The sequence below is a fragment of the Haliotis rubra genome, unplaced genomic scaffold, assembly GCF_003918875.1.
Source record: "Haliotis rubra isolate DU_JTF1 unplaced genomic scaffold, ASM391887v1 Scf67, whole genome shotgun sequence".
Taxonomy (NCBI): Eukaryota; Metazoa; Mollusca; class Gastropoda; order Lepetellida; family Haliotidae; genus Haliotis; species Haliotis rubra.
Window position 1 is genome coordinate 2434924 of NW_025767379.1, and position 61771 is coordinate 2496694.

At 42.4% G+C, this 61771-nt stretch overlaps 5 protein-coding genes across 5 annotated transcripts; all 5 read left to right on the forward strand.

The window, feature by feature from the left end:
- Positions 1-458: 458 nt before the first annotated feature.
- Positions 459-10713, forward strand: LOC124257644 (beta-1,3-galactosyl-O-glycosyl-glycoprotein beta-1,6-N-acetylglucosaminyltransferase-like). Its single transcript, XM_046691752.1, has 6 exons — positions 459-696; positions 5630-5765; positions 5990-6631; positions 6898-7127; positions 10361-10459; positions 10503-10713. Exons 1-6 carry the CDS (start codon positions 459-461, stop codon positions 10697-10699), a joined length of 1542 nt encoding a protein of 513 aa, XP_046547708.1. The 3' UTR covers positions 10700-10713.
- A 13005-nt stretch (positions 10714-23718) lies between these two features.
- On the forward strand, positions 23719-36468 carry LOC124257645 (folylpolyglutamate synthase, mitochondrial-like). The gene is made up of 8 exons (XM_046691753.1): positions 23719-23783; positions 25222-25392; positions 25773-25902; positions 28306-28548; positions 29307-29384; positions 30243-30384; positions 32036-32137; positions 36419-36468. The coding sequence occupies exons 1-8, from the start codon at positions 23719-23721 to the stop codon at positions 36466-36468; spliced, it is 981 nt and encodes a 326-aa protein (XP_046547709.1).
- Positions 36469-38206: 1738 nt separating this feature from the next.
- LOC124257646 lies at positions 38207-39960 on the forward strand. The gene is made up of 3 exons (XM_046691755.1): positions 38207-38474; positions 39161-39299; positions 39744-39960. The coding sequence occupies exons 1-3, from the start codon at positions 38207-38209 to the stop codon at positions 39958-39960; spliced, it is 624 nt and encodes a 207-aa protein (XP_046547711.1).
- A 3127-nt stretch (positions 39961-43087) lies between these two features.
- Positions 43088-48437, forward strand: LOC124257647 (beta-1,3-galactosyl-O-glycosyl-glycoprotein beta-1,6-N-acetylglucosaminyltransferase-like). Its single transcript, XM_046691756.1, has 3 exons — positions 43088-44085; positions 44355-44584; positions 47814-48437. The coding sequence occupies exons 1-3, from the start codon at positions 43088-43090 to the stop codon at positions 48152-48154; spliced, it is 1569 nt and encodes a 522-aa protein (XP_046547712.1). The 3' UTR covers positions 48155-48437.
- An 8845-nt stretch (positions 48438-57282) lies between these two features.
- LOC124257626 (macrophage-expressed gene 1 protein-like) lies at positions 57283-59492 on the forward strand. Its single transcript, XM_046691732.1, has one exon. It carries the CDS (start codon positions 57331-57333, stop codon positions 59161-59163), a length of 1833 nt encoding a protein of 610 aa, XP_046547688.1. The 5' UTR covers positions 57283-57330; the 3' UTR covers positions 59164-59492.
- The last annotated feature ends 2279 nt before the right edge of the window (positions 59493-61771 follow it).

Genomic DNA, 61771 nt, shown 5'->3' on the forward strand with positions numbered 1-61771 from the left:
ATCTTTGTCCTCTGTTTTCACAGATGCGGTATCCCTCGCCGGGACACTGTTATCGACATCGGTGACGCCATGATTGACGGCTGTCACTTCCGCGTTAGACGCGGCGTTGACATCCCCTGTCTTTTCATATGCCGATGTAGCCAAAATGTTGTCGATTTCTTCAGCAGCAAGTAGAATGTTTAGATCGGTCAAACCACTTTCAAATGTTTCATCGTAATCGATAACAAAATCACCGTAATCTAAGCTAGCGTTCTCGCTTGATTGACAGGTCGCCATCTTTGTTTGTCAACAACGTGTGTAGGGATACATTCAAAAGTTTCGGTGAAGCGGTTCTCAAATTGCGACCGTATATGCTGATTATACGGTCGGAAATTTATAGCATTGACCAATCAGAACTCGTGTTACATACTAAGTTGAATTAGAATTGCATTTTAACTGTGGCTAAATAGCGTAAGGTGATGGCAATGTTGGGTGAATGGACAGAGTACGAATTAGACTTCAGTTCGGATTCATGGTCTGAGGACGAAGATAACTCTACCGAACGACCAAAGCCCAAAACCAAGACAAAACACACTGACACACCTTCCGTAAAGAAGACATGCTACCAGTGTCCCTCTGTGCCCCAAACGGCATTTGTCCGTGTCAGGGTTCAGGGGATTCACGTCGTCAACAAACACAAACGATACGATGTAATAGGTGAGAGTACTAATATAGTGAATATTTCCATATATGTGATGGTCAGACATAAATGCAGTCTTGTTGATGCAAATAATTAAGACCACAGCATATTCAAGGAATATATTCTTTTGTTTTGAGCCCTTATCATGGTTAATTGAAAGTGTTTAGAGGTAATGCTTAATAAAATGATAATAATAAGGCACCGGACCCACTCTGCTGCATTTGATGTTAATCTGTAAAACATAATAATAATAATAATAATAATAGTAATAATCACAAGTATCCTACTGTTATCTGTACATATGTTTTCAATAAGCAGATGGAGAAAAGCAATATTAATATACAATTATTTTAATCCAGTCAGTCAGCACAAGGTGTCAGACACACAGAAAGCAGGTGATATTACTGCTGTACCTGTCTGTGACAAGGGTATCACCAACACATCAAGCAGCATAACAACCTTTACAGACAACTCATTTGCACAACTGCTTGAGTCTGCTGTCTCCGAAGTGTGCAACAACCCAAACCACAATTCGATCACATCAAAATCTGGAGGTATCATGGTTGAGATTGGCAAAGCAGTGATTTCTTCACCTGTCACAATGCAACATCTCGAAACATTAATCAAGCCACCATTACTGGACACATTGGCCGTTTTTGGAAGAGACAAGCCTCTTTCTCATCAGACAAGGAATTAATGTTTAGGAAATTCCATGCAATGAGGACAAACTTTGAATTTTGCGCCAGCTTAAGATCCGTGATCATGAGAGCTTCCAGAGAGACAGAAATGCATGTCCACCTGTTTAGTCAGTGTCTGCTGGACGACCTCCTCAGATGCGCTGTTAACAATTTTATTGATAAGTCTGCAGATGGACACAGAGAAGTCTGCAGAATCATTTTACACACCAAGACAACTCTGTGCTCTTCTACATATCGGGATAATTTGATTTATGCTATGGAAAAAATCAAAAAGAAAGGAAATACAGCCTCTGCATTAATTATGAAAAACCTTTGTGCCTCATCCACTGAGAAGTCTCCCCTGATTTTGTTACGAAGATAAAAAAGTGGACTCTGAAGGTGAACCGTGGTGGACTGAAAGTCTGTGGTGATAACTTTTCTTTCTTGTCCGAAGATAGAGGCAATATGCAGGCAGGCAACAATGATTCAAAGACAGCACTGAAAGAGACAATCTTGCAAGATATCACAGTTTCTTACTACTGGGACAAATGCTTTTCAACTGACTCTGAGGATAAATTAAAAACATCAATCTTAGAGAACATTGTAGATCTATTCCTAAGACTCCGTGGAAGGGCCACTGCAAAACGTGTGCAAAGACAAACGCAGAAGGAAAAACGCCAAATCAGTTTTCAAAGGAAAAAAATCCCAGTCTCTGAGAAAACGATTGAGACCTTTACATGCAATGATTAACCTGATAAATATGATATTTTATAATATAATCTGGGATTTGGTATTATTAGGTGAATTGTGTCCCCTGGATTTTATCATTAAAAAAAATAAATGTCAGAGATGTAAATCCATTTGTTCCTACTCAACCTTGCAAGGTCAGTGCACATTATATGTGGCAATGGCAAGTATCTCAGTTCACTGTTTCCGATCATCAGTATGACAGACAGACAGACAGACAGAAGAGACTGACTCATGGTTTATTTTGATTGTAACAGAGCTCCAGCCCAAAATATAAACTTCATCACAATTATGTATACAATGTGCATTTACGTTTTTCTTGTCTTATTTACATGGTAAAAATTCATTGCCATACATCTCTTATTACATCACTGTTTACTATTCCAGCAAAATTAATAATGATGTGATCAATACTACAATATTTCTTCATGTACACCGGATATGTTTTTACAAATATAAAATACATTCATCATCCAATAGAAACATACCCTAGTATTCACATTGATTTGCAATACCTCTCTTCAAAAATGACATTTTCACATCTACCAGTTTTCTAATCTAAATGTACAAGTAATGATAATTCTTACCTTTGATTCATGAAATGCTATCTAAATGCCGCATTTATCTGACATAATCCCACATATGATGCTATCCTTTCCGGTGTCCAGCGTTAGCGAATTACCCACGATGCACAGCGCGCAGACACCCCTGTTGCGGCAAATGAGCGCGACCCACATCAGAGCGAGACTGTCAGTGGAGGCTTCCAATCCTGTGTATATACGTCTTTTGATAGAGTAATTTCTGTCCGTGGGTGATTGCAAAGATTCTCTCACCAAATCTGTCAAAAATATCATTCCTGCCTCGATCAAAAACGGAATCTTTTGACTAATTCATTGTCATTGTAAAAAGTTAAAACGTCCTTACGTTCTTGAAAATGTCTGAGGTGACGGCTGCGCTTGTCTAGCGGCCGCCATTTTGTTGAGTTAAGAAAATTCTTAGGTCGACTTAGGAGTCCCTCTGTGAGGACTCCTAACATTTCCCTCACTCTAAGAGTACTCGGCCTACCTTTAGAATACAGCACCACAAACTTTAAAAAAATACGTCATAATACCCTTTTACGTAATGTAATGTGATTTTGTTCGAAAGCACGTTCTCGAAAACAATGCCTTATGACGCCTGCATGGCAACACGGTTGTCTGGCTCCAGTTGAGTGCGTATAAGCCCGCTCACTGGTGTTTCATCCTACGAGCCATGTCATTGCATAAGCCCAACGATGTTGAGAGTTTCCAGTAGTTGTATACCGGCGGATGCGCAATATTTTGCAAGCACCAGTTTGAAATATTTTTCTTTTCACTAATACGCCTCATATTTCTATTTGTATTACGGGCTGCTGAGGTGTTATGTTTGTGTATTTTGTATTTTTTTATTTTTAAATTTACATATATATATTTGTCATTCAGTAATTTGCACCATTACATAGAAAAGTGTTTTATTAGTATTTTATTTTTCGAAGCGGTAATAATGCATTACACTAGACACGTCAGTCGTGTTTGCGCCGGTTCGGTCAATGCATTCTATTTATTAGGATTAATTCAAGGGATTAAAGGGTTAGGGCTAGGGCTAGGGACTAGGACTAGGGGTTAGGGTTAGGGTTTAGGGTTTAGGGTTAGGGTTGGGGTTGGGGACCTAATGCAATATATAGTAGGTACATGTCCGGTGGTTCGGTCAATGCATTCTATTTATTAGGATTATTTCAAGTGGTTAGGGTTAGGGTTAGGGCTGAGGGTTTGGGGGTTTAGGTTAGGTTAGGGTTAGGTTAGGGACCTAATCCAATATAGCAGGTACATGACCGGTGTAATACGTGAGTACCATTTGTTGTTTTTCCTTTTTGCATTTTAATACTTTTATTTCACACAAAAACGGGAAACCAAAAACGTCGAAAGTACATTATGAAATGGGTTAATGTAGACATTTTGGGCTAATGGAAATTGGTCTGGAATTTGCACTCAAGCCTCTTTCACACGCAACATAAATTTTGTAAAGTAATGATTCGAAGGCTAACTCACCCGAGTGCCGTCACTACACATGCTCATGTCTCCCTCGTTCCTTAGTGCGATCCACATTATCCTTACAGTGTTCCCTACATCACTTTTCTGTCACAAAATCACCGATTTATATAAAAGCGCGTCATTCATGCATGCACCGTGAAATCTACGTCTGACGCCTGACGTCAACAACCCTTTTCAGTTTGAGGCATATCGGCTCATTCCACGCCACACGTTAATTTGTAGATTACGGAATGGGACGAGTGTGTCCGGAGAATAAAATCACGAGACACCAAGTCTACACCCGTAGCATCTGTAATTGTCCGTGACCTGAGCTTTAAGCACAGGACCACGCGCCACCAGCAGTTGTGTATTTCTTGACATATATCTCTGTAGTGATGTGTGTGTCCTGACATATATCTCTGTAGTGATGTATATTTCCTGACATATATCTCTGTAGTGTATGTATTTCCTGACATATATCTCTGTAGTGATGTGTGTGTCCTAACATATATCTCTGTAGTGATGTGTATTTCCTGACATATATCCTGTATTCCCCTGTGTTATTCCAGTCAATGTGTCCTAAATGTGTCAGTGTAGTCAGGGGTATTTCCTTGTGTTATTCCAGTCAATGTGTCCTAAATGTGTCAGTGTAGTCAGGGGTATTTCCCTGTGTTATTCCAATCAATGTGTCCTAAATGTGTCAGTGTAGTCGGGGGTATTTCCCTGTGTTAAGTCAGTGTGTCAAATGTCAGTGTAGTCAGTGTGTTATTCCAGTCAATGTGCCCTAAATGTGTCAGTATTAGTCAGGGTGTCAGTATTTCCCTGTGTTATTCCAGTCAATGTGCCCTAAATGTGTCAGTGTAGTCGGGGGTATTTCCCTGTGTTATTCCAGTCAATGTGTCCTAAATGTGTCATTGTAGTCAGGGGTATTTCCCTGTGTTATTCCAGTCAATGTGTCCTAAATGTGTCATTGTAGTCGGGGGTATTTCCCTGTGTTATTCCAGTCAATGTGTCCTAAATGTGTCAGTGTAGTCAGGGTATTTCCCTGTGTTATTCAGTCAATGTGTCCTAAATGTGTCAGTGTAGTCGGGGGTATTTCCCTGTGTTATTCCAGTCAATGTGTCCTAAATGTGTCAGTGTAGTCAGGGTATTTCCTGTGTTATTCCAGTCAATGTGCCCTAAATGTGTCATTGTAGTCGGGGGTATTTCCCTGTGTTATTCCAGTCAATGTGTCCTAAATGTGTCATTGTAGTCGGGGGTATTTCCCTGTGTTATTCCAGTCAATGTGTCCTAAATGTGTCATTGTAGTCAGGGGTATTTCCCTGTGTTATTCCAGTCAATGTGTCCTAAATGTGTCATTGTAGTCGGGGGTATTTCCCTGTGTTATTCCAGTCAATGTGTCCTAAATGTGTCTTTGTAGTCAGTTGAAGAGGTTTGTTTTCATTCTGTTGTGAAATATCCTTCACATGACATTCCAGATCCGATGGTCTCTACTGGTCTCATCAATAAGGGGAAGCTCTGTTTCCTGATGGGCGTGGTCCTCTGCATTGGGTTCCTGTCTCTGGAGATGTATATTGTGCACCAAAAGAATACCATCCTCATGCGAGTTACAGAGTCGGTTGTGGATAGCATCTCCGACAGGAATTACACCCTTCAAATTAATATAACTAACTGGGAAAAATTAAAAAGAAGTATACTACCGAACAGAAACATCACGCGTACGAAGATAGATACTGATTCCAATTCTACTGATAAATCAGCATCAGAGCTTCATTCTGAGAAACAAGAACTGCAAAAAAATGTTTCATATCCCGTAAATGAAGCACACCATTCCAAAGAGCCAAAAGGAAAGATGGGAAATATTTCATCACTATCCATAAAAGAAAACATGGCACAAGTGTTACCAAAACGTTGAAACTTTCAAAGCCTTCTTGTAGTGGTTTATTTGCAGGAGATGGAGCCGCAATAGCAGCATCAATCAGATATTCTCGCCTACATCCCCATTCATCAAAGAACGACTACGTATGGGCGGCTAGAAATTGTACAGATTTTATACGAAACAGAGGCTACATAACAAATTCGGCCCCAGAGGAGAATGAGTTCCCTCTCGCTATAAGTATACTCATGTACAAGGACGTGGAGCAGGTGGAGAGGCTTCTCAGAACCATTTACAGACCATCAAACTTCTACTGCATCCACATGGACTTCAAAACAGCTCTCAAAGTGAAAAACCAAATGATAAGCATTGTTAAGTGTTTCCCAAATGTGTTTTTTTCATCCAAGCAAGTTGATGTTACATGGGGACGCTTTAGCGTTTTGGAAGCCGAGTTAGTATGCATGAGAGATCTGCTAAAGTACCCTGGGTGGAAATATTTCATAAATTTGACAGGTCAAGAGTTTCCTCTCAAGACCAATTTAGAGATTGTTCGGATACTGAAGATCATGAATGGGGCGAACAGTGTTGACGCGAACACACAAAGGTGAGTGAGTGAGAGAGAGAGAGAAGCTGTGAGTTTAGTTCTCAGACAAGACTGTTACCAGGTGCCTGCTTGCATCTTTGCTTGCATCTTTGGTACTCACAGAGGTCATTAGACGAGGTACGACACTGTATCGTAGTTAAATTGGAAATATAAGTTTCGGTTCTGAATTTTGAATCCCATTTTCGTAACAGCCAAAGGGGTGCCAAAGACAAAATGCACACTGTAGAATATACGAGGGACTAATGATTTGCCTTTCGTTATCGTAGCAGGTGGATACGCAGACGATGGAAGAAAGCGTTTCCTACGCCGCATGGAATTATTCCTTATAAGGGAAACGTGCACGTTGTTGTTTCCAGAGGATTTGTGGATTATGCCATAAACGACCCCATAGCTCAAAATTTTACTGAATGGCTAAAGCGGACCAAAGTTCCAGATGAAACCTTCTTTGGTACTTTGAACAATAACCCGAAGCTTCGTGTTCCCGGCTCGTCCACAGGTGAGTGAGTTTGTGGATGGGTGAGTGAGTGAGTGAGTGAAACTCACGAGAACGGGTATGGTGCTGACATACCTAAAATTATTAAGGATGAAACCCATATCCTAGATTTCAGAACGTATATCTGCACGACAATTTACAGGGCATTAATCGTCCCATAAATAAAGGCACAAGTGATAGACGTACAGCTGAGAGTTTAGGACGCGGTGAACATTACTTGAATCGATAACAACAGTCGTCGTAGTCGCTGTGTCGTGCAGTCAGGTGGTCAGTGGGAAGTGTAAAGCATGCACTGGATAGTAACATAGGTGTGTTATCACAATAGCCTTCACATAGTCACAACCTCATGTGATCAGCTCACATCATTTTGGGGGTTAAAGAGTCTTTGGGATTCATTATATTTAGTATGGGTTGGGGATTGGGGGCTGGTGAGACAGAATGATTTTGTCAGCCAGCGTTTCCAGACATATTTTCTTTTCCTCTGAAACTAGGCACCAAACAATATATGTTGAACCTAGGCATGTCCAGGACATATCAGTAAGTGAGTTTGATTTTAGCCGCTTTAGCAATATTCCAGCAATGTCACGCAATTAGGCTATGGGTTCAATTCCCCACAATGGGTACAATGAGTGAATCCTGTTCTGGTGTCTCTCGCCGTGATATTGCTAGAATGTTGCTAAAAGCGACGTAAAACTAAACTTACTAACAATAAGTACCACTGGCAAATAACACTTACAATTCAAAGTCTTTGAAGCATTGTTTTCAAATCAGTAAACGATTTCGATGTAAACGAAATGTTTAACGTGGCTTTCGAGTCGTACCCCTTTGTTATGCTAGGATCTGCTGGTCGAGGATTCCTTGTGCTCCTTCACTTGTCCGTATTACTACCGTGCTCGTGGGAATTACCAAAGTTGTGAACATCCAGCTCGGACAATTGTCTCACACTAGCCATGAAATACATGCTCTTAAACAAAAGTAGGGGAACTTCGTTTTAATTTACTATTGAAAAAATTGGAAGGTATATCGAAGTCAATCAATGATAATAATGAATCTTTGGAGAGTGCCTCACCACTTGCACTACCTCATGACCACAGTTGCTTGTACAGTAATCGCTCTTGAAAGAGGATTGGTCTATGACGTGAAATTTGCATGTGTACGATTTTCATTTCTTTAAAAACCCGGTTAGAAACAAACACTTACAACAGAGCGATGCAAGATAATTGTCAAAATTAATGGTCTACAGTGATTTATCGATCTTGAAAAACGTCAAAATCAAGAATGACACCCCATGCACGTATATAGGGCTATTGCGTTCTGCACGTGCATTCCAAGCGTTGTGTTTAGGGGTGGTGATAAAGAGAAAGGGTGGTGCATTCATAAGATGCCTGTTTTTGAAAAGTTTGTTAACGCTTATACTTCCAATCCAAATTGAAAGTTCAGGTTCCCCCACTGTTTTTAAAGAGTATAATCTCTGAAGTAACCAGTTTGTAACCAAACAAAGGGTACGTGAATCGCTTAGAGTTAGGAAAGTAATCGCTTATCCCGGACTTACAACAGCTATACTCTTACAAAACCCCGCATATATGTATTTTCACGAAGTTAGTCTGTTAACTTTAAAGTGAGATAACATTTGTAAGTCTGGATCAGTTGCAGCAACATAGGCAGTGTAAAAGTATAAAAGATCAAACGTCTGTTAACATGGATAGTATAACAAGTTCAATACGTGAAGGCGTCCGTTCCCAGTTGGGTGTTGTCTTCAGTATCTGGCCTAGCCTCCATGAGCCGCAAAACTGCTCTGCACAGTCTCGGCATGGACTGAATAAATCTTTGAATTCGATCGTGTGGAATTCTGGCCCATTCCTCTTGCAATGCCTGCGACAGTTGATGTAACGTCAGGACCGCCGGTTGACGTTCACGTCGATCGAGGTCATCCCACAAAAGCTCGATGGGGTTGAGGTCGGGCGTTTTGGAAGGCATTGTAATGTTCTGATTCTGAAAATACCGAATAGTGGCATGTGCAGTGTGAGGACTGGAATTATCTTGCTGTAACAACTCTCTCTGGCGGTCAATGATCAGGACCATGTGAATCCTTAAGAATTCGCCTTTGTACCGAATTGCAGTTAAATTGCCCTGGGCCCCGTTCCTCAAAGCGATCGTAGCTCTACGACAGTCGTAACTCCCATACTTTTTAACATAGACTTACGACTGTCGTAACTCCCATACTTTAACATAGACTTACGACTGTCGTAACTCCCATACTTTAACATAGACTTATGACAGTCGTAACTCCCATACTTTAACATAGACTTACGACTGTCGTAACGCTACGATCGCTTTGAGGAACGGGGCCCTGAAGGCGAGATTAGATTTAAGTTAGATTTATGCGTGTAGGATATGGCTCCCCACATCATGACACACGCACCACCATATCGGCCAAGCTGGGCGACACAATTCTGGGCAAAGCGTTCGTTTCGACGTCGATAGACACGTACTCTTCCGTCACGGCACTGACGCAGAAAGCGTGAGTCGTGACTGAACCATACACGTCGCCAGTGTTGTAGATTCCTGAATAGAACGTTGTTGCACCACTGGACCCGTCCACGTCGATTTAGCCGTTGCAGCACAGGGCAAAAATAGGGTCCTCTGGCTCCAAGTCCAGCTTCTTGTAAACAGTTACGAATGATTTGCGCCGACACACTCCTCAAACCAGACACTGATATCGGCCCCATAAACGACTGATGGCACACTGATGAACACTGAGGTGACGTGCCTCGGCATATTGAGATTCCCCAGCCCCCCGACGCCCAATGTCCAATGTTTCGATGTACGATATTCATAACGATATTATTTCATTTAGCTAAAAATGCCAATGACTGTCTAAAACCAACACGGCCTTATATGGGCAATGTCCCTGCTCACGATTCCTCACAACTGCACGTGCTTATTGCGAACCACAAATATCCCTCAGCCGCCATTTTGGTTTGAGAACGAAGCGACCACGGCCAGCGATTGGAGTGATTGCAAACGGCTGAAAGTTAGCGTTCCGTTCTAAGGTGATTGCAAGTGATTGGCTGATAGCAAAGCACCACAGGATTATGGTTTGTTTATTTTTCATCTGTCGAATTTATATTTCCCTCAGCCGCCATTTTGGTTTGAGAACGAAGCCAGTGCAAGGTGACTGCAAGCGATTGGCTGATAGCAACGCAACATAAGGTTATGTTTTGTGTATGTTCCAGGACGCATCAGTACTGACTACCATCTAAAGCCTTACATCGCCCGATTCAAGAACTGGGGGCCAATATGGGGAGAAAAATCATTTGACTGGCCGTGTAAAGGCAAGCGCGTTAGAATGATTTGCATTTTGGTGTGGGGATCTACGACTGTTGTCCTCCAGGAGAGAGCTGTTTGCCAACAAATTCCACATCGACTATCAGCCCCAGACGTATGACTGCATGGATGAATGGATCAGGAACAGAACCATACAGGAATATAACGGAACATTTACTATGAACTATGACTTTTATGAAAAAATGCCCCACTTAAAGTATATTTACAGAACGCCTACAATGAAATGAATGTAACCTGATAGTGTTTACTCGTTGACCATCATCATGTAGAGGGCAAGGTTGGAACGTCTACCACGAATAGCTGCAAGACCGCTAGTGCGGCGTAAAACATCACTCATGCATCCGTTGCTAGTGGCAACCCTGAAAAATCTAACAGAAATCAATGAACACTCACTTTGTCAGCTGACAATACGATGTCAGTCGAGATGTGATTATCTTAATACAGGGATTTGGTACCGTGACTCCAACATTCTATTTGTAGTTTTAACATTGAATAAATACACATCTGACTCGAGCCTTCATTTTGTTGTTACTTCTGTTATTTTATCGTGTGGTGGGATTCTACCACCCCGTACCCAGACACTGCACCCTAATGATACAACCTTTAATGATAATAACAATAATAATAATAATAAGTCCACTTATTTAGCGCTGAACTCCCCGCAGCAGGGACATGCTCTAAGCCATACAACATGATGGACACTGTTACCCCGAATAACCCAAGCTGCCTGTGGGGCGCTAGAAGGTTAATAGTCATATGACTTATCCCATCGGGTACCCATTTTCTGCTGAACAGAAACTAACTTGCCTTAAGTGAAACCACATGTGTGCTTCGTTGTGGGGCAGGGCAGAAGTCCTAGAAACTCTCAGGAAACAAGCTGCTGAACACGGTCACCCAATAACCCTATTATTTCCCCTACTGCCTAGCCCTCCCTGCAGTGCTAAAGCCCAAAATGAAGCAAGTCTCCCTGGAGCTCCTTTTCAATTAAAATGGGTTTATTTGTTACAATCAAACTCATATACACAAAGAACTTATTTAAGCACCCCCTGTGTTTTTGTAAAAAATTCGTGGTGTCCACGATGGGAAAACATGAGTTTTTCTGACCCGTATGATCCTTTGACTCATAAAGAACGACAAAATGATGGGAATCCATGCTGGTTTTATGATGATAATTGCTCTTTTAAAAAACACTGATTTTCATGCAAAACCATATAAGTATGACCCTATAATGTTTAATGTTGAAATTTTTGATGAATGTGAACATTCAAAATGTCATTTTGCGCGTCTTACACGGTTCAAGGTCAATACCGAGTGTAACCTCTATGTGACCGTATAACAGCCAGCAGCACTCTCCTCCTCATACTCCTGTCAGCCTCCTGATCCTCTGAAGGGGCAGTCTACGCCATTCCTCGTGTAAAGCAGCTTCCAATTTGGCCAAATTCTGTACAAGAGGATCCCTATGTTGCACACGACGCCCAATCATGTCCCAAATATGATCCAAAGGGTTAAGATTGGGACTCATTCAATCGTGAGACATGTCAAGGGGTGCTTAACTACGTTATTTGTGTGGCCACCCATCCAAGGACTCTCCGTGACCAACGTTGCTTAACTTCCACTGATTTGTGACCTGGGCCAGGCAACACCAGACACGACCCTTTACACATCCATAAGAAATCTCTGCTAAAAGCAGCGTCGACTGCACACTTCCTGTCATGTCATGAACATGTGTGAACGAAGCACTATCAAATGCTGATGATACAAGGTGAAATGTTGAGCGGATCCTGTTCTTAAATGGTACCATCAGAAACACATGCAAGTGCTAGTCAATTGTTCAATTAGAAAATAGAAAAAAAATCGCGAATGTATGAAGCTGTTGGAATATCGGAAAGTTAAAATGAGCCCTTTTGGATAAGTACATACTTTATGTATACCTGCTTGACGTCACCTGAATAAAGATGTTGTTCATCCATAAAGTTGTCCGTATCTGAATCTCCAACTTCTTAAACACGCCACTCAAAGACGTTATCATCCCTTTCGCCACACAACCTTCTATGATAATTCTTCTTTTATCTAAAGCTGGCATAAAATCAGCTGCAATGAGTGAGTGAGTGAGTTTACTTTTACGTCGCTTTTAAAAATATTTCAGCAGCTAGTATGAATAACACGAACTGTCACCAGAAACAACATTTAATTACATTAATGTACTTTTCAAAAATTGGCTATTAATGATTTTACAATAATAATTTAACTGAACCCAGAGGCGAATAACTATCACTCTTTACAGTGAGTGAGTGAGTTGGGTTTTACGCCGCTTTTAGCAATATTCCAGCAATATCACGGCGGGGGACTCCGGAAATGGGCACTCTTTATATGTTGAATATATTAAGGAACCTTTCTTTATCCAATGCGAATGACAGTATGTGAGTATAAATCAATGCTTGTGTCCCTTATCCACATAAGCACCAGATAGTGGTATGTTGCCATGACAACCATAATTACCTCTGAACATTGATGCAACAGGATTGAATACTAGAGCTTCACCCTTTGTGAAAAGACTTAACTGGTCACGTATCGCCGATGTAATCAGACAGAACAACACCACTAATGTACTGCTAATGGGGGGAAATGAAAGCGATGTGTTTGATAAGAATATTGACAGAAGAGGAATGTCAGACTGACATTGTTCCAAAATGGTAAATTCTAATCGTAGAAATAATTGTTACTGTAATCGACATTGCATTACATTAATACGATATAACGGTGTAACTAAGCAAATGACATATAACGGTGGTCGTAATACCGTTATAACGGTGAAACAATGAGGTTGTGTTGAGAAGGCGTGACAGGCGTGTAGGGTCGACAACAGCAGGCTGCCAGGTAGGCATTGCCGTTATCATTTAATGGGATCACGTGTTTAATGTTTGTTATACATAAAGTTTGTCCTATTTGAATCTATTTGAAAGCGATACGTGGCCTTGAGTGTTGTAACCCTGGTGGTGGTTATACAAATGGCGGAGGAGTCACCCGCTGTTGTTGATTCCAAGACCACAGATCCCCGACCAGCTCTCTAACATTGTGAAGTAAACATACAGGAAATAATTGAGTGAGTGAGTTGGGTTTTACGCCGCTTTTAGCAATATTCCAGCAATATCAAGGCGGCGGACATCAGAAATGAGCTTCACACATTCACAAATGACTTCCTAAATGCTTTCAAATCACGAGCGCACGTGCACTACATGTATGGACAGCTACTAAAGGCATGACACGCAAATGAGTGCCACAACACACAAAATGCCACCGCGACAGTACTTCACACACGCTGAAAAATGGTAATGTTGCAGTCTGGAGAAACCCAGAAACGAGTAGCCATGTTTTTCGGGAAGTCGCTGAGCGTTATCTCCTGGCTTGCTGCTCTACACCGTCAGACTGGTGTCGTCCAAATGAGGAGGGGTCGTGGACTCCATGGGAAGACCACAGCCAGACAAGAGTCCCAGGCATTAGGATTATGAACGGTGTTTGTGTACATTGTAACTTGGGCTGACGTATTCGATGGTTACTTTGTCCTGAATCTGTTGTATGTGCCTATTAAACGTGCTTGTATATATGGGGTAGGTGAACACTGTTTTGCTCTGCTGATGGTTTAAAGAAATTAGGCAGGGTCTTGTATTTAGAGTTAGTGAGTTTAGTTTTACGCCTGACCACCCGATACTTACGATAAGCATGGGTTACTGAAGATCAATTCTAACCCGGACCTTCACGGGTCTTGTATTTAGAAAGTATCAAAACATCAAATTAAGCTTTGTACTAATTAAAATACGCTTTTGATGAACCCGATCTTGTTGAAATATGTGTTGAAAGAAGGGCGGTAATAATTTGTCATTATCTAATGTAGCCCTACACAGCACAGCTGGTATATTGCTAACCCGATATACGTATCTAATAAACCCGACACGTATCTAATAAACCCGACACGTATCTAATAAACCCGACACAGATCTAATAAACTCGACACGGATCTATTAAACCCGACACGGATCTTGTTAACAGGACAGCTTGTTAATAAGGGCAACGTATACATCAAAATCATATATTTGGTTCGTGTCTAATCACAAATTCTTTCCGGAAGTACGCTTGTTCTGTTTCTCATTGACTCTTGTTACTCGCAATAAATGTCATAAGACGATTTTCATATTGTCATGCAACACAGTCATGTGAGACGATGTACTGTTCGAGCAGAGATTTGCAGGAGAGCAAGGACATTACTTAATACAGAATGTTTGGCAATAGGAAGGTATCAGTACGCTGGGTTTATCATTGTGAGTCCGGACAACAGTTTGCAAACACCTGTTTACTGCACGTTCCTCAAGTTCAAGCGAATCGACACAGACATGGGTTGCTGGTGAACGTTTCTAACACGGGTTGCCGAATAAAAGTATCTAAAATAAAAATGTCTAGATAATCATTGGTCATATTCTCTCAGTGCATCCGTGGTATAGACACACGATACACTACATAACCATTATTGACAACCAATCATTGGTCACTCCACAACCAGAGCCTCTCTTGTGTTTAGATGGTTCTACCTTACAACCAATCACTGGTCACTCCACAACCAGAGCCTCACTTGTGTTTAGATGGTTCTACCTTACAACCAATCACTGGTCACTCCACAACCAGTGCCTCACTTGTGTTTAGATGGTTCTACCTTACAACCAATCATTGGTCACTCCACAACCAGAGCCTCACTTGTGTTTAGATGGTTCTACCTAACAACCAATCCTTGGTCACTCCACAACCAGAGCCTCACTTGTGTTTAGATGGTTCTACCTTACAACCAATCAATAGTCACTCCACAACTAGAGCTTCACTTGTGTTTAGATGGTTCTACCTTACAACCAATCACTGGTCACTCCACAACCAGAGCCTCACTTGTGTTTAGGTGGTTCTTCCTTAAAACCAAATCATTAGTCACTCCACAACCAGAGCCTCACTTGTGTTTAGGTGGTTCTTCCTTAAAATCAATCATTGGTCACTCCACAACCAGAGCCTCACTTGTGTTTAGATGGTTCTACCTTACAACTAATCATTGGTCACTCCACAACCAGAGCCTCACTTGTGTTTAGATGGTTCTACCTAACAACCAATCCTTGGTCACTCCACAACCAGAGCCTCACTTGTGTTTAGATGGTTCTACCTTACAACCAATCACTGGTCACTCCACAACCAGAGCCTCACTTGTGTTTAGATGGTTCTACCTTACAACCAATCACTGGTCACTCCACAACAAGAGCCTCACTTGTGTTTAGATGGTTCTACCTTACAACCAATCACTGGTCACTCCACAACCAGTGCCTCACTTGTGTTTAGATGGTTCTACCTTACAACCAATCCTTGGTCACTCCACAACCAGAGCCTCACTTGTGTTTAGATGGTTCTACCTTACAACCAATCCTTGGTAACTCCACAACCAGAGCCTTACTTGTGTTTAAATTGTTCTACCTTACAACCAATCCTTGGTCACTCCACAACCAGAGCCTCTCTTGTGTTTAGATGGTTCTACCTTACAACCAATCACTGGTCACTCCACAACAAGAGGCTCACTTGTGTTTAGATGGTTCTACCTTACAACCAATCATTGGTCACTCCACAACCACAGCCTCACTTGTGTTTAGATGGTTCTACCTTACAACCAATCACTGGTCACTCCACAACCAGTGCCTCACTTGTGTTTAGATGGTTCTACCTTACAACCAATCAATAGTCACTCCACAACCAGAGCCTCACTTGTGTTTAGATGGTTCTACCTTACAACCATTCACTGGTCACTCCACAACCAGTGCCTCACTTGTGTTTAGATGGTTCTACCTTACAACCAATCACTGGTCACTCCACAACCAGAGCCTCACTTGTGTTTAGATGGTTCTACCTTACAACCAATCATTGGTCACTCCACAACCAGAGCCTCACTTGTGTTTAGATGGTTCTACCTTACAACCAATCCTTGGTAACTCCACAACCAGAGCCTCACTTGTGTTTAAATTGTTCTACCTTACAACCAATCCTTGGTCACTCCACAACAAGAGCCTCACTTGTGTTTAGATGGTTCTACCTTACAACCAATCACTGGTCACTCCACAACAAGAGGCTCACTTGTGTTTAGATGGTTCTACCTTTCAACCAATCACTGGTCACTCCACAACCAGAGCCTCACTTGTGTTTAGATGGTTCTACCCTACAACCATTCACTGGTCACTCCACAACTAGTGCCTCACTTGTGTTTAGATGGTTCTACCTTACAACCAATCACTGGTCACTCCACAACCAGAGCCTCACTTGTGTTTAGATGGTTCTACCTTACAACCAATCACTGGTCACTCCACAACCAGTGCCTCTCTTGTGTTTAGATGGTTCTACCTTACAACCAATCACTGGTCACTCCACAACCAGAGCCTCACTTGTGTTTAGATGGTTCTACCTTACAACCATTCACTGGTCACTCCACAACTAGTGCCTCACTTGTGTTTAGATGGTTCTACCTTACAACCAATCACTGGTCACTCCACAACCAGAGCCTCACTTGTGTTTAGATGGTTCTACCTTACAACCAATCACTGGTCACTCCACAACCAGTGCCTCACTTGTGTTTAGATGGTTCTACCTTACAACCAATCACTGGTCACTCCAGAACCAGTGCCTCACTTGTGTTCAGATAGCTCTACCTTGAATGGACAACTTAAATGGGGAGAAATATTAGGAATACGATTTTCCCAATATAAATTTAATGCCCAATTGATGTACACATTGTGTAAATTTGAAATATTTCCAATATATAATTACTCAGAATATTTTAACAACTAATACTTATTTACACAAGATTGGAATTAAAGAATCACCATTATGTACATTGTGTAAACAGACACGGTAGTCTGTACGGCACATACTGTTTAAGTGCAGATGTGTGAAGGGAGTGTGGACGGAACTGGCCTCATGGCTCGAGACATTGGGCGAAGGACAAATTGAATTAACGCTAGAAAATATATTATTTGAGTTTTAAGGGAAAAACTAACAACCCTCTAAACATCATCTGCCTAATTGTAAAGAAGAATATTTACACCATGAGCAGACAAGATGTTAAACCAAACTTTAATCAGATCAAAAATGAGATCAAAATATACTACAAATCATGTAAGTTTATTGCCTTGTCACACGCGGACCAAGCTTATTGTTTTACATTTTGGTCATCTCTCCACACTCTCCTAGCACAATAATATGCAATATCAAAGATTAACTAGACCTAGTGTGGTCCCACATGAAATAATTATATAACGATGTGCTAATATTAATTAGGTATTATCACTACTCAGATAATGATTACTGTACACATCCACGATGACTGGGACTTGAAAGTTGGTTTGTATGTATGTATGTATGTATGTATGTATGTATGTATGTATGTATGTATGTATGTATGTATGTATGTATGTATGTATGTATGTATGTATGTATGTATGTATGTATGTATGTATGTGTGTGTGTGTGTGTGTGTGTGTATGTATGTATGTATGTATGTATGTATGTATGTATGTACGTACGTACGTACGTATGTATGTATGTATGTATGTATGTATGTATGTATGTATGTATGTATCAAAACTACGTCCTCTCCACAACCTCATCTGTCGACAGTGGTTGTTACTTCGTCTGGTTCTCATTCGGTGGTTCATTCGAATGTGTCACTTGATTCTAGACCACCACATTATTCGAGTGCGCCTCTTGCCTCACAAGCTTCGTTTCCTTTAGGCCAGATATCGGTTAGAGCGCCGCTTGTGTTCAATTCGGCGCTTCCTACTAGTACTCCCGGTTCGGCGCTTACTACCGGTGTGTCCAGATCGGCGCTTACTACCGGATGGGCGCTACCTCCCAGTGCTCCCGGATCGGCGCTTCCTCCCGTATTCACGGATTGGCGCTTACTACTGGTGGTCCCAGATCGGCGCTTACTACTGGTGGTCCTGGTTCGGTGCTTACTACCGGTGCTCCAGGATCGGCGCCTTCTCTCGGTGTTCCCGGATCGGCGCTTACTACTGGTGGTCCTGGTTCGGCGCTTACTACCGGTGCTCCTGGATCGGCGCTTTCTCTCGGTGTTCCCGGATCGGCGCTTATTACCGGTGCTCCCGGTTCGGCGCTTACTACCGGTGTGTCCAGATCGGCGCTTACTACCGGATGGGCGCTACCTCCCAGTGCTCCCGGATCGGCGCTTCCTCCCGTATTCACGGATTGGCGCTTACTACTGGTGGTCCCAGATCGGCGCTTACTACTGGTGGTCCTGGTTCGGTGCTTACTACCGGTGCTCCAGGATCGGCGCCTTCTCTCGGTGGTCCCAGATCGGCGCTTACTACTGGTGGTCCTGGTTCGGCGCTTACTACCGGTGCTCCTGGATCGGCGCTTTCTCTCGGTGTTCCCGGATTGGCGCTTCCTCCCGGTGTTCCCGGATCGGCGCTTATTACCGGTGCTCCCGGATCGGTGCTTCCTCCCGGTGTTCCCGGATCGGTGCTTACTACTGGTGTTCCCAGTTCAGCGCTTATTACCGGTGTTCCCGGATCGGCGCTTCCTCCCGGTGTTCCCGGATCGGCGCTTACTACTGGTGTTCCCAGTTCGGCGCTTATTACCGGTGCTCCCAGATCGGCGCTTACCGCCGGTTTTCCCGGATCGACTCTTCCTAGTGGTTATCCCGGATCGATGCTTACTACCAGCATGCCTGGTTCAGCGCTTCCTTTCGGTGTTCCCGGTTTGGCGCTTCCTCCTGGTGTTTCCGGTTCGGCGATTACTTCGGGAGGTTTTGATTCAGCACTGCCTTATGCAGGCTGGGGGTCGTCGCTTCCTCAGGGTGCTCCCAGTGCAATGCATACTCACAATGTTCCCGGTTCAGCGCTTCTTCGCGGGGTTCGTGTTGCCCCGCTTACACATACTGGTCCGAGTTCGGTGCTTACCTCTCATGTATCGGGTTTGGCGCTTGGTCCTTCTACGTCGACCTTTGCTGTTAATAGCCGGGACCTTGCGACTTCGTCGTTGGCACATGGGAGTGTGCCTAAATCAGCTGGTGGTTCGGTTCCTCGGCGGGAGGTACCTCGTCATACCTTGGTACCGCCTTCTGTTACATCGGTTCCTCCTATATCGGGACTGGGGGCCAGACCCATGTTGCCGGTTTCCTGGAATCCGGTCTCTGAGGTTTCAAGTGCTCAACGTTTGGACTTTGATACTATGGTACTAGCGGTAGTGTCAGCGTTACGACAGCAGGTGCCAACTCCTCCTGCTCATCAGTCATCCCGTCCTTCGAGTTATCCAGCTCCTCCTTTACAAGAGGTTCATCGTTCGTCAACGCCGTCTCCCTCGTCAGATGGTACGGCGATATCCGATGGTAGCGTCGATGCTGTAGACATGCCTCAACTACTTGTCTGGATTGCTGATAGTCTGCGATTACAGCGTAGTACCTCATCGGCGGGTTTATTATCCAGTTTTGACATGAAGCCATGTGATTTTGGTCTATCACGTTCCCGCCTAGACCGTGTATTTCTCAATTGGCAGCGTCGCTAGACGAGGCCTTCGGTAACCTCAGGAAGGTGAAGGATGGGTTCGCGGCTCCCCGCTTCAACTTAGCATCCGCTCATGTTCATGGTTTCTCTACGCTTATCGTCTCCCCTCCGGTGGATGATGATGTTTCTTTGCTCGGGACTAAACAGAAGGTTTTCTCGCCGTTCCTGGTTGAGGATCGTGAGCTGTTACATTTGGATGGTGTCATGCGGAAGACAATGGCTCCACTCAACATGGTGTTGACGACTACCGAAGCAGTGGCTATGTCAGTTGCGCATGCTACGTCCCATCAAGAAGCGTATATTCGGGCAGCTATGGTCTTGTTGCAAGAGCAATTCCAGACCATCCTAGATCAGTTAGCTCACTTCTTTTCGTACATCACAGCTGTACGTCGCAGGGGGCCTTTGAACTTATCCACTTGGGAGGATCGGTTCCGTACTGATCTTTTTCGGCAGCCATGGTCTGGCAGGTCTTTGTTTAACGTGACTGTTAGAGATGTTGCTAACAGAGTGGGCCAGGACGCTCATTTACAAGTGTCAGTGGAATTGTTGAAGTTCCAGCATTTGCAAGTGGTGGAATCGTTGCGCCAACAAAGGCCAGGACGCTTCAGGGGTCAACTACAACTTCGTCCCTTGCAGTTCTTTCCAGCGCCTTACATCAGAGTGGGAGATCCCGTTGCCTTGATCACTCTACCTCTGCAGCTCCATCCCCATCTCCAGTGGTGGATGGAAGAATTGAATGTTTGCGACGGAGTTTGTTTAGGGCCGTTTGTTCCATCTCACCACCTGTATGTGGACGCGTCTCTACACGGGTGGGGAGCTCATCTTCTCAATCAACAAGTGGCAGGGCAGTGGTCTCCCGGCGATCGCACCTGTCACATCAACGTTCTGGAGTTCAGGCCAGTGATGCTTGCAATCAGTCACTGGCAGGATGTCCTGAGAGCAACGTCCCTCATGATCAGATCAGACAACGCAGCGGTGGTTTGGCATATCAACAGGATGGGGTCCACGGGGTCTACTCAACTGCTACGGTGGACCCAACGGTTCTTCGATCTGTAGGACAGTCTCCACATCATGGTACGAGCCAATCACATTCCGGGGGTGAAGAATGTCATCGCCGATTCTCTGTCTCGACCGAGTCGTCCCTCTCCAACGGAATGGAAATTGCATCCTCAGGTGTTCCAGACGTTTTGCTTTCCGTTGACGACGCCGACAGTAGATCTCTTTGCCACCCGCTTCAACCATCAGCTGCCTCGGTTTGTGTCCGGATCTTCTGGCTCGGGACCTCGATGCTGTAGCCATTCCATGGGACAACCTGAACGCTTACGCGTTCCCACCAGTGGCCCTTCTTCCTCGCGTATCAGTGAAGCTACGAGCAACTCAGAGGATAACTCTGCTTTTGGTCGCGCCCTATTGGCCGGCCAGAAGTTGGTTCGTAAACCTCCAAGACTACTGGTTCATCCTCACTCTGACCAGCTCCATTGGTCTCCGTTGATGCTCCATCTGCACGTTTGGCGCATCTTCATCGGTCATTAACGGCTAAGGGCTATTCTAAGCGTGTAGCTACTGCCATTACCACAGCGCATCGTACTTCTACGAGGTCACTCTACGATGACAAATGGAAGAACTTTGAAGCGTATTGCAGGAAGAAGGGCATCTTATCCCCCACTACGGCGTCCCCGCAGATGGTGGCAGAGTACATTCAGCATCTCCGAACCTCCAGAAAACTCAAAGGTTCTACGCTATCTACCTATTTGGCTGCTCTTAACACAGTTATTGCAGCAGCCTCGGGTGTGAAGGTGTCCACTGTCCCTGAGCTCCAGTCTCTCCTCCAGTCTATCAAACTGGCTGACCAATCTCGGAAGTTCCGGCCTCCAGCTTGGGATCTTTCCGTTGTACTTGCTCATCTCACGTCAGCTGATTATGAACCTTTGGAGGAGAAAGATTTCGAACATGTCTCCTTTAAGACCTTCTTTTTATTGGCCTTGGCTACGACGGCTCGTATTTCTGAGTTGCATGCTCTAGATGTCTCTCGGGTACGGTTTGAAAGGTCTAGACATGCGAAAGTTTTCCTTGGTTTGCGGTGGGATTTCCTTGCCAAGAATCAGTTACCAGGACAGCCGGATCGCACATTCACGATTCCGCCGTTGTCCACTATTTTGGGCCCAGACGACACTGAGGCTCTGTCCTTATGCCCGGTGCGTGCATTAAGGATTTACCTAGCTGCCTCGCAGGATCGCCGCAGATTGCGTAAGAGATTGTTCATTCCATTGTCTACTGCCTCCACCTCGGAGGTCTCCCGTACTACCTTGGCGTTTTGGATGAGAACTACGATCCTGCGTGCCTATGCCTTTGCTGAACTGCCTCCACCGTCAACAGCGAAGCCCCATGAGACGTTTGCTCTTGCCTCCACCATGGCTCTTCACAGAAATTGTCCTGTTTGGTCGGTTTTGCTCTGTACATAATAAAAGATATTGATGTTATCCATGTCTTAGTACTTTTTTCCGTGGGGTTTAGATTATTCTCTCCTATAGTTATGACTTGATAGACTGTGAGGCCAGTCTTGTGCTACATACAGAGATGATCGACACTCCGCTTACTGACCTCTACTCTCTGAGCAATTACGTCAGTAAAGTGTTGATTTCCGATTACCTACATGGTTTTCGAAGCCTTCTGCTCCTGAGTCCTTTCTCACCTTTGGTACGTTAGGGAGATTGGTACTGAACGTTAAACTAGTTGAGCATCCGAACTATTCCCTCTTTCACCGCCTTCCAGCGTGTGTCTGTGGGGGGTAGTTTCGAAGCAGGGACTGGCCATATTAAGGCCCTCGACTTTAATTCACTGGGGTCACCTGATAAATCGTGGGGCGGCGGGGCCTACTTGCCAAACTGCGTCCTTTTGCTTGTCAAAAGTTGCGGCCGAAAACCACATTAATTCGGGAGCGCCCACTCCCTAGAGTTTTTGTGCTGTGTAAGCCAAGGGGTTACATGAAGAAACCCATCTCAAGTTGGAGTTTGCATATCAGGAGTTGGTGCTTTCTCCTGGCCTCCTTGGGTTATGCGGTTTTCCTGGTGGTAGTAACGGGATAATCTGCGACCCGCCTACCAACCGTGGGATTGTGCATACAGTGAGATAGGATAAGTTTAAAAATTTGTAAATGTTATTATAAATTGTATATTTATATACTTATCCTATCTCATGCGATAGGACCCACCCGACCTGCCCCACATCACTGATTACTAGAAGCTCCAAGACGAGAATGACAGGCACAGGTAGTCAAATGATCATCTGAGCGAGCGGCACGCTTACAGAGATGATTGACAGGTGTTGATGTCGGAGTGAGGGCAGAGGTCAGGGCGGGTCAAGGGCCAGCAAGATTTGATTCAACTTAGCCTACAGCACGTTTCCACACATGGTCGTAGAAGAAGAGGAGAGGTGCATACAGTGAGATAGGATAAGTATATAAATATACAATTTATAATAAAATTTACAAGTTTGTATAATAAATCAGTAAACATCATGACTTAAGAGCTGCATTTCCAGAACACTATCATGACTGCAGGAATAGTTACGTTCATTTGTCCCGGACCCATCAACAAACCCACAGTCTGGGCTATCATCTAACATAGCATCTTCTGTCGTGACTACTGGCATTCAAGATGGCCACACCCAAGTTAAGCTGTGAGATTAAGAGTGACACTGATAAACAGTTTGTCATGCAAAAGTAGGTTTGAATCATTTTGAGTTGGGCAAATTTATTCATTTTCCATTAAATGAATCATGGTGTCAATCATTTTATCAAATTTTATCAGATATCTTTGTCTTAAATTCAGAGGTATTAACATTTAATTCAGTGCAGTAAACGCGAACTATGCATTAATGCATGTCCCTCGTCATTGGCCCTGTGTGCAGTGACATGCAGTTTATCTCTAAACAGCCACAACATTATTTCTTTATTTTTGCCCAGGTTCCAGTTTATCTCTAAACAGCCACAACATTATTTCTGTATTTTGGCCCAGGTTCCAGTTTATCTCTAAACAGCCACAACATTATTTCTGTATTTTGGCCCAGGTTCCAGTTTATCTCTAAACAGCCACAACATTATTTCTGTATTTTGGCCCAGGTTCCAGTTTATCTCTAAACAGCCACAACATTATTTCTGTATTTTGGCCCAGGTTCCAGTTTATCTCTAAACAGCCACAACATTATTTCTGTATTTTCGCCCAGGTTCCAGTTTATCTCTAAACAGCCACAACATTATTTCTGTATTTTGGCCCAGGTTCCAGTTTATCTCTAAACAGCCACAACATTATTTCTGTATTTTGGCCCAGGTTCCAGTTTATCTCTAAACAGCCACAACATTATTTCTGTATTTTCGCCCAGGTTCCAGTTTATCTCTAAACAGCCACAACATTATTTCTGTATTTTGGCCCAGGTTCCAGTTTATCTCTAAACAGCCACAACATTATTTCTTTATTTTTGCCCAGGTTCCAGTTTATCTCTAAACAGCCACAACATTATTTCTGTATTTTGGCCCAGGTTCCAGTTTATCTCTAAACAGCCACAACATTATTTCTGTATTTTGGCCCAGGTTCCAGTTTATCTCTAAACAGCCACAACATTATTTCTTTATTTTGGCCCAGGTTCCAGTTTATCTCTAAACAGCCACAACATTATTTCTGTATTTTGGCCCAGGTTCCAGTTTATCTCTAAACAGCCACAACATTATTTCTGTATTTTGGCCCAGGTTCCAGTTTCTAAACAGCCACAACATTATTTCTGTATTTTGGCTAAACAGGTTCCAGTTTATCTCTAAACAGCCACAACATTATTTCTGTATTTTGGCCCAGGTTCCAGTTTATCTCTAAACAGCCACAACATTATTTCTGTATTTTGGCCCAGGTTCCAGTTTATCTCTAAACAGCCACAACATTATTTCTGTATTTTGGCCCAGGTTCCAGTTTATCTCTAAACAGCCACAACATTGTTTCTGTATTTTTGTCCAGGTTCCAGTTTATCTCTAAACAGCCACAACATTGTTTCTGTATTTTGGCCCAGGTTCCAGTTTATCTCTAAACAGCCACAACATTATTTCTGTATTTTGGCCCAGGTTCCAGTTTATCTCTAAACAGCCAAAACATTATTTCTGTATTTTGGCCCAGGTTCCAGTTTATCTCTAAACAGCCACAACATTATTTCTGTATTTTGGCCCAGGTTCCAGACCTTGATAAACTGCAGGTCATTCACATCAGTGGGACAAAAGGCAAAGGATCAACCAGTGCATTCTGTGAGAGCATTCTTCGTCACCATGGTTACAAGACAGGCATGTTCAGGTAACTATTGTTAGTATTGTTATGAGCGTCAGAGTTGAACCAAAGTTTCACATCTGTCCACTGTGGGTTTCCATTGTATTTGTGTCTACGACATGACTTGGTGATTTGATCACTCCTCAATACAATGTGATAGTTTATTCCAGTACAATACATTTCTATGATTACACAATGCCATTTAGAAAGTAGTCAAATGTAACATATGAAATTTTTGGGAGTACACTTTCTCAGTAAAGTAGAGATTTTAGTACGTTTGTTGGGTTGAGTCCCATCCGGGATTTGAACCCACACCTTCAGAGTCAGGCACCTAATCGCCAGCACACTAATAGTGCTAACATTTTATCACATAATTTCATATGTAGTTTGTGTTGCCATGGTTTCAGCTCTCCCCATCTGGTGACTGTGAACGAGCGGTTCCGTCTCAATGGGAGGCCTGTTGCTAAGGACTTGTTCAGCCAGTACTTTTGGGAAGTCTACAATAAGCTGGATACCACCAAGCATCAAGTTGAAGGCGTGAGTCAGACTACAAGATACACTTTTTCATCACCTGATAAACTTTGTCATCACCTGATAAACCTTGTCATCACCAGATACACTCTGTCACCACCAGAGATACTTTGTCATCACCAGATACACTCTGTCACCACCAAAGATACTTTGTCATCACCGGATACACTCTGTCACCACCAGAGATACTTTGTCATCACCAGATACACTCTGTCACCACCAGAGATACTTTGTCATCACCAGATACACTCTGTCAACACCAGAGATATTTTGTCATCACCAGATACGCTCTGTCACCACCAAAGATACTTTGTCATCACCGGATACACTCTGTCACCACCAGAGATACTTTGTCATCACCAGATACACTCTGTCATCACCGGATACACTTTGTCATCACCAGATACACTTTTTCATCACTGGATACACTCTGTCATCACCGGATACACTCTGTCACCACCAGAGATACTTTGTCATCACCAGATACACTTTTTCATCACTGGATACACTCTGTCATCACCGGATACACTCTGTCATCACCGGATACACTCTGTCACCACCAGAGATACTTTGTCATCACCGGATACACTTTGTCATCACCAGATACACTCTGTCATCACCGGATACACTTTGTCATCACCGGATAAACTCTGTCACCACCAACAGATACACTCTGTCATCACCGGATACACTCTGACATCACCAGAGACACTTTGTCATCACTGGATACACTTTGTCATCACCAGAGACACTTTGTCATCACCGGATACACTCTGTCATCACCAGATAAACTTTGTCATCACCAGATAAACTTTGTCATCACCGGATACACTTTGTCATCACCGGATACACTTTGTCATCACCAGATACACTTTGTCATCACTGGATACACTCTGTCATCACCAGAGATACTTTGTCATCACCAGATACACTTTGTCATCACTGGATGCACTTTGTCATCACCAGATACACTTCGTCATCACCAGATACACTCTGTCATCAACGGATAAACTCTGTCATCACCGGATACACTTTTTCATCACCAGATACACTTTGTCATCACCAGACAGACTTTGTCATCACCAGATACACTTTGTCATCACTGGATACACTTTGTCATCACTGGATACACTTTTTCATCAGTAGATACACTCTGTCATCACCAGATACACTTTGTCATCACCAGATACACCTTGTCATCACCAGATACACTTTGTCATCTCAAGATAAACTTTGTCATCAACAGAAAACTTTGTTATCTCAAGATAAACTTTGTCATCAATAGATACATCACCAGATAAACTTTGTCATCTCCCAAGACAAGGGGGTTAGAAAGTCTGCAGGGTTCACATGGGCTTAAAATATCTTAAACTTTCGACATTTTACTATGAAAAGATTTGTTTTAACCTTGTAAAGGCCCTAAGGCCTAATTGTTGAATTGGGCCTTGAAAAGAGGACCTAAATTTGATGTCTGATAGTCTGTATGAACCCTGGTCAGGTTTGTAAACAACAGGGCAACTGCTGTGCTAATTTCGACCAATAGCAGGATTTGAGTCAATCTTGGATGTTTAAAAAAAAATGTCATGTTTCTTTTTTGTAATCAGTTTTGCTGGAACAATGTGGAAATGTTGATGTCGTTAATGTGGAAAGACCCATTTTAATACGATGTAGAATTTGAAGAACAATCGGATTGCCTTGACTTGACCACCATTTTGGTTGAAGGAAATGCAAGTGATCTGAAAGGTCTTGTGATTGGTCAGTAGGAGTGACAGTACTCGTAACTGTGGTGGTGTCATTACAATCAAACCACTTATTCAAAACCAGACTAACATTGTCAGTTAACCCCTTGCTTCCTGAAAAACTGTGTTTGATAAAATAGCAATTTGTTGCTTACCATTATCATTTTGTAAATTTGAATATATTTCCAATCTCCAACTCACATTTGTATTGTGACTCAAATGAATGGAAACACTTGTATGCAAGTTATTAAATTTCCTGACAATAATCGACCCGTGAAGATCTGGGGTAGAATGGGTCTTCAGCAACCCATGCTTGCCACAAAAGGGGACTATGCTTGTCGTAAGAGGCGACCAACAGGATCAGGTGGACAGGCTTGCTGATTTGGTTGACACATGTCATCGGTTCCCAATTGCGCAGATCAATGCTCATGCTGTTGATCACTGGATTGTCTGGTCCATACTTGTTTACAGACCGCCGCCATATAGCTGGAATATTGCTGACTGCGGCGTTAAATTAAACTCACTCACTCACTCCAGACAATAATCATGCTGATAATACAAGATAATACTGGCAGATAGTACCAATAACTTGCAAATTGTGAGAGCTTTTTAAAACATCAAACTCACCTTTGGTAGACCTTTTTTAGCAATGACTTTTTTTTCTCAATAGGATCCTGATGCTCGTCAAATGCCAGCGTACTTCTCGTTCCTTACCGTCATGGCATGCCACATGTTCCTGAAGGAAAACGTTGATGTGGCCATTTTTGAAGTGGGCATAGGTGGAGAATATGATTCTACCAATTTCCTCCAGTCGCCAGTTGTGTGTGGAGTTACCTCCCTTGGATTAGATCACACATCAGTCCTTGGAGACACGATAGACAAGATTGCTTGGCAGAAAGCAGGGATTTTCAAAGTAATAATGAATGGATGTGTGCATTGAACTCTAAAACTAAACTAAATCTGTTGAATTAACATGATAGAGGCTACATATGTCAAGTGTCTTTTTGACTGGATAATCTCTTACCAAACTGTCATGCTATACAATACGTTCCTGTACATTAGCCTGATCAACATGTGGTGTGGTAGTATAGTGGTATACAATACGTTCCTGTACATTAGCCTGATCAACATGTGGTGTGGTAGTATAGTGGTTAAAACGTTCGCTCATCATGCTGAGTGAGTTTGATTTATCATGGAAACTCTTGGAAAATATTAAACCCAGTCTATATTTATATGTTACATGTCTGTAAAGCTTGAAAATGAGTTCTGGTCTGTGTTGGATTATTTGGTTCTGGAACTGATAACATTTTGACCTGTGAAGATGACAGGTGTTCAGCAACACCAGTGATATCTGTCCAGTAATCAGGTCACTATAGAACTGAATGAAAACTTATTTTAGGGGATTTAGAAGTTAGATGAACTTGAATAAATGACACGTTTTATGGAAAATGACTTCTTTTTATTCCCTATACAATGTTTAAGAGCTAATGCATGCTCCATCATCATTCACCTGATGAAAAAGCAAGAATTAACTCTGAAACGTTAAGAATAATATTATGCTGTTTTCCATAACATGTGTCAAGTATTCATGAATGAAAACTCTTGACATTTGAAATCATTTTAAGACTGTAACTATTGCCACTGTTGTATTCTATGTTGCCATGGTTACAGCATAACGTTCCCGCTGTCACAGTTCCCCAACCACCGGCAGCCATGAGTGTGCTTCTCAACAGAACAAAGGAGAAAGGGGTAGGTCAGCCTAGGATGTTTATTCATAAGCTCCAGGGAAGCACTGAAACCCAGTTTTAGGCAGTATATGTGCATCCTTTAGTTGTTGTGAGCAAAAATGTCACATTTCTTTTCCCATCAAGATCAGACAGTAGCAGAGGATATAGACCACTTCGTCTTCGTGTTACATCCTTCTGTTGTTGTCATCGATTTATACAAGCAGTTTCACGGGCATTCTCCAAGAAATCCTGGGGATTTTCTGAAGGTTGTAACATATGTTACATTTGGGATTACACTTTCTTAGTAAAGTACAGATTCTAGTACTTTTGGGGTTGAGTCCCATCCGGGATTTGAACCCACACCCTCAGAGTCGGCCGCCTAACCCACTCAGCCACTGCAACTTTTGAAGGTTGATATAACTTTGTCCTGCTATTACTGAATACGATCGTAAAATATCACATTATTTGCATATGGCAATGCAGTTTCGATTCAACACATAGGTACAATGGGTGAAGCCTATTTCTGGTGTCCTTGGAACATGATATTGCTGGGCAATATGTTAAGCTATTTCTGGTGTCCCCCACCGCGGATATTGCTGGAATATTGCTAAAAGCTCAAAACTAAACTCACTCAGTCAGTCAGTCTGGTGTCCTGGAACATGATATTGCTGGAATATTGCTAAGAAGCGGCTCAAAACTAAACTCACTCACTCACTCTTTCAAATGAATTTCTGGGGATGTTCTGACAAATATTTATTATTTTTACTCAATATGTCACTAAGGAATAAAAATTCCTTATATACCTTTTTCAGTTGCTGCTTGTTGGCTGCAGAGCTATGTGTCAAAGACAATGATCTCTAAACGATTTCTCTGACTGCAGGCTAGTCTGTACGTGACGCCGTCCCTGGACTCGTACAACAATGGGGAGCCAGTCCACCTGGGTATTGCTGGCAACATGCAGCGGTACAACGCCACCCTCGCGCTGCAGCTGTGTAGAATATGGCTGGACAACCACAGAAAAGGTATGCACTGGAGCAGGTTGCTGCATGGAGGCCTGAAGTAGTGACTCGACTACCACGTGAGGTCTGAGCAGGTTGCTGCATGGAGGCCTGAAGTAGTGACTCGACTACCACGCGGTCAGAGCAGGTTGCTGCATGGAGGCCTGAAGTAGTGACTCTGACTACCATGTGAGGTCTGAGCAGGTTGCTGCATGGAGGCCTGAAGTAGTGACTCGACTACCATGAGAGCAGGTTGCTGCATGGAGGCCTGAAGTAGTGACTCGACTACCACGTGAGGTCAGAGCAGGTTGCTGCATGGAGGCCTGAAGTAGTGACTCGACTACCATGTGAGGTCAGAGCAGGTTGCTGTATGGAGGCCTGATGGAGGCCTGACTCGACTACCATGTGAGGTCTGAGCAGGTTGCTGCATGGAGGCCTGAAGTAGTGAGACTACCATGTGAGGTCAGAGCAGGTTGCTGCATGGAGGCCTGAAGTAGTGACTCGACTACCACGTGAGGTCAGAGCAGGTTGCTGTATGGAGGCCTGAAGTAGTGACTGAGTAGTGACTACCACGTGAGGTCAGAGCAGGTTGCTGCATGGAGGCCTGAAGTAGTGACTCGACTACCACGTGAGGTCAGAGCAGGTTGCTGCATGGAGGCCTGAAGTAGTGACTCGACTACCATGTGAGGTCTGAGCAGGTTGCTGCATGGAGGCCTGAAGTAGTGACTCGACTACCACGTGAGGTCTGAGCAGGTTGCTGCATGGAGGCCTGAAGTAGTGACTCGACTACCACGTGAGGTCAGAGCAGGTTGCTGCATGGAGGCCTGAAGTAGTGACTCGACTACCATGTGAGGTCTGAGCAGGTTGCTGCATGGAGGCCTGAAGTAGTGACTCGACTACCACGTGAGGTCTGAGCAGGTTGCTGCATGGAGGCCTGAAGTAGTGACTCGACTACCACGTGTGAGGTCTGAGCAGGTTGCTGCATGGAGGCCTGAAGTAGTGACTCGACTACCACGTGAGGTCTGAGCAGGTTGCTGCATGGAGGCCTGAAGTAGTGACTCGACTACCACGTGAGGTCAGAGCAGGTTGCTGCATGGAGGCCTGAAGTAGTGACTGTAGGTCTGAGCAGGTGCTGAGGCCTGAAGTAGTGAGTCTCGTCTACCACGTGAGGTCAGAGCAGGTTGCTGTATGGAGGCCTGAAGTAGTGACTCGACTACCACGTGAGGTCAGAGCAGGTTGCTGTATGGAGGCCTGAAGTAGTGACTCGACTACCACGTGAGGTCTGAGCAGGTTGCTGCATGGAGCCCTGAAGTAGTGACTTGACTACCATGTGACGTCTGGGAGTAGAATGTGTCCCTGAGACCACGTAGACCCAGCAATCTCTGGGTTGTGCTCTGGATGATTGTGTTCCCAGCTCCCCATGTGGTCCTATATAAAACCATGGTTTCAAGACCCATGACATATGATCTGTTCAGATTGTTTATAAGGAGTGAAATATCCTTTTAGAGTTTTACTATCTTGTTTTTATTGTTGCTCCAGTACAGAGTTGCTAATTGTATGATTGTCTACTGGTTTTCATGACTGACTATCAGTTTCCTAGATCTCTCTTAAAATTTGCCAACATATCTTGAATGTGATTTTCTTCCACAGACATCATCTTGTAACCTTTTTTCAGATTTATCAAAGAGAAAGTGGATTTGTGATCAATCAGACTTGCACGAGTGGGAGAAGATTCCAAGCTTGGAAGGCACTGTTCTCACAGAAGAGATGAGGAATGGTTAGTTGGATGTTTTGAAGTTTACAACAAAATATAATTCTTTATGCCTGCCAACATTGTCATGAGGGGTTGTCTCCCTTACTTGCTGTAACTTGCTTTATTTACACTTTTGATTTGAGGATGCCAGTCTGCAACTTCAGCCACTAGTCTGAAGCCACTCGTCTGTATATGACGTACAATGTAGACAATAGACAAATTGAAATGTACTCAAAACTTTTCTGGCACTATCTGGGATACTTTCATCTTCTCATATATACGAGAACTGTGTAGTACTTATGCATGTAACTGGGGATGTTGCAAGAATTTATCTGAATTTTATTCCTGCTGCGCTTTGTTTTGATACCTATGCTGTGATTGGATGGTTCAGGGATGTTCTATCATGCATATCTCTATTGCTAACCCCATAACAGAATAACATTCACATTGATATGTAAGGGAACGAGTCGAGTTCATCCTCAAGGCTGTAGTCTGAACAAAGTGTTTGTAACACCTAAGTCTGATGCTGTAAGTCTATGAAACTTGGTATGTGTTTACCTTTGGCTGAGCCGAAACTTGCTCCAAACTTAATGTTCCTGATTATGCAAGAAGTGTTCATTGTAGTAAGATGACATTTGGTACATATGATCCTTAGGGTTATAAGTGGTAAGGTTGTGACCATAATTCCTTGAAGGTCAAGGTCACCAGAATCATGAGTTCTGGTTTATTTCATTGTTATCCCCCCTTCATGGGGTGGGCTTCGTTTCCGGAGCACAACTCGAAAACTTCTTAATATCTTTCAGCAGAACTTGGCAGATATATGAGACAAATCATGAAGTATTGCCTTTTGCTATTTACAGATTTTTGTCATTTTTATTTTTTTGGGTTTCCATGGAAACGATTCGGGCTTAGTCCCAAAAGGGAGGGGTGGGTTTCATATCTGGAGCACAACTGGAAAACTTCTTAATATCTTTCAGCAAAACTTGGCAGATATGTGAGACAGATGCCAAAGTGGTGCCTTTTGCTATTTGCAGATTTGTGTGATTTATTATTTTCCTGGTTTTCATGGAAACGATTCAGACTTAGTCCCAAAAGGGAGGGGTGGGCTTCGTTTCCGGAGCATAACTGAAGAACCGTTCAATATTTTTCAACAAAACTTGGTAGACATATCAAACAGAACCTAAAGTGGTGCTTTTGCTATATACAGATTTTTGGCATTTTTATTTTTCCCAAGTCCCAAAAGGGAGGTGTGGGCTTCATTTCCGGTGCACAACTCGAAAAGCGTTCAGTATCTTTTAACAGAACTTGGCAGATATTTAAGGCAAATTTTGAAATGGTGCCTTTTGCTATTTACAGATTTTTGGCATTTCTATTTCTCATGATTTCCATGGAAACGATTTGGACATAGTTTAGAAAAAAGTCAAGCTGGACTTTAAGTAGCTGTCAGATGATTTGTTCTTTAAAATTAAGGGGGACAGGGGATATGTCATCTTCTGATGACTCTTGTTTTGTTTGTCAGAGTTTATGCCCCTGCTCGTGTGTGTGGTGGGGTAGCCTAGTGGTTAAAGCATTCACTCTTCACGTCAAAGCCCCAGATTCGATTTCCCACATGGGCACAATGGGTAAAGCCTATTTCTGGTGTCCCTCGCTATGATATTGCTGGAATATTGCTAAAAGTGGAAAGTTGATTCATTATACCCCTACTGAAAGAATAAATCATGTGATTGACTAAGATTGAGGGTCAAGGAAAATTAACTTTAACATCGAAGTTTCTAATGTGGTGTCTGCTTGATAACGTACAGGACACAATCATACCAATACATGAGAAGCCAGTGTGTATTTCCCAATACACGAGTAGCCAGTGTGTATTTCCCAATACACGAGTACATGAGTGAGTGAGTAAATAAATGTTGCTTAATGTCGCATCAACAATTTTGCAGGTATCCGCTGCCATAAATACAATAAAAGTGATGACTAAGATCACTACAGCTTCAGTCCATAATCACAATTAATAGAACAGTAAAAACGAACCTTTAGAATTTAAAATCTACATATTATCATCTAATTTAATTTCCTTCAAATATGCTAAAATACAATGATTAGAAACGGAATAAAATAAATTACCGTGTAAAAGAAAGTTATCACGTTTAAAGTAATTGCATTCGCCAAAACGGAATATGGTCCCTATAACACTGTTTGAAAACTTCGTCCGAATCGTGCAATTTTCAAAACGTGAAAAACGTAATTGTGGGACATTGGCCCAAATGCATTTGCATGATTGAAGCATAAATAGCGAGGTTGGACAGAGCTAACCAGCAGTAACCAAAAATCCACCAGGAATATGCCAAGACTTACGCAAGTGCAACGAGACAGGGCGATCGGTATGGCCAATATGGGGCTTTCACAACGTCAACTGGCAAGAACCTTCAACTGCAGCCAGGCCACCAGCAGCAAATTGATAAACCACTACCAGCAAACAGGCCAGACCCAAGACCACCCAAGATTGGGAAGACCAAGAGTCGAGACATCGGCCGAAGACCGTTACATCCGGCAGATGCACCACCGGAACAGATTCGTTACGACGACAGCACTAGATACAGGCCGACGACTTTGTATGGCTGGTATACGAGCCTACCGTACCTTCAGTGGAATAGCCGCGACCATATCGTAACCGCAGACTGTAATGGGCACGAACTCTATGCTCTTCACAGATGAAAGTCGGGTCAGTCTGTTCAGAAACGATGGCAAAGATCGTGTTTTTTGACGTAGAAGAGAGCGACTGGCGCTAAACTGAAGTAACTGTTCATCCGTTCGATGGAGGAGGCGTCATGGTATGGGACGGTATTTGTGGCCAGGGAACACGAAGACTGGTTATCATCCGAGGAAATCTGAATGCGCTGTGATACAGGGATGAAGTGTGGTGTCCTTTCGACAACAGCCAAGAGCAAGGCCTCACACCGCGAGAATTGTTCGAGAAAACCTTCACAACGTTATCGCACCGTATTGCCTTGGCCAACGCGTTCTCCAGACATGAACCCCATTGAACATCTCTGGGATCATTTTGATCGTCAGCTGACACAGCGTGTACCACCTCCAGCGAAGTGACAGGAACTTAAACAGACTCTCTTGGACTTGGGGAACTGAATTCCTGCTGACATCATCAACGAGGAGACGTGTGTTGGCGTATATGGATTAACAGGGAGGTCACACTCGCTAGTGATGACGTGCCCCATGACTCCTATCTCAATATGTGACTCTTTATGCACTTTTAAATGAACTCTGATTTGTGTAATTTTGAATTTTGACCCTTGACTCTTTCTAAATGAATTACGGCAAATGCAAGAGCAGCATTACAATGAATTTTCAGTCCAATTATTGGAAAATGATTTCTGTTATTCGAAAATGATTTCTGTTTGTAAAATAGTTATCATAAATCTCACAAACATCTTTGTTTCAATTTTTGGGTCAACTGAAGCCCGGTAGGTTAGTTTGAACAGTAACAAATCGTTGGCGAATAAGCGACATTCAACACATTCCAACAAAGATATTTGACAGTCAAAGAACTGTGACGTAGAATACACTGAGGGGGTCCTCTCCCTTCCATAAACATAAATGAGTATAATGAGAGTGTTCAATGCGGCACCTTCGAATCACCACTTTATGTTGACGATTTAGATCAAGACTAAAGTGGTAGTGGTTGTTGGTCCTTTACCATGTATTCTTCTGATCATATTTCATACTTCCTCTAATCTTTACCTTTGTCATTGTGAATTGTTGAACCCCACAGTGGTTTGTGATCATTAAAATACTGCCTGAAGGGTAGTGTTTAACAAAACAGGACTGTACTGTTCCTCGCTTAAAAACAATGCTGTGCCACCAGATGCTTTACGGTTAACAGTTTTGGCATAATGGTACATACAATATTGGCGACAAGTCAGTATATCATTATCTGTCAAGTATGTTTCTTGAACGATGAAAGGTATTTGGTTATATTTATGTCCTAGATGTTGAATAACGTTAATGTTAACCCAATAAACCTCGACAATACCTTTGGATTAATGTGTTACTCATCCAAGGAAGAGTTACATGAAATACTGCTCTACCATCTTTTTGGTGAGTGACCACTGGTGTGGCCACTGGTGGTCACACGGACGGATACTTCTGTATCCATATATTCAAACAATCCATATCAATTATGGGTTTTTGAATGCCTTTGGCAATGCGTCAGATTAAATTTGTTTTTTCGTTGTATCCTCTTTAGTAGATTTTGACGATTTGATTAGATTTGATTTCTCTGTTTTGTAGAAGATGATGTTCCTTTGGTTGATTTGGATCTGGAGCTGTTTTTCAACTAATTGCTTATTATTTCAGAAAGGGATTTGGGGTGTTCCGATGATACCCAAGTTAGGTCAGTCTGACAGAAAATTGATGCAGTCACCTTTTTAACTGCAGAAGCATGTGGGATTCTCACGTGCAATTAATCTAGCTTGTTTTCAGGAGTAGCTGATTCTCTCTCACGTTTACGTTTCTGTACAGTGACCTCATATGTCTAAACGGGACAGTCAGTTAAAGGTACATTGCCATTGAAAAAGTTCCAACCTTGATAAAACTCGGCAGTATTGGGTTTTCGAAAGTCAAAAGATACACAAGGTCACTTTTACCATACATAAATCGTTTGGTAAAGATGACAGCTTGAAAAGATATCTGTAATTGATACATCAGCTATACTTTGGTGTCTATCGCAGGTAAGACCTTCTGAGAAGTTAACGGTCTTGTGTGCAGAACAGATGATTGGAATGTCGGCTAATACTTTAAAGTAATTAGATTAATTGCTTGGAATTTCCTGACAAAACCTCCAGACCGTAATTTGGTCACACTTTTCAGCTCACCGGATTTAGTCAGGAAGTGAGGGTGCGCTCACCTTTCGGTTCTAGGACAAGAAAGCGAGGCAAAGTAAATCTTTCAGAACAAAATAATGGTAACAATGAGAATCCAATTCAGAGTCAGATTCTGACACTTGCCGTTTGGATTGTTTTTCCACGGTGCTCACCAAAGTTGAAATATTGGTTCAGCAAACCTGTTATGTGTGTGTTCTAACATATATCTCTGTAGTGATGTGTATTTCCTGACATCTATCTCTGTAGTGATGTGTATTTCCTGACATATATCTCTATAGTGATGTGTATTTCCTGACATATATCTCTGTAGTGATGTGTATTTCCTGACATATATCTCTGTAGTGATGTGTATTTCCTAACATATATCTCTGTAGTGATGTGTATTTCCATAATCATATATCTCTATAGTGATGTGTGTGTCCTAACATATATCTCTGTAGTGATGTGTATTTCCTAACATATATCTCTGTAGTGATGTGTATTTCCTAACATATATCTCTGTAGTGATGTGTATTTCCTGACATATATAATAATAATAATGTGTCCATTTATATAGCGCCAAACTCCACACTAGGTATGCTCATAGCGCTAACAATCAAGGCCATTATTACCCCGGATAACCCAAGCTGCCTGTTAGGCGCTAGAAGGTTATAGTCATATGACTTTTTTCCACCGGGTACCCATTTTCCTGCTGGGTGAACAGAGACAATTTTGAACAAACTCACTTGCCTAAGGTGAGACCACATGTGTCACATGTGCTTCGTTGTGGGGCAGGACTCAAGTCCTAGAAACTCTCAGGAGTCAAGCTGCCAAACACGGTCACCCATCCAAGGACTCTCCGAGCTCGACGCTGCTTAACTTCACCGATTTGTGACCTGAAAAATTCTCAGAAATTTCTTAAGAATACTCTTAAGTCGCTAAGAAAATTCTCAGCTAAGAGTTACACTTAAAAGTGTAGTTATAATGACTTTGAGCGTAACTCTTAGCTAAGAGGAAAAGGAAACTCTGAGCGTAACTCTTAGAGCTGACATTGGTCGTAACCAGGGGATTCCCTGTGCTATATTTAGAATTTAAAGCACTCTTCCAGTTTGGAGGCGAAAAATTTATACCACGTGACAGTCACATGATGTAAACAAGCAGACGTGAATCTGACATCTGTCAAAACTTCGCGCGATGGATTCATCACATTGTTTCGATGAAACGCAAGCCTAATTGGACATCTGACCAGTCATTGCTGTTGGTCCAACTTGTTGATGAGCGGAAATCAATCATCAAGGGCAAGTTTGGACCGGGAGTAACATCCAGAATGAAGAAGGAGGCATGGGGGGAGGTGGCAGCCAATATCAACGCTGCATTTCCTAACGTTGTTAGGTCAAGCGATGACTGCGAGAAAAGATGGTACAACATCCAGTCCAAGTCAAGGCAAGAAATATCTGCTTTCAAGAGACAGCTCAGTGGCACTGGTAAGTAATTACATTTCTAAGTATTTTGATCACAGATATCTTGGAATATAATAATATTATTCAATTTCAATTTTTTTATGCACAGTGCTCAAACCTCAATTATTTGATGCAGTACACAAATTCCTTGTACACAAAGTTAGAGTTGGATACAAATATATAGGAGATGTGAACTCACATGTATAAACCTATATGACAAAGAGCAATGTTGATAAAATATAGTTATGTTGATACATTGGCCAGTGTATGAACTGAAAAACATTGCTTGATACATATGTTGTATTTCTACTTGAGAGATGTGTTCTCATTTATACAAAATATCTACATGGGTATATTCCTAGAAGATTAATAAAAAAAGGTGTGAAATTAAAAGAATAAAACATATTACTTTTAATGCATTTCAGTGTATCTTTTATCATAACTATCTTGTAAACTCAAACATGAAAAATATTAAGCTACATAATTGAGTAATATGAACCATAAGACAGTAGACATGAGCCACTAGTATAGAACCAGTGTTAAGAAGAATGTTCACATTTCACATGTTTCCTACACCTGACCAAAAGACAGACCAATGCAAAATTAATAAGAGAAAAAAACAACTTATTTCTTTATCCCCATTTATTGGGTCTTGGTTATTAAATGCATCAAGAAGTATATAAGCATTCAAAAGTTTGAAATGATTGCAGGAGGAGGACCTGGTCCAAGCAAGTTGAGTGCTGTTTCTGAAGCAGTATATGATGTTCTTGGCCAATCCAATGTCAGTATAAGTGGAATTGAGGGGAGCTTCGATTCAACCCTTTTGCAAGTCATGGACATATCAAACAGGTAAACATTTTTTTTTTCCATTCCGGCAAATCAGGTTACAAGCATGGTTGCATTCAAAGACAATGGTTAATAACTATACAGATAGAGCATATAGACGCAAAGTTTATGCATAAAAAATCAAGCCAAGAAATAGTGTTTTTGAAAAACATGAAGTCAAGTGACATCTTTATAAATATATGACAGAGGAACCATTTTTTTCAAACGCAGCCCATTTATTATTCCTGTGGGCAATGCATTTTTCTATAGAATATATTTGTTTGAAGATTTTTATCACTCTATCAACTGAAACAGTTGTCCTTTTAAGACTGCTTAGTATATATGCTTTTTGCATAACAAGAGTAAGTGGTTAATTAACTGAAATTTGGCTGGGAAAAGGTAAACAATCTTTCCTTTTGTTTGATAAGACATTAAGTTTTACATTCAAAAATTGATATTTCCTTTCAGAAGTCAGGAAGCTGCTGTCGTTGAAGCTGAGGCCCACTTGCCCCTGGATGTGCTATCTTCACCCCAGCCCAGCTGTGCAGCATTCACCACTCCAGTTCTACCCTGCACAAGCAATGGACACCTCAGTGACAGAGAACTTTCAAGGAAAAAAAAATTGTTACAGATTGACGTGCTTCAGCTCCAGAGAGAACTGTTAATGCTTAAATTGGAAAGATGAAGACAGATCAATCTAATATGTAAATGCAAGAACCATGTCTGTACATGTTTACCAGTATCATAATTGTTTTCATTTCTATAGGGTTAACATGGTTACAGTAGAGATATTGAAGGTGCTGTTTCAAAATCATTATTGTATTGATTTGCATGCATTTTCTAAATAAATGTTGCTACATACTCTGAAAGTGAACATTTGTGAAGTGCTGTCTGTATCGCTGTCCATCAACGGTGGAAATTTGTTGTGGAGGAAGGCAACCATCAACACTATCTCCACCATCATCACTGTCCCCATCCTCATCACCCTCATCATCAGTGTCTTCATCAGGAGGTATATGAAGATTCCTCTGCTTGCATATGTTGTGCAGTATGGCACAAGCAATGATTATCCTACATGCTTTCTTTGGGCATACCCTCACTTCACCATGCAAAACATGAAACCTTCGCTTCAGCTGACCAATCCCCCTTTCTACAACAGATCTTGTGCGCTTGTGTGCTCTGAAATAAAATCAAAACAAAAAAAATAATTTTCTATTGACAGTATCTGTCCCTTAAAAGAAACATGAAATTTGAACATATGTCATTATCAAAGAGAAGTTGGAACTTACATTGGGCAGTGTCTTGTCATAAAATATTTTCCAAAACAAATATACATGACATATGTAACAATGGATATAAACTAGAAAGTCTTTTTTACCTAAGAGCTATAAGCATCTTGTATATTTAGTAAATTATCTATTCATTAAATGCAGGTGTCATTTTTCTACAATATAATCAAGATCACGAATCATTGCATCTATTAAGTGTTTCTTTTCACAAATATCATACATACAGAATGTATTTAGAATCATATTTCATTTGCCATTAAAATAACTATGTAAAAACTGAAATAAGATTGGTAGGGACTATTTGCATTAAGTCTTCTCAATTGAATTTTTTTTTCTAAAATATATTTATTTCAGATGAATGGCTTCAAAATATCTTTTTTTGCTAATTGGATGTCGGTGAAGTGATGTATTTTAAAAAAAATGTTCTGATAACTGGATCGCAGAGATGTTGTGTATTTACAAAAATATCATTTTGTTTTAATTTGATGGGAGTAAAGGTATGTATTTAAAATTATACATATTGATAACTGGATTGTAGTGAAGTCATGTATACTTTTGTGATGATGCAGGGTAAAGTAATAACAGCTTGTGTTACAATGTGATTAATATCCAAGGAATAATGATCTTATTTCTGGGATTGCCCTGCATGATTTTAGTGAAACCCACAAGGAAAGGGAAATTACTCTAACCAAAAAAGTTAAAGGGGATGTTGCAGACCGTGCCATTTTTATGACAGGCTGAACATGTGTGAATATCCGTCAGAACTCTCTGTGGGTAGGTAAAATGTAGTTTTTATGAATGCAAGTTCGTAATAATGTTTTTTTGAGCACACGTATCTATCGTTTATAGGTCACGAGGTAAACAAAACAAGGAAACATATCATACCTGTTGTAATCCGTCTGGGGGCCGGGTAGAGGTCTCAAATATGGCGTTAGTAACCAGCGTTTGCAGGGGTAGCCACTGTCTCCGAGTAGATGGCAACTTGTGGGCATGTAGTTCCTCTCAAACAGCACTTTTAAACCACTCTCGTTTAGTATGCGAGCGTCATGGGTAGAACCAGGCCACTTCGCGATCACATCAAAATGTAATAATCGGCATCGAATACAACCTGTGTGTTGATGCTGTGATAATGTTTTCGGTTCACGTATTCTGCCTCATGATCTCGCGGTGCAATAATGCGAACATGTGTACCGTCAATGACACCAATGACGCCTGGGAAACCTGCTATGTTCATGAACGCTGCTTGTTTTCTTTGTATTTCACGCACATGAACTGGGAATTTTATGAACTGCTTCACGATAGATGGCGATGTTAAAGCATTCAATGTATCATTGATGACACAGCTGACCGTGGACTGTGACGGTCCCAAGTCATCTCCATTGCACATTTGCATTTTACCTGTGGCTAAATAGCGTAAGGTGATGGCAATTTTCAGTTCAGGTGCGATAGAGTAATTTCTGTCCGTGGGTGATTGCAAAGATTCTCTCACCAAATCTGTCAAAATATGATTCCCGCTCGATCAAAACGGAATCTTTTGACTAATTCATTGTCATTGTAAAAGTTAAAACGTCCTTACGTTCTTGAAAATGTCTGAGGTGACGGCTGCGTTGTCTAGCGGCCGCCATTTTGTTGAGTTAAGAAAATTCTTAGGTCGACTTAGGAGTCCTCTGTGAGGACTCCTAACATTTCCTCACTCTAAGAGTACTCTTAAGAGTAAAGAGGCTTTATAAATAGGTCTTGAGAAAATTCTTAAAATTAAGAGTAACTCTCACAAAATTCTCAGTATTTTCTACACTTAGGAGTAACTTTTAATTCTTAGAATTTTTATAAATACCGCCCCTGAGCTTTAAGCACAGGACCACGCGCCACCAGCAGTTGTGTATTTCTTGACATATATCTCTGTAGTGATGTGTGTGTCCTGACATATATCTCTGTAGTGATGTATATTTCCTGACATATATCTCTGTAGTGTATGTATTTCCTGACATATATCTCTGTAGTGATGTGTGTGTCCTAACATATATCTCTGTAGTGATGTGTATTTCCTGACATATATCCTAAATGTATTCCCCAATGTGTTATTCCAGTCAATGTGTCCCCCTAAATGTGTCCTAAATGTGTGTAGTCAGGGTATTTCCTTGTGTTATTCCAGTCAATGTGTCCTAAATGTGTCAGTGTAGTCAGGGGTATTTCCCTGTGTTATTCCAGTCAATGTGTCCTAAATGTGTCAGTGTAGTCGGGGGTATTTCCCTGTGTTATTCAAGTCAATGTGTCGTAAATGTGTCAGTGTAGTCAGGGGTATTTCCCTGTGTTATTCCAGTCAATGTGCCCTAAATGTGTCATTGTAGTCGGGGGTATTTCCCTGTGTTATTCCAGTCAATGTGTCCTAAATGTGTCATTGTAGTCGGGGGTATTTCCCTGTGTTATTCCAGTCAATGTGTCCTAAATGTGTCTTTGTAGTCAGTTGAAGAGGTTTGTTTTCATTCTGTTGTGAAATATCCTTCACATGACATTCCAGATCCGATGGTCTCTACTGGTCTCATCAATAAGGGGAAGCTCTGTTTCCTGATGGGCGTGGTCCTCTGCATTGGGTTCCTGTCTCTGGACATGTATATTGTGCACCAAAAGAATACCATCCTCATGCGAGTTACAGAGTCGGTTGTGGATAGCATCTCCGACAGGAATTACACCCTTCAAATTAATATAACTAACTGGGAAAAATTAAAAAGAAGTATACTACCGAACAGAAACATCACGCGTACGAAGATAGATACTGATTCCAATTCTACTGATAAATCAGCATCAGAGCTTCATTCTGAGAAACAAGAACTGCAAAAAAATGTTTCATATCCCGTAAATGAAGCACACCATTCCAAAGAGCCAAAAGGAAAGATGGGAAATATTTCATCACTATCCATAAAAGAAAAACATGGCACAAGTGTTACCAAAACGTTGAAACTTTCAAAGCCTTCTTGTAGTGGTTTATTTGCAGGAGATGGAGCCGCAATAGCAGCATCAATCAGATATTCTCGCCTACATCCCCATTCATCAAAGAACGACTACGTATGGGCGGCTAGAAATTGTACAGATTTTATACGAAACAGAGGCTACATAACAAATTCGGCCCCAGAGGAGAATGAGTTCCCTCTCGCTATAAGTATACTCATGTACAAGGACGTGGAGCAGGTGGAGAGGCTTCTCAGAACCATTTACAGACCATCAAACTTCTACTGCATCCACATGGACTTCAAAACAGCTCTCAAAGTGAAAAACCAAATGATAAGCATTGTTAAGTGTTTCCCAAATGTGTTTTTTTCATCCAAGCAAGTTGATGTTACATGGGGACGCTTTAGCGTTTTGGAAGCCGAGTTAGTATGCATGAGAGATCTGCTAAAGTACCCTGGGTGGAAATATTTCATAAATTTGACAGGTCAAGAGTTTCCTCTCAAGACCAATTTAGAGATTGTTCGGATACTGAAGATCATGAATGGGGCGAACAGTGTTGACGCGAACACACAAAGGTGAGTGAGTGAGAGAGAGAGAGAGAGAGCTGTGAGTTTAGTTCTCAGACAAGACTGTTACCAGGTGCCTGCTTGCATCTTTGCTTGCATCTTTGGTACTCACAGAGGTCATTAGACGAGGTACGACACTGTATCGTAGTTAAATTGGAAATATAAGTTTCGGTTCTGAATTTTGAATCCCATTTTCGTAACAGCCAAAGGGGTGCCAAAGACAAAATGCACACTGTAGAATATACGAGGGACTAATGATTTGCCTTTCGTTATCGTAGCAGGTGGATACGCAGACGATGGAAGAAAGCGTTTCCTACGCCGCATGGAATTATTCCTTATAAGGGAAACGTGCACGTTGTTGTTTCCAGAGGATTTGTGGATTATGCCATAAACGACCCCATAGCTCAAAATTTTACTGAATGGCTAAAGCGGACCAAAGTTCCAGATGAAACCTTCTTTGGTACTTTGAACAATAACCCGAAGCTTCGTGTTCCCGGCTCGTCCACAGGTGAGTGAGTTTGTGGATGGGTGAGTGAGTGAGTGAGTGAAACTCACGAGAACGGGTATGGTGCTGACATACCTAAAATTATTAAGGATGAAACCCATATCCTAGATTTCAGAACGTATATCTGCACGACAATTTACAGGGCATTAATCGTCCCATAAATAAAGGCACAAGTGATAGACGTACAGCTGAGAGTTTAGGACGCGGTGAACATTACTTGAATCGATAACAACAGTCGTCGTAGTCGCTGTGTCGTGCAGTCAGGTGGTCAGTGGGAAGTGTAAAGCATGCACTGGATAGTAACATAGGTGTGTTATCACAATAGCCTTCACATAGTCACAACCTCATGTGATCAGCTCACATCATTTTGGGGGTTAAAGAGTCTTTGGGATTCATTATATTTAGTATGGGTTGGGGATTGGGGGCTGGTGAGACAGAATGATTTTGTCAGCCAGCGTTTCCAGACATATTTTCTTTTCCTCTGAAACTAGGCACCAAACAATATATGTTGAACCTAGGCATGTCCAGGACATATCAGTAAGTGAGTTTGATTTTAGCCGCTTTAGCAATATTCCAGCAATGTCACGCAATTAGGCTATGGGTTCAATTCCCCACAATGGGTACAATGAGTGAATCCTGTTCTGGTGTCTCTCGCCGTGATATTGCTAGAATGTTGCTAAAAGCGACGTAAAACTAAACTTACTAACAATAAGTACCACTGGCAAATAACACTTACAATTCAAAGTCTTTGAAGCATTGTTTTCAAATGTAAACGATTTCGATGTAAACGAAATGTTTAACGTGGCTTTCGAGTCGTACCCCTTTGTTATGCTAGGATCTGCTGGTCGAGGATTCCTTGTGCTCCTTCACTTGTCCGTATTACTACCGTGCTCGTGGGAATTACCAAAGTTGTGAACATCCAGCTCGGACAATTGTCTCACACTAGCCATGAAATACATGCTCTTAAACAAAAGTAGGGGAACTTCGTTTTAATTTACTAATGAAAAAATTGGAAGGTATATCGAAGTCAATCAATGATAATAATGAATCTTTGGAGAGTGCCTCACCACTTGCACTACCTCATGACCACAGTTGCTTGTACAGTAATCGCTCTTGAAAGAGAATTGGTCTATGACGTGAAATTTGCATGTGTACGATTTTCATTTCTTTAAAAACCCGGTTAGAAACAAACACTTACAACAGAGCGATGCAAGATAATTGTCAAAATTAATGGTCTACAGTGATTTATCGATCTTGAAAAACGTCAAAATCAAGAATGACACCCCATGCACGTATATAGGACTATTGCGTTCTGCACGTGCATTCCAAGCGTTGTGTTTAGGGGTGGTGATAAAGAGAAAGGGTGGTGCATTCATAAGATGCCTGTTTTTGAAAAGTTTGTTAACGCTTATACTTCCAATCCAAATTGAAAGTTCAGGTTCCCCCACTGTTTTTAAAGAGTATAATCTCTGAAGTAACCAGTTTGTAACCAAACAAAGGGTACGTGAATCGCTTAGAGTTAGGAAAGTAATCGCTTATCCCGGACTTACAACAGCTATACTCTTACAAAACCCCGCATATATGTATTTTCACGAAGTTAGTCTGTTAACTTTAAAGTGAGATAACATTTGTAAGTCTGGATCAGTTGCAGCAACATAGGCAGTGTAAAAGTATAAAAGATCAAACGTCTGTTAACATGGATAGTATAACAAGTTCAATACGTGAAGGCGTCCGTTCCCAGTTGGGTGTTGTCTTCAGTATCTGGCCTAGCCTCCATGAGCCGCAAAACTGCTCTGCACAGTCTCGGCATGGACTGAATAAATCTTTGAATTCGATCGTGTGGAATTCTGGCCCATTCCTCTTGCAATGCCTGCGACAGTTGATGTAACGTCAGGACCGCCGGTTGACGTTCACGTCGATCGAGGTCATCCCACAAAAGCTCGATGGGGTTGAGGTCGGGCGTTTTGGAAGGCATTGTAATGTTCTGATTCTGAAAATACCGAATAGTGGCATGTGCAGTGTGAGGACTGGAATTATCTTGCTGTAACAACTCTCTCTGGCGGTCAATGATCAGGACCATGTGAATCCTTAAGAATTCGCCTTTGTACCGAATTGCAGTTAAATTGCCCTGGGCCCCGTTCCTCAAAGCGATCGTAGCTCTACGACAGTCGTAACTCCCATACTTTAACATAGACTTACGACTGTCGTAACTCCCATACTTTAACATAGACTTACGACTGTCGTAACTCCCATACTTTAACATAGACTTATGACAGTCGTAACTCCCATACTTTAACATAGACTTACGACTGTCGTAACGCTACGATCGCTTTGAGGAACGGGGCCCTGAAGGCGAGATTAGATTTAAGTTAGATTTATGCGTGTAGGATATGGCTCCCCACATCATGACACACGCACCACCATATCGGCCAAGCTGGGCGACACAATTCTGGGCAAAGCGTTCGTTTCGACGTCGATAGACACGTACTCTTCCGTCACGGCACTGACGCAGAAAGCGTGAGTCGTGACTGAACCATACACGTCGCCAGTGTTGTAGATTCCTGAATAGAACGTTGTTGCACCACTGGACCCGTCCACGTCGATTTAGCCGTTGCAGCACAGGGCAAAAATAGGGTCCTCTGGCTCCAAGTCCAGCTTCTTGTAAACAGTTACGAATGATTTGCGCCGACACACTCCTCAAACCAGACACTGATATCGGCCCCATAAACGACTGATGGCACACTGATGAACACTGAGGTGACGTGCCTCGGCATATTGAGATTCCCCAGCCCCCCGACGCCCAATGTCCAATGTTTCGATGTACGATATTCATAACGATATTATTTCATTTAGCTAAAAATGCCAATGACTGTCTAAAACCAACACGGCCTTATATGGGCAATGTCCCTGCTCACGATTCCTCACAACTGCACGTGCTTATTGCGAACCACAAATATCCCTCAGCCGCCATTTTGGTTTGAGAACGAAGCGACCACGGCCAGCGATTGGAGTGATTGCAAACGGCTGAAAGTTAGCGTTCCGTTCTAAGGTGATTGCAAGTGATTGGCTGATAGCAAAGCACCACAGGATTATGGTTTGTTTATTTTTCATCTGTCGAATTTATATTTCCCTCAGCCGCCATTTTGGTTTGAGAACGAAGCCAGTGCAAGGTGACTGCAAGCGATTGGCTGATAGCAACGCAACATAAGGTTATGTTTTGTGTATGTTCCAGGACGCATCAGTACTGACTACCATCTAAAGCCTTACATCGCCCGATTCAAGAACTGGGGGCCAATATGGGGAGAAAAATCATTTGACTGGCCGTGTAAAGGCAAGCGCGTTAGAATGATTTGCATTTTTGGTGTGGGGGATCTACGACTGTTGTCCTCCAGGAGAGAGCTGTTTGCCAACAAATTCCACATCGACTATCAGCCCCAGACGTATGACTGCATGGATGAATGGATCAGGAACAGAACCATACAGGAATATAACGGAACATTTACTATGAACTATGACTTTTATGAAAAAATGCCCCACTTAAAGTATATTTACAGAACGCCTACAATGAAATGAATGTAACCTGATAGTGTTTACTCGTTGACCATCATGTAGAGGGCAAGGTTGGAACGTCTACCACGAATAGCTGCAAGACCGCTAGTGCGGCGTAAAACATCACTCATGCATCCGTTGCTAGTGGCAACCCTGAAAAATCTAACAGAAATCAATGAACACTCACTTTGTCAGCTGACAATACGATGTCAGTCGAGATGTGATTATCTTAATACAGGGATTTGGTACCGTGACTCCAACATTCTATTTGTAGTTTTAACATTGAATAAATACACATCTGACTCGAGCCTTCATTTTGTTGTTACTTCTGTTATTTTATCGTGTGGTGGGATTCTACCACCCCGTACCCAGACACTGCACCCTAATGATACAACCTTTAATGATAATAACAATAATAATAATAATAAGTCCACTTATTTAGCGCTGAACTCCCGCAGCAGGGACATGCTCTAAGCCATACAACATGATGGACACTGTTACCCCGAATAACCCAAGCTGCCTGTGGGGCGCTAGAAGGTTAATAGTCATATGACTCATCCCATCGGGTACCCATTTTCTGCTGAACAGAAACTAACTTGCCTTAAGTGAAACCACATGTGTGCTTCGTTGTGGGGCAGGGCAGAAGTCCTAGAAACTCTCAGGAAACAAGCTGCTGAACACGGTCACCCAATAACCCTATTATTTCCCCTACTGCCTAGCCCTCCCTGCAGTGCTAAAGCCCAAAATGAAGCAAGTCTCCCTGGAGCTCCTTTTCAATTAAAATGGGTTTATTTGTTACAATCAAACTCATATACACAAAGAACTTATTTAAGCACCCCCTGTGTTTTTGTAAAAAAAATCGTGGTGTCCACGATGGGAAAACATGAGTTTTTCTGACCCGTATGATCCTTTGACTCATAAAAACGACAAAATGATGGGAATCCATGCTGGTTTTATGATGATAATTGCTCTTTTAAAAAACACTGATTTTCATGCAAAACCATGTCTCTACAAGTATGACCCTATAATGTTTAATGTTGAAATTTTTGATGAATGTGAACATTCAAAATGTCATTTTGCGCGTCTTACACGGTTCAAGGTCAATACCGAGTGTAACCTCTATGTGACCGTATAACAGCCAGCAGCACTCTCCTCCTCATACTCCTGTCAGCCTCCTGATCCTCTGAAGGGGCAGTCTACGCCATTCCTCGTGTAAAGCAGCTTCCAATTTGGCCAAATTCTGTACAGGAGGATCCCTATGTTGCACACGACGACCAATCATGTCCCAAATATGATCCAAAGGGTTAAGATCGGGACTCATTCAATCGTGAGACATGTCAAGGGGTGCTTAACTACGTTATTTGTGTGGCCACCCATCCAAGGACTCTCCGTGACCAACGTTGCTTAACTTCCACTGATTTGTGACCTGGGCCAGGCAACACCAGACACGACCCTTTACACATCCATAAGAAATCTCTGCTAAAAGCAGCGTCGACTGCACACTTCCTGTCATGTCATGAACATGTGTGAACGAAGCACTATCAAATGCTGATGATACAAGGTGAAATGTTGAGCGGATCCTGTTCTTAAATGGTACCATCAGAAACACATGCAAGTGCTAGTCAATTGTTCAATTAGAAAATAGAAAAAAAATCGCGAATGTATGAAGCTGTTGGAATATCGGAAAGTTAAAATGAGCCCTTTTGGATAAGTACATACTTTATGTATACCTGCTTGACGTCACCTGAATAAAGATGTTGTTCATCCATAAAGTTGTCCGTATCTGAATCTCCAACTTCTTAAACACGCCACTCAAAGACGTTATCATCCCTTTCGCCACACAACCTTCTATGATAATTCTTCTTTTATCTAAAGCTGGCATAAAATCAGCTGCAATGAGTGAGTGAGTGAGTTTACTTTTACGTCGCTTTTAAAAATATTTCAGCAGCTAGTATGAATAACACGAACTGTCACCAGAAACAACATTTAATTACATTAATGTACTTTTCAAAAATTGGCTATTAATGATTTTACAATAATAATTTAACTGAACCCAGAGGCGAATAACTATCACTCTTTACAGTGAGTGAGTGAGTTGGGTTTTACGCCGCTTTTAGCAATATTCCAGCAATATCACGGCGGGGGACTCCGGAAATGGGCACTCTTTATATGTTGAATATATTAAGGAACCTTTCTTTATCCAATGCGAATGACACTATGTGAGTATAAATCAATGCTTGTGTCCCTTATCAACATAAGCACCAGATAGTGGTATGTTGCCATGACAACCATAATTACCTCTGAACATTGATGCAACAGGATTGAATACTAGAGCTTCACCCTTTGTGAAAAGACTTAACTGGTCACGTATCGCCGATGTAATCAGACAGAACAACACCACTAATGTACTGCTAATGGGGGGAAATGAAAGCGATGTGTTTGATAAGAATATTGACAGAAGAGGAATGTCAGACTGACATTGTTCCAAAATGGTAAATTCTAATCGTAGAAATAATTGTTACTGTAATCGACATTGCATTACATTAATTCGATATATCAGTGTAACTAAGCAAATGACATATAACGGTGGTCGTAATACCGTTATAACGGTGAAAACAATGAGGTTGTGTTGAGAAGGCGTGACAGGCGTGTAGGGTCGACAAGAGCAGGCTGCCAGGTAGGCATTGCCGTTATCATTTAATGGGATCACGTGTTTAATGTTTGTTATACATAAAGTTTGTCCTATTTGAATCTATTTGAAAGCGATACGTGGCCTTGAGTGTTGTAACCCTGATGGTGGTTATACAAATGGCGGAGGAGTCACCGGCTGTTGTTGATTCCAAGACCACAGATCCCCGACCAGCTCTCTAACATTGTGAAGTGAACATACAGGAAATAATTGAGTGAGTGAGTTGGGTTTTACGCCGCTTTTAGCAATATTCCAGCAATATCAAGGCGGCGGACATCAGAAATGAGCTTCACACATTCACAAATGACTTCCTAAATGCTTTCAAATCACGAGCGCACGTGCACTACATGTATGGACAGCTACTAAAGGCATGACACGCAAATGAGTGCCACAACACACAAAATGCCACCGCGACAGTACTTCACACACGCTGAAAAATGGTAATGTTGCAGTCTGGAGAAACCCAGAATCGAGTAGCCATGTTTTTCGGGAAGTCGCTGAGCGTTTTCTCCTGGCTTGCTGCCCTACACCGTCAGACTGGTGACGTCCAAATGAGGAGGGGTCGTGGACTCCATGGGAAGACCACAGCCAGACAAGAGTCCCAGGCATTAGGATTATGAAAGGTGTTTGTGTACATTGTAACTTGGGCTGACGTATTCGATGGTTACTTTGTCCTGAATCTGTTGTATGTGCCTATTAAACGTGCTTGTATATATGGGGTAGGTGAACACTGTTTTGCTCTGCTGATGGTTTAAAGAAACTAGGCAGGGTCTTGTATTTAGAGTTAGTGAGTTTAGTTTTACGCCTGACCACCCGATACTTACGATAAGCATGGGTTACTGAAGATCAATTCTAACCCGGACCTTCACGGGTTAAGATGGTTCTACCTTACAACCAATCACTGGTCACTCCACAACCAGAGCCTCACTTGTGTTTAGATGGTTCTACCTTACAACCAATCACTGGTCACTCCACAACCAGAGCCTCACTTGTGTTTAGATGGTTCTACCTTACAACCAATCCTTGGTCACTCCACAACCAGAGTCTCACTTGTGTTTAGATGGTTCTACCTTACAACCAATCCTTGGTCACTCCACAACCAGAGCCTCACTTGTGTTTAGATGGTTCTACCTTACAACCAATCACTGGTCACTCCACAACCAGAGCCTCACTTGTGTTTAGATGGTTCTACCTTACAACCAATCACTGGTCACTCCACAACCAGAGCCTCACTTGTGTTTAGATGGTTCTACCTTACAACCAATCCTTGGTCACTCCACAACCAGAGCCTCACTTGTGTTTAGATGGTTCTACCTTACAACCAATCACTGGTCACTCCACAACCAGAGCCTCACTTGTGTTTAGATGGTTCTACCTTACAACCAATCACTGGTCACTCCACAACCAGAGCCTCACTTGTGTTTAGATGGTTCTACCTTACAACCAATCACTGGTCACTCCACAACCAGAGTCTCACTTGTGTTAAGATGGTTCTACCTTACAACCAATCCTTGGTCACTCCACAACCAGAGCCTCACTTGTGTTTAGATGGTTCTACCTTACAACCAATCACTGGTCACTCCACAACCAGAGTCTCACTTGTGTTAAGATGGTTCTACCTTACAACCAATCACTGGTCACTCCACAACCAGTGCCTCACTTGTGTTTAGATGGTTCTACCTTACAACCAATCCTTGGTCACTCCACAACCAGAGCCTCACTTGTGTTTAGATGGTTCTACCTTACAACCAATCACTGGTCACTCCACAACCAGAGTCTCACTTGTGTTTAGATGGTTCTACCTTACAACCAATCCTTGGTCACTCCACAACCAGAGCCTCACTTGTGTTTAGATGGTTCTACCTTACAACCAATCCTTGGTCACTCCACAACCAGAGCTTCACTTGTGTTTAGATGGTTCTACCTTACAACCAATCACTGGTCACTCCACAACCAGAGTCTCACTTGTGTTTAGATGGTTCTACCTTACAACCAATCCTTGGTCACTCCACAACCAGAGCCTCACTTGTGTTTAGATGGTTCTACCTTACAACCAATCACTGGTCACTCCACAACCAGAGCCTCACTTGTGTTTAGATGGTTCTACCTTACAACCAATCACTGGTCACTCCACAACCAGTGCCTCACTTGTGTACGGCACATACTGTTTAAGTGCAGATGTGTGAAGGGAGTGTGGACGGAACTGGCCTCATGGCTCGAGACATTGGGCGAAGGACAAATTGAATTAACACTAGAAAATATATTGTTTGGTTTTAAGGGAAAAAATAACGACCCTCTTAACATTATCTGCCTAATTGTAAAGAAGAATATTTACACAATGAGCAGACAAGATGTTAAACCAAACTTTAATCAGATCAAAAATGAGATCCAAAGATACTACATATCATGTAAATTTATTGCCCTGTCACACGTGGACCAAGCTTATTGTTTTACATTTAGGTCATCTCTCCACACTCTCCTAGCACAATAATATGCAATATGCAAAGATTAACTAGACCTAGTGTGGTCCCACATGAAATAATTATATAACGATGTGCTAATATTAATTAGGTATTATCACTACTCAGATAATGATTACTGTACACATCCACGATGACTGGGACTTGAAAGTTGGTTTGTATGTATGTATGTATGTATGTATGTATGTATGTATGTATGTATGTATGTATGTATGTATGTATGTATGTATGTATGTATGTATGTATGTATGTATGTATGTATGTATGTATGTGTGTATGTGCGTGTGTGCGCGTGCATCAAAAGTTTAGACTCACTAATGTAAATGTAGCCATTACTTCAGTCAACTGTTCTAAACTAGATTTTGTAAAATAATCCATACAGTTTAAAGGTAGTGTTTATACATGAACTGATGTATTGTAAAACGAATTCGTAACGTTGAAAAGTTTATTGTCATGTGTTCAATAAATGATGAAACTCGGTGAAAAATGGCGATTTTATATCAAAACTTTACACCAAAACGCAGCTGTTCACATGCACGATATTTGAACATGCTTTTCAGCAGTTTAATGCATGATCCTCGTGCAATTAATCTGCATAAGGTTTTCAGATGTTTCCCCACAAGTTAGTGGAGAAATCCATCTTCGTTGTAACCATATGTACACATGTACATAACTTCTAGTGATTGAGTCTAACCTTTTGATGGGTAGTATCTGTGTATTGACTGATTCAGGAAGTAATTTGACAAGACAGGTCGGATCGATATATGAACACGTCAAACATTAATGCTCAGTAAACAGGGTGTTAACCTGGTTCTCATAGATATGGAGTCGGGGTCACGATTCGGGAACTAATCTTTGTTTAAATTTATTATCATCGATAAATTACTGTCAAATCATGTTATTGGATTGGTCATTGTATAACGCTACCTTTATTGATCTTCCGGGTACATCTCTACGACGTGTAAATACGTCGTTATGAACATCGTGTACCACCCTGCAGGGTGTTATAATTGTCTCACTTGTGTACAATGTACAGTGCCGTGAAGATCCGGGTTAGAATTGGTCTTCAGCAACCCGTGCTTGTCTCCCCTCGTGAAGATCCGGGTTAGAAGTGGTCTTCAGCAACCCGTGCTTGTCTCCCCTCGTGAAGATCCGGGTTAGAAGTGGTCTTCAGCAACCCGTGCTTGTTGTAACAGGGGACTAACAGGATCGGATGGTCAGGCTCGCTGATTTGCTTGACACATGTCATCGCATCCTTATTGCTCATGCTGATGATCACTGGAAGGTCATGTAACATGACATTGAAGTTCGTGCGTGCGTGCGTGCGTGCGTGCGTGCGTGCGTGCGTGCGTGCGTGCGTGCGTGTGTGTGTGTGTGTGTGTGTGTGTGTGTTGTGTTTGTTTGTTTAAGTGTTAGGTCCCAAGTTTAGTTGGGTTAAATCTATATGCGCAGCTTTGCGGCGTTAAACCAGTGCATGAAATAAGCCAAAAACCCAGCCAGACATCAGGGCTGGTACCTTCAAAATGTTACCAGCCCAAAATGGATTTAGCCAGACCACACAATCCAAAGAAATGTTTTTAGTTACATGAATAATTTAATGAACCTGAGACATGTATTGACTGTCTATTCACAACCGTCATTTTTAGGGATTAGATTTTATGATATGGTAGATTTACTCGGATGTATGGAATATGTATTTTTTTTTACCAGACCATCGGGCTGGCCAGCTGTAAATTTAGACCGTCTGTCATAAATCAGTGTATGTAATAAAGCCCGTCACGGGCTGTTGGACGGGTTTTATTGCATACACTGGTTAAACAACAACCACAGCAAAACGGTGTACAGTGTGTGTGCAGTTTACTGTGTGTTCAATTCCCAGTGCGTGTATAGTGTACGTCGTGTGTGTATGTCATGTGTGTACGTCATGTGTGTACGTCATGTGTGTACAATTTATGTTGAAGTGTATGGCGGTCTTCGATGAGTGTATCTGCAGCAACTTATAATGAAATGGTAGCTCGGCTGAGGTAAAATAACGATCCGAATTGTTCGAAAAATACATGACATGACATTTGCTTACTAAGTGCTGTCATCTTTCTCACTGGAGTTTCAGACCACACCTTCATATTGAACACACTCAACCAACCCATTTCCAAAAGAAATCTTACTATTTTTAAATGTTCCCAATAGTCGCTACAAGACTTTCTGGTCCATTGAGGTCTCTGTCCTTACGATATAATTAAGGAGTGAGAGAGTGAGTATCGCGCCGCTTTTAGCAATATTCCAGCAATATCACGCCGGGTGACTCCGGAAAAAGGCTTCACACATTGTACCCATGTGGGGAATGGAACCCGGGTCTTCGGTGTGACGAGTGTACGCTTTAACCAGTAGGCTACCCTATGCCTAAGTAAGCAATGACCTGTGGTGTTCCTTTGGGCCCCGTTTCACAAAGCTACCGTAGCTCTACGACTGTCGTAAGTCTTTGCTACAGTATAGGAGGTACAAATGCTACGAGAAAAGTTACGAGCTCGAGATCTTAGGCTTACGAGAGCTTTGTGAAACTCATACCTTGCCCAGTCTTACACCCTACTGATTCCTATGACTAAGTCATGCTCTTAATGACCATAGCTAATCCGAAATTCGGCAGGACAGATATTAACTATAGCCATATGCACATATCGGGTGATCTGTAATTTCTTTTGAGTAGTATACATCATAACGTTTCTGCTTGTAAACAAAACGGAAGTAACTAAACTTTTACCTGCCAGCGCCCCGTTTCACAAGGCTCTCTTAGCGCCACGACTTTCGTAAGTCAGTGTTACAGTATAGGAGGTAGGAATGCTACGAGGAAAGTTACGAGATCTTAGGCTTACGAGAGCTTTGTGAAACAGGGCTAGATTTTCGAAGCTCTCTTAGCGCTAAGATAGTCGTAAGTTAATGTTAATGTATAGCACTTACGACTATCTTAGCGCTAAGAGAGCTTCGAAAATCTAGGCCCAGGGCCCTGGACGATTGCTAATATACCCGGGCTTTCTTTTATATGCTTCAGCCCTTACATATGGAAGAACTGTTGTTGGCGACATGTGATGTTAATCCTTGGCTAGAACAGGAAGAATGCGTGACTACAGTTTTACGCCGCACTGGTAATATTGCAGCACTATCACGTGCTTGCGGATTATCTCTTCACAAGTCATCAGGGGCGTTTGGGTGGTTAAAGCGTTCGCTCGTCACACTGAAGGCCCGGGTTCGATTCCCAATATGGGTACAATGTGTGAAGCCCATTCCCGGTGATATTGCTGGAATAATGCTAGAAGCTGCGTAAAAGCCAAGCCAACCCAATTCACTCACAGGGTCGTCTCTATGGTGGCTGATTAGGGCCATCGCTTTCTCGTCTCGTGTTATCGCTTTCTCGTCTCGTGATATCGCTTTCTCGCTTTCTCGCCTCCGAATTTTAAGACGAGAAAGCGATGGCCCTAATCAGCCACCATACGTCTCCACATGGTTTGGCAAGCAAAGGCCAACTAATGGCAAGGACCAAAGGAATCAATCTGTCCGATTAAAAAAATCGTTCTGTAGAGAATCAAACCCTGGCATTAGGCGTGACAACTGAAACGCACCAACCACTTGGCTACTCCACCACGCCGACAACAGGAAGCACTTTCTACTGTATTACCATCGTTAAATAAAACAAATAAATATGACATAATGTTGGTGGGAAAAACAGTGAAAATAATCAACTTTCCTTATTGGCTGGTTGTCGAAATGTCATCTTTCTTTGACGTTGCTATGGTGTGAGGTATATTTCCTAATCACATGTCTTCCTCAACTGTCGCGTGACATGACGTCACACAGAACTTCTTAAGGAAACGATTCGACCCAGAGGCCAGATGTTAAAAGTCTGGCCATCTGGGTGGAAGATGTTTCTGATTCCGATAATCGTCCTCCTGGCAGTAAAGATACTTGCTGCCCAACAGGATGTTCCTGCAAAGCTTGTTGCCGGAGATAGAACTCCGGAAGACAGCAACCAGTTCCCGATGGGAGACCCCAGAGCTTGTCATCCAGAAAAGGGAGAACGTTTCGAAGTCTTACCAGGTATCGGCTGGGACAACCTACGTAACGAGGACAGCGTGAGCGTGGTGGCCTACAACTACTCCCTGTGCCAAACAACCCTGGACGGACGGTTTCTCCTCCCTGACTGTGTTGAGACCATACAATCAAAGACCAGCAAGGTGAACACATATGCGGAGGTAATATCCCATTACTCAGACTACGAAAGCGTCACAGCAAGATCAATCAATGTGGATGCCGGATTCAGTTTATTCGGGGTTAGTATTGGTGGAAGCTTTTCGGATAGCTACCAACATGCCAAGAGTCAACAGATTGGGGACAAAACCATAACGACTCGAGTTCAACTTCGATATCACAGGTATACCGCTCGACTCAAAGACGAGGCCCAACTCGCTCCAGGGTTTAAATTTCGTCTTATGGAAATTGCGAATGATCTCAAAGCTAACAGAACGCTCGATGCGCGTTACAAGAGTCAGCTGCTAGTCAGAGACTTTGGAAGCCATTATCTACGATCAGTTGATGCAGGAGCAGCACTGGTGCAAGAGGACCAGATTTCATCCGACTATTCCAAGAGTAAGGACTCAACGAAGACTGAAATGAAGATAGGAGCGTCAGCGTCGTTTTTCAGCATCTTTCACTTCAGTGCTTCTTACACATCTTCATCAGCCAAAACTGCTATTGAAAAATATCAGAAGCAGAGGTCATCATCGCTGGTCTTTGCATTTGGAGGTCCAGAGTTCAAGGTCAGTAACTACTCAGCTAACGATTGGGTCGGTGGAGTTGAGAAGAACTTGGTAGCGATTGACAGAGAGGGAGACCCAATATTCTACCTGATAACCACTGCCAAGCTACCAGAACTGTCACCAATGCTAGTCAGTGAAACGTTTAACCTAGTGAAGGACGCTGTGGGTTTATATTTCGAGTTCAATACATACCGTGGCTGCATGAAAGTTGACTCTCCTAACTTCAGTCCCACAGCCAATGTTAATGACGGGTCGTGCGAGATGTCCCACACGAATACATCATTCGCTGGTGTCTATCAAACTTGCAACTTGCACAGATTGTCAAATAATGGGGATATTTGCTCCAAGAATGATATGAACCAGAGGAATCCTAAAACAGGAGACTATTCATGTCCGGTTGGGTATGAATCCATTCAAATACACACATCGACCCTGTCTACACCAAAGCCGAATCCAGCATGCATTCTGTGTGGTTTCCTCTGGTGTTGCATTGGTGAACAGTACGAGAAGTACCGCTACAGTTCTGCTACATATTCACTCTATTGGTGTGCAGCAACAGATGGGGCCCACGAGAACGGGTACTTGTTCGGTGGATTGTACACTTCCAGCATTATAAACCCACTAACGAAATCCAGGAGCTGCCCACCGGGCTATATTTCTCGTAAAATAGCTCTTGATTTGAATATCTGTATCAGTGATGACTATGAACTTGGCGCTAAATACGCCGTGCCGTTTGGCGGTTTCTACAGCTGTGAAGCAGGTAACCCACTGGCGCCGATGAGAAACCAAGACAACGCCCAGTCAAGCCCCCAATCTCTGAGGTCATTTTTCAGAGCAACCAAAGCCTGGCCAAAGGGATGTCCGTATGGCTACAGCCAACATCTCGCCCACGATGACCAGGGCTGCCAGATCAACTACTGTGTCAAATCAGGATCTCTTTCAAGCGTTGATCTCCCCAGACTGAGACGGCCACCATTCATGCCACCGCCCAACGTGGACAGAGCTCAGGAGTACGTGGTCATCGACTCAAAGAGCAAATACTCGGTTACTCCATGAACCTGGGGTGAATCCTTCAGCTGCGAGTGCTGGAGTCATGTTTGGGACAGCGATTTAGGTGGTTGCCATGGCAGTTTGCATTTGTCGCTGGCTAGCAGCATTTCCTTAACCAGTGAAAACAGCCTGAAAGGATTCTGCGGGACTTCTATTTGTTGGCTTACAGAATTGTTGGCCCGAAAGTAAATTTGGGCAGTCGGAATCAAAGATAATTTTCAACTTAGAGGAATAAATTCAACTAATGCAGCATGCATAAATATTTTGATTTTTCGTTTTGTTAGAATAAAAGATTTCTGTACATACTATTCACCATTTCGTACCAAACTCCTAAAGATATTGCAATTTACCTGAAATTGTGTTTACCTGTATAAATTGTAAATTTTTCACCTGTCCATGTGCTATGTTTTGTGTATTGAAATGTGCTCTTGGTCTTCTGGCCATATATATTGAATATATCTTTTCTTCAAAAGCGTGATAACGTCTCTTGTGTTTTTCTTTTCATAATCATTACAGTCAGTCAAGGTTTTTGTCAAAAGCAGTGTTACTTTTTCAGTTGTAGTATTTTTGGTTAGTCAAGTAAACTAGGAGGTCATATTCACTCTTCAGTGTTTAGTTTCGACCGACATGAATACCGAAGGACAAAACATGCAATAACATATGAGATTGTTATACTCAGATGCATCCATAAGAGATGCTTATGTTTTTGCATAGAGAACTCACTGTGATATGTGTGTTGTTTAACGCCGCACCCAGCAATATTCCAGCTATATGGCGGCGGTCTGTATATAATCGAGTCTGGACCAGACAATCCAGTGATCAACAGCATAAGCATCCATTTACACTATTGGGATACGATGACATGCGAATCAGCGAGCCTACCTACCCGATCCTGTTAGTCTTATCTTAGGACAAGCATGGCTTGTTAAAGACCAGTTCTTCACGGGTCGAACACACTGTGACGGTGAGGTAATAATGTTCCTGTTCCTGCTGTTCATGTTCTCCACTGATTAGTACTGTTATATAATGAGTGAGTGAGTGAGTTGAGTTTTACGCCGCACTCAGCAATATTCCAGCTATATGGCGGCGGTCTGTAAATATTCGAGTCTGGACCAGACAATCCAGTGATCAACAGCATGAGCATCGATCTACGCAATTGTAGAGCCTTACCACCCGATCCCGTTAGTCGCCTCTTATGACAAGCATGGGTTACTGAAGATCAATATTCTAACCCGGATCTCCACGGGTCTGTTATATAATGAACTTTAACGCTATAGCACGTGTAACTCACAGATATAGGTGTGTAATACCTTGATGCGTTTAGCTTTAACAATTTAGAAAACGTGTTGTACCAAATTGTGTATATTTCTGAAGATAGTTCTGGGTATCCATTTGTACTGACCGTTTATATATACATTATTGGAGTATTAACCGATATCTTGAAAATATATCGTATCACGATATGGAAAATATTCAAATTCGTTTCTCCGGTCAGATGACAATAATCACTGTAGTGAACGAGCTGGTGTTACGGCCGCATTACCTCGTAAACATTTTACGATCAACGATCAACAGGCATTTTGAGGTTCTAAAAGCAAATTTTCAGTCACTATAGCAGGTATGAAACTCCCAAAGATTTCAGCAATTGAAATACCACTACTTCCATCGTTTCTTTACTTATTCAGTGAAGCGGGAGATGGGGCCTTCGCGGGCTCAGTTTCTGGCTTTAAGTCCGGCCGCCTCGGCGGCTGGGCGACCCGCTCTGAAGACATTGCCTGGCGGGAAGTTTGACTGGGGCGGTACATCTGTCAAAAGGTAACGCAGGTGTCCTAAGGCGAGCTCAGCGAGGACGGAAACCTCGCGTAGAGCATAAGGGCAAAAGCTCGCTTGATTTTGATTTTCAGTACGATTACAGACCGTGAAAGCGTGGCCTAACGATCCTTTTGAGACAATATGGCATTCGTTGTCGCACTTTACGAGTTTTAAGCAAGAGGCCAGACCACAGGGCTGGTTAGATGTAAAACCTGCTAGCCCTGACCAAAACTTACCTGCCCACAAAAAATACTAATATACTTGTCTAAATATTAACCCGACCGTCGGGCAGGTGAATTGAGAATCTGGCAGTCCGTGTTGAAAATAACCCGTCCCGGTCGGTCAGCCAGGTATTTCGAACGCTGACTATAGATAACAGAACATTCACAACACATGCCACGAATCAATCATGAGAGATGTCATTTAGGCACGTATCTATATCGAACTGGAAAGACAAGTGAGGTGAGGTGAAATTGGGTTTAACGTCGTGCTTGAGAATATTTCGCTCATATGACAACGTGCATGCGTGTGTATGCTTATGTGCGGCTGCTTGTACTAGCCCAGACTTAAGCTGGTTTTATAGTGCTAGTTCACTGAGATACCATGCCACAGTGAAGCATGAATACCCCACTCAGACACATTATACTGACTCCGAGCCGACCAGTCCTTGTTGTACCCATTAATGCCGAGCGCCAGGCAGGGACCAACAAGTACCATATTTTAACGTCTTTTGGTATGACGCGGTCGGGGATCGAACCCGCGACCTTCCGCTCTCGGGGCGGACGCTCTAACCACTACACCA

Excerpts from the sequence above, each read along its gene's own strand:
- LOC124257644 (XM_046691752.1), top strand. The coding sequence starts at position 459 with ATGGCAATGTTGGGTGAATGGACAGAGTACGAATTAGACTTCAGTTCG. Across the intron at positions 697-5,629 it reads CAAACGATACGATGTAATAG|ATCCGATGGTCTCTACTGGT; the intron begins GTGAGAGTACTA and ends ATGACATTCCAG. Across the intron at positions 7,128-10,360 it reads TGTTCCCGGCTCGTCCACAG|GACGCATCAGTACTGACTAC; the intron begins GTGAGTGAGTTT and ends TGTATGTTCCAG.
- LOC124257645 (XM_046691753.1), top strand. The coding sequence starts at position 23,719 with ATGGCCACACCCAAGTTAAGCTGTGAGATTAAGAGTGACACTGATAAA. Across the intron at positions 25,393-25,772 it reads TACAAGACAGGCATGTTCAG|CTCTCCCCATCTGGTGACTG; the intron begins GTAACTATTGTT and ends CCATGGTTTCAG. Across the intron at positions 29,385-30,242 it reads ACAGAACAAAGGAGAAAGGG|GCTAGTCTGTACGTGACGCC; the intron begins GTAGGTCAGCCT and ends CTCTGACTGCAG.
- LOC124257646 (XM_046691755.1), top strand. The coding sequence starts at position 38,207 with ATGAAACGCAAGCCTAATTGGACATCTGACCAGTCATTGCTGTTGGTC. Across the intron at positions 38,475-39,160 it reads GAGACAGCTCAGTGGCACTG|GAGGAGGACCTGGTCCAAGC; the intron begins GTAAGTAATTAC and ends AAATGATTGCAG. Across the intron at positions 39,300-39,743 it reads GTCATGGACATATCAAACAG|AAGTCAGGAAGCTGCTGTCG; the intron begins GTAAACATTTTT and ends ATTTCCTTTCAG.
- LOC124257647 (XM_046691756.1), top strand. The coding sequence starts at position 43,088 with ATGGTCTCTACTGGTCTCATCAATAAGGGGAAGCTCTGTTTCCTGATG. Across the intron at positions 44,086-44,354 it reads GTTGACGCGAACACACAAAG|CAGGTGGATACGCAGACGAT; the intron begins GTGAGTGAGTGA and ends TCGTTATCGTAG. Across the intron at positions 44,585-47,813 it reads TGTTCCCGGCTCGTCCACAG|GACGCATCAGTACTGACTAC; the intron begins GTGAGTGAGTTT and ends TGTATGTTCCAG.
- LOC124257626 (XM_046691732.1), top strand. The coding sequence starts at position 57,331 with ATGGGAGACCCCAGAGCTTGTCATCCAGAAAAGGGAGAACGTTTCGAA.